A 68,416-nucleotide genomic window follows, 5' to 3' on the forward strand; every position below is an offset into this window, starting at 1 on the left:
GGGATCCTGACCTGAGGAGAAGATGTAGCAGCTCTTATTTTAAGGCAGTGATAAATCCTGCTTGGGAGGGTGCTTGATGAAGTGCTCTGTGCTCCGTGCTGGGTTAATGCAAGCCACATGCTGCTGCATTCCAGAGCGAGCAAACACCCTCCAACAGACTTTCAACCAAGAGCCATGGAAAATTTGTACTGCCAGGGAGAAAGAGCAGGAGGTGTCCTCGATGTTGACAGTAATTGAGGGCACTGTGACAGCTGGAAATCTGTGCATCAGCGTGTAAGGCCAAAACACCTCCCAAGTCACCCTACCAGCAGCTCACAGTGGCCAGTTTCTGTCAGTCTCACTCAAAATCTCTCTTTGTGCTCAAAACTGACAGTCCACATGAACACAGGAGCAAGGACCTGCTCCCTGGAGTTTCCCCACCCTGCTTCCATCTCTAGCCACGAGCAATTTCCAGGGCTCAGGGGAAGCCTCCTAAAGCAAGTGATGCACTGGACTTGGGATGGCACCTTCATGGCTGCTGGGATTTGGACAAGCAGGGAGAAGAAGGGACTTAATATACATCAAAAACCCTGCTGAACCAAACAGTGCTGTGATGTTGCCAATCTCTGGGTGTTTTGGCCGAGCTCTGGAGCAGCTCTGATGATCAGGACCCAGGAAATGCAAAGCTCTGTGGGACAAGGGGAGATAAGTACCGTGGCTGGTTGTTACTAAGAATATAATTATCCATACGCAAACGATTGCCTGCCTGATAGGATTACCAATAAAGACAAACACAGGCAGGATCATGGCTTCACTTCCTTCCTCCCACCCCGGGGATTTAATCCCATCTTTGTTTGTGCTTTGTCTATAGCCAGTCAATAAAAAACTCCGCTTCACTTCTGGCGATATCTTCAAAGTTTTTTTTCCCTGGAGGAAGCTTTGGGGGTGAATTCCCATGTCTGCTCTCCTTGCACGCAGCTGGGAGAAAGCTCCGTGCTGGTTTTACCCTGGCAGGAATAGCTTAGGCCTTCTAATTTCAGCCTGCTTTGTAAAAGGTTGGCTAATCCTCCCAGCAGTCTCAAGAGGCAGGAAATCCTGGGTGGTAGAGTCTGGAAGGACCTGACAACCCCTTGGCCAGTCTCCTTGCCAGCCTGTGGTAGGTTTGGGGCACATCCTGAATTTTGAGCCTCCTGTTTTCCAGATCCCCCAGCAGCAAGGTGCTGGTGGGGGGAGGCTCTGGCAGCCCAGCTGCTCTCAGCACCCACTTACCTGGTGGGTGTGACAGCAGTTTATGGCACAGATGAACCACCGATACCATTGCAGCTCCTGGGGAAGGTGGTGCCATGCTCTAAAGCTTGGCATGGATGTGCTGCCAGATGCTCCTCACCCAGGGGAGTCAGGACAGCCTTCCTGGCCCTGCCAGCCCCTCCACTACCCAGCCAAGGGCTAACAAGGTGCAAATGGCCATTAAACAGTACCAGGAGGCCAGCTGACACCCCAGCCTGTCAGAGCTCACCAAGCTGTGGGTGCCTGCCTGCCCACAGGGAGCATCTCAGGAGACAGACACCTTCCCAGTCAATGGTTATGAAGGGGACCCATTAATAAGTGGCAGGACAAGAGGAAATGTCCTCAGGTTGTGCCAGGGGAGGTTTAGATTGGATATTAGGAACAAATTCTTCACCAAAAGGGGGTCAGGCATTGGAACAGGCTGCCCAGGGCAGTGGTGGAGTCACCATCCCTGGTAGTGTTCAAAAACGTGTGGATGTGGCACTTGGGGACATGGATTAGTGGTGAATGTGGCAGTGCTGAGATAATGGCTGGACACGGTGGTCTCAGAGGTCTTTTCCAACCCAAATCATTCTAGGATTTCACCATACAAGAGTCTGACGACCGGTCTGGGAATGATTTTGTGAATGTAGGGCGGTGTTTAATGAAAGATCCCCGTGTCCCAAGCTGGACACTCGCATCAGGCACAGCCGGGCCGCTTGCCCCTCGAGCCTTCCTCTGCCGGTCCCCCCTTCCCAAATCCCACCCCTGGGTGCGGGTGGATGCGGGCGGCGCATCCCCGGCGGGCGGGGATGTCTCTGGCCGGCGGCTCGGTGCGGGAGGTGGGTGCCCGGGCCGGGAGGGCCGGGGGGGCCGGGGCGGTGGGCAGGGCCGGGCGGATGACGCCGGGCAAAGCCGTCCGAGAGCCGGCCCAGCCCCGCCGCCGGCCCAGCGCTGCCCGCGCACCCCCCGCGGCCGCGCAGTCGGGTCGGGCGGGCTCCGGCGGCAGGGCAGGATGGACCTGGCCGTGGACTTGTACCTGGCCGTCCCGCTGCTCTTCACCGTCCTGGCCATCGTCCTCGCCTCCGTCTTCGTGAAGCTGCGGGGAGGCGGCGGCGAGCGGGCGGCGGAGCGGCCCCGGGAGCCCGCGGCGGAGCCCGCCCGGGAGGACGGCCCCGGGGGCGAAGCGGCGGGAGCGGGACCGGGAGAGGGGCCGGAGGACGAGGGGAGCCGGGTGCCGGTGGAGGAGGTCGGGGCGGGCGAGGAGGGGAAGGAGGCGGTCGCCCAGCAGCGGGAGGCGGCGGCGGAGCCGGGCCCCGCGGCCGAGCCCAGCCCCGTGGCGGCCGAGAGCATCCCCCGGCAGCCGCCGGCAGAGCCCAGGCAGGCTCCCCCAGAGCCCAGGCAGGCTCCCCCAGAGCCCCGGCAGGCGCCCCAAGAGCCCCGGCAGGCGCCCCAAGAGCCCCGGCAGGCTCCTCCAGAGCCCCATCAGCCGCCTCCAGAGCCTCGGCAGCCCGACCACCGAGAGGATGCGGAGAGCAAGGTAAGGCCGGCTCCCCACGGACCCTCCCCCGAGGTTCCCGCAGCCAGTGTCCCCTCCATCCCCTCCCCACCACCCCCGGCGGTGTCCCTTCCCTGTACCTCCGGAGCAACGCGGGAGGGGTTTTCCCCTAGAACAGGAAAGGTCCCGGCAAAACCCGAGTTTTTGTCTTCGGGTGGGGACGAGACAGTTGTCCCCGGGGACGGCAGAGGTTTGGGGAGGAGGTTTCTGGCTCCTTCCCACTCCCGCCCTCCAAGGAATGCTCCTAAAAATAATCAAGATAGTGAAGATTTAAGGGAAGAGAGCGTGAGCGTCTACTGCCTGCACATGTAACCCCTGGGTGTCTTTTCCTTCCCCCAGGGGCTTATCCAGGTGCTGGGGAATGTGCGTGTGTTTATTCTTCCTGTCTGCATCCCCTTTCTGTGGGTAACAGCGAACTGTCCCCGTGCCAGCGCCGGGTTCCTTACGCTGTCCCTGGCTGGCTGTCCTTGCCTGCCCCAGGGAAGGGACCGCCCCACTCCCTCCGAGCCCCAGCAGGATGCTGGCCCCAAGGTCTGACCCCTGGCTGAACTGGGGGGGCTGGTGGGGGCAGTGATGCCTATAAACGCACGGTAAATCCTGTTCCAGCACCGGATCTTGTTTAAAAATAAAAGGGCGACCCAGTGTCCATGGAAAGATCTTGTTCTGCTCTTGCCCAGCTTGGATGGGACTCGGTGACACCCCAAGGTGCCTGAACTCCCTGCCTTGGTGGCTTCCTCCCACGTGGCCCCTTGCCCCAGTGGGGGGAATTGAGTAGTGGGGTGGCTCAGGAATCCAGGAGAGATGCCTTATCCATGTGGCAGCAGCGTGTTTCAGCCGGGGAGCTCAGGCCTGGGGCCCAGGAGCCTCCTGGCTATTATTAGCAGCATTTGTAATCCTCAGCAACTGTATCCAGGCTGCGGGGCAGTGCGCAGACAGCCTTGGAAAGCATCTCCACTGACTCACTGGATGGCCTTGGGCAGGTCCCGGGGGCAGCCCCCCCCTTGCTCTGTACTATGATGTTCTGCAACACCCAGGGGTGAGCCCTGACCCACTCCTGGGGCTGGGACGTGGCTCTTCCTCCCTGTGCTCCTCCTCTTCTCCCCTGGTGGTTTCTGAGCCTTGGAGCTCTCCCTCTCCCTTTCCTGGCACCCCTTGGCCATGGCTACAGCTCTCGAGCAGCCCCCTCCCTCATCCTGGTGTCCTGGAAGGCACATCTGTTTCTCTGTCGTGTGATTTATTGGTGCCTTTGAGTACCAGGATCTCTGGAGAGCTCCTCGGCCACTGTTAGCCAGCTGGATCCTGGCTGGGCCAGCTCAGCACCAAAGCTGGCCACCAGCTTGGGCTGCTCTGTGCTCAGTGCAGCACCCATTGGGATGGATGGCTGTATCCAGTGCTGCCAGAGCTCATGGGTTCCTCTGCTGCCTCGCTAGCTCAAGCCTTGGGAATGTTTTCCTCCCCTCTGGCTGCCCTTCAGTCCCCAGTTGCTTTGAACAGGGACTGCAGCGAAGATTGTTGCCTTCAGAGAGGGGCTCAGCTCCTTTATCCCCGCTCAGCACAGCTGCAGTAACAGGGTTTAGCGTGGCTGGAAGTGAGGTCTTACTCAAGGCACAGGGAGTCTTGTGTCCTTCAGAAGCCTGGCTGGGCTCTGGGGGATTGGGGGTCTCCTCACTGCCCTCAGCCCCTCTTACAGCAAAGGGGGCACTGGAGCTGAGGAGGGTCCTGGAATAGCCTTGAGAGGTTTCCTCCTGGGAAATGATTACCTCACTGTAGGAGCAAAGCAGGACAAGTCACCCTGGACCTGAGCAGCATCCCTTTGGGAAGGACAGGGAGCAGATGTGTGCAGTCTGGGTGGTGGTAGGGAGCAGTGGGAAGGGGAGGGATGGTTCTCACTGCTGAGTAAGTGTTTGGGAGCTCTGGCCCACGCATGATCTCACAGCTGCCAGGACTGCTGGGTGCAGGCTGGGCCAGGCTGGCTGTCCCACGGGGATGGGTGGCACAGTGGAGGGAGTACGTGGGTTCCAGCAGGCAGCACACACGTGTGTGCCCAGCTGCTGATCCAGGGGCCGATCCCGTGGGCAGAGTGGAGGAGACCATCCACAGCTCTGCAGTGTCTCCCTGGGTTTCCTGCTTTTGCTCCCTCAAAGTTGCTTCATCCTCTTCCTCTAGCACTACTCAGGCCCAAGCCCAGCAGGTATTACAGGCAGGGGTGGGACTGGCCCTGGGCAGAGCTGTGAGTGCTTTGCATGCGGCTGCTGATGGAATTGTGCCCTGTCCAACCCATCTTGGCTGGCTGAGGGCTGCGGTCCTCTGATGTGACTCAGCAGATGAGGCTCCCAGACCTTGTGCTGAGGTTGGCTGGGGGCTGCTGCAGGCTCAGGGCTCTTCAGTACATCAGCAAGCAGAGGGCTGCACTCGGCACTTGGAGAGCTTTCTTTTCTTATTTTCTTTCCTTAATTTCATTCCTTGTTTTCTCTCCCTCCTGTTTGCTCAGCACGTACTGTGCCAGGCTGGTTTGGATTCACTGCAGCCATTAACCACTCAACTGAAATGCTGATGGATGGACCTGCTCAGGGAGAGCAGCCTTGGTGTGTTCTAATGACTGGCTGGAGCTGTGCATCCCTCTGCATCCCTCCTTCCCTTCTCCCTGCCAGTGCAAACTGGTATCTGCTGGGGCAGCTGTGTGGCACAGCCTCCCTCCTGCTTCCATCTCCTGCAAGGCTGGTGAAATCAGTGTGGGTTGAAGCTTCCCTGCCCCTCTGTAGTGACCAGACCATTTCAGCATCATGCCCAGGGCTACAAAGTGAAGCAGGGGCAGAGCAGGGAAAGCAGTCCTTGTTTCCATTAACTGCTGATAGTGGTTCCCCTTGTCTCTGCTGGCTCCCATCACTGAAATAAAGTTAATTAGTCTGTCATTGTCTGTTCTCATCCCCATCCCCAGCTTGTTAACGGATGAGGCAGTGCTGTCAAAGCAATCCCCTAATGAAAAGCTGTTGGGTGGGAACAGCAGCGTCGCTGGAGCTGCAGAGCGTGGTCCTTGTGAGAAACAGTCAGAAACTTCAATTCTCTAATGAGTAGTTCTGCCCTGGAAATGGCAGGTGGCAGGGACAAGGCGGGGGTTTCAGTGGTGTTCCAGAGCCACCTCTGGGATGCCATCCTGGCCAGAATGTTCTGGAGCTGAGGAGGGTGAGCAGGCTCTGCTGGGCACGGCAGCCTGGCTGGTTTGCCAAGGGTTAACTGCAGCTGGGGGCTTCAAACAGAGCAGGGTCAAGTGGGTGACAGTAGGAGAGAGGGGACATGTAAACCCTGCCTGAGCAGGGCAGCTGCAGGGCTGTCACCCGGATAGCAAAGGCACAAAGGCTGTGTCATCTGTCTCTTCTGCCAAGTTCCTGGCACCTTTCCCCTGTGCTCCCCACCTTCCCAGTCTGTGCCATCCTGGGGGCTCCCAGTGCCCTCTGGGCACACCAGGCAGCACAAACCACCCAGCTCCCAGCAGGAACCCTCTTTACATTTAAAAAATCAGCATCTCCCCCTCTAATGCCTCCTTCCTGCCTTCCCTGTGCCGGAGGGGAGAGGGTGTCTAATTAAGTCTGGCTTTAATTGGCAGCTGTGTAGGCTGTGTCTGCACTGCCAGTGGGCTGGGGCAGGAGCTCCATCGTCCCACAGTGTGCTGGGAAGGGATGTGGTAATGTGCTACCCTTTGCACAGGCCCCTGCCAGGGAATTTGGGGCTCCCCAGCTAGACCCTGATTGCTCAGATGTGCTCAGCTCTCACCCAGAGCAGTTTGTGCTGATGACAAATACATCATCTCTTGCAGTGGCTGGAAACTGGGAAGCAAGACAGGACATGTGTCACCCCCCAGAGAGCCTGTGCACGTGTCCTGCCATGGGCTGGAGCACAGGGCTGGTGCTGGGATGTGCTGTGGGGCATGGGGGCACTGGGGCTCTGTGTTGTGTCCCTTACAAGGGTCCAGAAGGTCTGGCTGCTGCCCAGTTCCTGCTGGGCTGGGTACAGCCCTGAGAGTCAGCCTGGAGCTGAGCACTCCTGGAGCAGAGGCCACAAGGACTCTTTGCTTTCTGAAGTGCCCATCCATGTGAACAGCTGCCAGGTCAGCTTTGCAAGCGAGGGCTGGGTTTTCCTGCCCCTGCTCTCAAGGATGCCATCTGGCTGATCTGGGCAGCAAGGGATGTCCCAGTGTGTGGTGGTTGCTGGCCAGAGGCCGGAGCAAAGAGGGGAGAGCAGTGGATGAGCCGTCTGGGTGTGATCCTGGGGGAGCCACACCGGGATGTGATGGTGCCTGCAGGGGTGGGTGCTGCTGAGCTGGAACTCCTCACCCCACCATGGGACGTGCCAGTGTTTTCCCCGTCAGATCTGGCACTGCCTGACCCCTCTCTGAGGGCTGGGTGGTCCTGGAGCTTTGGCAATGCTTTGTCCACTCCATGGCTTGTCCTTGCCTGTAACCGTGACGGGGAGCTGGCAGGAGCAGATCCTCCCACACTTTGGGGGGGGTCAGACCTGCAAAGCTCCATCTGCATGTGAGGCACATCCCTACCAGGCACCCTGGAGCTGGCAGGACCATTGCCAGGGGCTGGAAAACTGCTCTTGTTCTGTAGCAGCTGCTTCTCTGGCTGGCGGGAGGATGGAGAGCCCCAGCAGTGGGGTGAAGGGGACATAGCAGCTGCTTTGCTTTGCTAAACTCTGCCCAACATTATTATTTAGTCTTTTTTTAAAGGCTTCTTTCTTCCCCTTTTCTCCTGGCTTCTCTCTTTCTGGCTGCCTCTCTCCTGTCTGCTTTCTTTCTCTCTTGCAATGTCTTGCATCAGGCTTGGAGCAGAAAGTGCAGCCATAAATGGCAACACACAGGGCCTGGGAGTTTAATCCAAGATAATTTTCTCTTGTTTTGGAGTCTGGGATCTTCCCTTTTCCTGAAGCTGGAGCGGGGCACTTTGTGGTCCCTGACCTGCACATAGGTGCCAGGCCCGTCTCTTCAGCTAAGGAAAGGGAGAGGGACACACCAGTCCCGTGGCCTCCTCGTGTTTTCTGAGAAGGAAGTGTGTTGCTCAGAGGTGTTTGCACCAGGGATGGAGGAAGTGGGGAGGAAATGGTCAGAAATGAGCTGAAAACCAGATGATGCTGTGATGGGGAGCTCGGCTTCCATCTCCTGTGGGGCTGGGAGAGGGGTTGGTGGTGGCAGAGCCATGAGGGGGGATTTTGGGGACTTGATGCCAAGCTCCTCTATCTGAGCCATCTTTCCCTGGCAGATTCAGCGTAGTCCTGGTCGGTGCTGTCTGTGTCCAGAATGTCCCTGAAGGTTTTGTCTTCACTCTGCTTTTGTCCTAAGCCCCCTCTGACAGACTCAGCTCCGTGTGGCCGTCTCGCTCGTGGCCATGAGCTAAAGGGCAAAAGCACGTTTGTGATGATCCAACAAATGCTTCGGCTCTGCAGCCAAGAGCTGCCAAAGGCCGAGGCAGATGGATAGCTGCCTTGTTATTTAAGGTAGATGACTTGCTGGATTTTAACCCCGGGCTTTTCAGAGCCTCTGGCAAGCTGTGCAGAGGTGTGACGCAGGGCGAGCGGGCGCGGGATGTGCTGTGGAGTGGGCTGGGTCCATCCTGCCCGCAGGCGGGAGCGGGCAGGGAGCGTTCCCAGCCCCGGGGCCGCGCAGCTGCCGCCGATCGCGTCCCCTCGCCGGTGCCGGCGGCAATGAGATCTTTGTTTGCCGCAGCAGCTGGACCGGGCGGCCCGTGTCAAGCCTCCTCCAGATGCTCCCGGATAATGACGTGTGGAGGCTCCCTGCAGAGCTGCTTCTCGCCTTTTTTTTTTTTCCGCGGGGAGGTTTTCGTGGTCGGTGCACACCACGGAGAGAGGTTGGCTTGAGGGCTGTTGGCTGGAGCACTCAGGTCCTGCCTCCTCCAGCAGCTCCTGCTGCCATTTGGCCCTAATCCACTCTTCCCTCACTCCCCACCACTCGAAATGGTTTTCCTGCATTCCCCCTGGGCTGCACCTTCAATAGAAGAGCAGTGCCTGTGGTGCCATGGTGTCCTCTTTGGTTGTCAAGTCTCCCAGTGTTGTCCTAACGCCTTCCCCCTCCCTTTTTCGGATGTTGCCCCCCCTCCCAGAGCATTCCATGGTTGGGACACAGCAACCTCCGGGCTGGGCTGTTCTTGCCCATGGCTGTGAGAGAGCTGGGACAGCAGCACCCACTGGCCACGGCAGGGCTGAGGAGCTCTGAAATTCGGGGCAGGCTCCCTGGAGGTGCTGGGATGCTCCAGGCAGGGAGGGCTCTCTCCTCCTCCCCGGCTAGCAGGGGCTGTGGGCACAGCCAGGCTCAAGGTGGGGCTTTGTCCCTGCAGAAAGTTTCTCCAGCCAGCCCAGGGACTGCTCCCAGCCCAGTGCTGGATTTCAGTGCAAGGCTGATGAACACGGTGTCCCTGCTCCCTGCCCATGCAGATCCTCCTCCACAGCCGCCCTCCTGGCACAGCAGGGAAAGGCTCAGCTGAGAAGTGTTTGGGCAGGGGAAGGCAAGCTTTGCACGGGGGTCGAGGCCATCCAGAGCTGATGGGGGGCTGAGAGGGCTGGGAAGCCCCATCTCTGGATTGCAGGGGGATGGGAAGGTTTCCAGGGGGTATTATGGAGAAGGCATTTGGCAGAGCAGGTCCTGAAAGCATTAACGATCTGAGCACGCTGTGTTGTTCTTCTCTCCCCTTCTGCTAGTCCTGATCTGCTGCATCAGCATCCCAAGAAGCTGCCTCCAGCCCTGCCAGGACACACGGGCAGCCGAGCCTGGCACTGGCAGAGCTGCTCCCCCTCACTGATGGCTCCTTGCACTGGTCCCAGTCCTGCAGGCTGGGGCTGCCACAGAGAGCAACTCATGAGCTCCAACCCCTGGCTCCAGGTCTGGGCACTGGAGATCCCTGGTGTTCCTTCCTCACTCCAGCAGCCGTGCCAGGGCTTGGCACATGGATCAGAGGCAGCACAGGCTCGGGCACGGGGGCAAGATGGGTCTGGCTACATCCAGAGAGACTTGTCCCCGTGTGCTGATGTTGCTGGGGCTGGTTGCTTGAGCACAGGGAGGGCTCAGGGGTGTTTGTGCTCAAAGCCTTTTGACTTTTTCCAGATACCACCATTGGGTGCCTCACCTGGATCCAGCCTCGGGCACACAGGACAAGCAGAGGATGTGTGTGGCCATGCAACACTTCCCAGCCATGCAGAGGTGCGTGGGATGGAGATCCAGCCTGGGGAGGGTGGCACAGCAAACAATGTGCCAGTGTCCCTGCAGGGGTGGGACATTGTCCCAGGGTAGCAGTGGCCATGGGGAGAGGGGGGCTAAACTTGCCTGCTGTGCTCTGCCAGGGGAGGTTGGGTGGGCTTTTAATGGCTTTGCCTATTTAAACCAAGGAGAAAAAGTGCTCCAGGGGCAGATGTGTTTCTCAGAGGCGGAGGGAGCGGTGCCTTGTTCCGGGGGGAGCAGCGAGTGGGGCCACACTGAGACAGATGGGGGGACTCTGGCAGGGGGGCAGCAATGGCTGCAGGAATGAACAGCCCTGGCAAGACATGGGGACAGGGATGTTGAGGCTGGAGCCACGGCATGGGGGAAGGGAAGCGCTGGCACCTGCCTCTGAGCCATCCAAGCAGAAAAATGTTGTGCTGTAGGGAGCTCCTGGCTGCCACGAGCAGGGGCTTCCCAGATGGCCACAGCACATTGCTGTCGCCTGCCAGCCTGGATTCCCTGGCTGCTCCCTCTGCTCCCATCAAATGTTTCTTTCTCTGTGTTGGAGCAGAGGTATTTTTTCCTTCCTTGGAGCTTTGGCACCCAATTTCCTGCTTGCTTCCATTGTTAAATGCTCAGAAATGCTCAGCTCCTAATGCCCAGGCAAGGAACAGGCTAAAATCTCCCTTCTTGTGTCAGGTTGTGGAGGGTCTCCCTGGGGGTGTCCTGGCTCACAGGGAGACATGGATGTGATGGGGAACTGCTGCCCTGGGCTTGTGGCTGAGTCACCAAGGCTGAGCATTCCTTCCTTTCACCCTCTCTGAGGCTGCTCCTTTGGGTGCCTCCCCAGCCATCCTCAGGGAGAGTCCATGTGTCCAGTGGGAAGTGCCCATGTTTGGAAGTGTGGCCCAAAATAGCAGTGGCTGCAGTGGGCGGGGGTCTTGGTGGCATCTCCTTCTGGGGAACAGAGTGGCAAGAAGAAGCCAAATGGCTGTGAATAATGCACATTCCTCCCCGATGACAAACTAACCTAGTTCTGGGCTGGGGCCATGCTCCAGCAGCTCATCCAAAGCCAGTTCTTGACTCTGTGCATGGTCCTTCTTAGATCAGCTTTGTTTCCCTTGGGTCTCCTTCACCCCAGATTTTCCCATGTGCCCCTTGATAACGTGGTGGCTCAACAGCCTCTCTCCATACTCTGTCCCCTCTCTCCCATGTGCTTTGCCCTTTGCATGCCAGCCCATGGGATGCACTGGGAGGATGCAGGAGGACATGTGCCCCAGGGTGCTGGTGACTCTGGGCTCAGCTCACAGGGGTTTACAGCCAGGGGCACTGCTCTCTGCAGGAGGAACTCACACATGTAGGGGCTCTGCCATGTGTCCTTGACTTATCTCCAGAGCTGGAATGCTCCTCTCCCTCCCTGCTTGCAGTTTGCATGCCTTTCTGCAAGGGAAAGGAATCTGGGCTTGATAAAGCTTGTAGTAGCTTGTAGGAGGCAACCCCAAAACTTCCAAAATTGCTTTGAGTTTTAAAAAAAAACCCCAAAACATGCTGTTGTTGCTCCTCTCTGTACTCCAGAGATCAGAGATCTGCTGCCACCACAGTGTGTGTGTGTGGGCACCTCTTGGAGGAGCAAGAGGCTGGGGGTCCATGGGCAGGAGCCTGTGGTGTCTGTGGGGGTTCCTGCCAGGTGAGGCTGGAAGGGCTCCTGGAGGGGTCCCAGCACAGACCCTCAGCACTGGTTTGACCACTGGTCCTGACTGGCGAGTGCTCCTGTGCTTTGCAGCAGCTGCTTGGCCTGTGGCTGCAAGGTGGCTTTGGCTGGGGACCCTTCCTAGCTCTGGGACAGTCTGTGCAAGCCTGGCCTGGGGGCACACAGAAGTCCCCGTGGCTCAGTCCCCTGCATGTCCCTGGACAGGGTGAGGAGCACAGTGGGTGCGTCCTGGGAGGGTGCTCAGGCACAAGGCTGTGCCTGGGGACACCAGGATAGCAGGTTCTTCCTGAAAACCTTAATATCCCCTCAATTATGAGGAGGCACTTGCAGTCTGCAGTCTTTGGGTGGGCAAGATCCCCCTGACTGATTAGTGAGAGGAAAGCAGACCAACAAACCTTGCTCATTAGCGAGCATCCTTTTGGCCTGTTCCATGGAAGAAGCAGGAAAAGGGTGTCCAGCCCTTGCTCTGGGCTCTTCTTCCCAGCCCTGAGGGCTCTGATGCCTTGAGCAAGCACAGTTATTTAGCACAGCACCTTCTCCTCATGGCTGCTCTGTTTTTAACTCCTCCAGGAGGAAGAGGTGGACTCAGAAAACGAGAAGCTGGTGGTGAGAGAGCCGGAGGATGAGGATGGTGAGTGCCAAGCAAGACAGCACCCTGCAGGGAGGGTATGGACAGGTCTGAAGCCCTGAGTGCTTGGGGATGGTCTCCTTCCTCCAGGAGATGGAGAAGAAATTCCTACCCCTGTTTGCTTCCTGAAATGCTCTCGGGCTGTTGGCCACGGGGTAGCTTCGTGAGGCAGCTGCCCCAAAAGCTCCTTGCTCACATCCAGGACAATCTCCAGGGGCTTTAGTCAGAGCCACGTTTAACTGATTAGCCAATTAGTTGATTGGAAAATGATTAATTGACTAAGTGGGGTGACAACTGCTGCACTCCTAAGGAAATGAAACAGATGGTGCCCAAGCAAGAATGTGTGTCTGAAGGGGACTCTTGCTCTCCTGAGCAGCCCGGGAGGTGCTGGGATGTCCCCAGGAGTCCTGGTTGGGGCCAGCTGGGGCAGCAGGACAGCTTGGTGTGTTCCCCCTTCCCTGCCCCACTTTCTGCTTGGCCATTTTAAGGTGCTATGTGGCAATCCCCCATCTTGGGAGGATTATGCCTAATGCCACAGAGAATCAAATTTTAATCCTGGTGCCATTCCTGCAAGGTGGGGGAAGCGCTTTTGGAGACAGGGTTCCCAACATACACTTATTCCACCCTGTTAGGCTTCCTTGCAGCACTGGTGATTATGTTACCACATAGGGCTGCAGGAGATCTGATTTGAGGAATGATGGATTTATCCTGCCAAATGGATGCTCAGTAATGCTGTTCTGCTGGGCTCTGCCTCCCTGGGTTCATCTCTGTTTCAGGGCTGCTCTGGCACTGCTGAGCATGATCTTGAAGTGGCTGTGGCTTGGGATCAGGAGATGACAGTCCCTGACTGTGAGTCCAGGCTAACCCAGTATCCTCCCAAGCATCTCCTGCAGACAGGCACCAACTCCCCTCCTGAATTATTCACACCATTTCTGAAGTGTTTTATAATGGGACTGGGCAAAGCGATGGCTCGGCTGGATGTGGAGGCAAGAGGGATGCAGCTGGGAATACTGGCACTGCCCTGGCTTTGCTGGGATCAGCCTCACTCCTTCCTTCACTGTCTCCAGCGTGTCACTTGGCCCTGCTCAAGCCTCTGAGCTGCTGCCTGGTGAGCCAGAGATTTCCCTTGGGCACGTGGGGATCGTGCAGGCAGCCTGTGACCAGCCTGGGATGCTGCCGTGGGGACAAAAGCCACTGGAGCAGCCTTCTCCCCACTTGGGGCAGGGAGCTGGCAGGGAGCACATGTGGAACACAGAGCAAGCATGTTCAGGGGGCCACTCTTGGGGCTGGTCTCACCCTGCCAGCTCAGGGTCACAGCACTGGCAACGCGAGGGCAGAGAGATGAAAGACAAATGTTTTCTTTGATATGAACTCACAGATGCTCTGAGTAAGTAGGTCACCTCCTATTTCTGCAGTGTTTTCACTGCCTACATGAAAACCCAGCCTTCCCTTATTCTGAGTGTTTCCTGAAGTTTGTTTTTGATCTGCATAGAAAGTTCCTGAACTCAGAAAACAGCCAGAGGTTTCCAAAGCCACAAACTGGCTCCTTTTTAACCACACCATGTGGGCAGGGAGAAGGGGAGTTTCTCTGCCTCCCTCTTCCCTTATTATTTTCTTGTGAGGTGGCAACTAAACTGCCCTTTTGGGGCCAGGCAGAACCCCAAATCTCAGTTTACTTGGTAGAATACCACGTGAGGGAAACGATCTGAATTGTCCTTGAAATCGGGCGAGCTATACAAAGGTAACAAAACAGCTCCTGCTCTGCACCAGGGTAAGGAACAGGATGTTACACCCTCTTTTTTTTTTTTTTTCTTTCTCCTAATATCTCCCAAAGCAGCAGCCAGCTGAATTTTGTTTCCATGCACTTTTGTGGCCATCCAAAGGGCTGATAAGCTGGAGCATTACTGCTTGTTTCCAGCTGGCCAGGTTTGTTTGTCTGCCCATGGGGAGGGTTTTCCCACAGAGGGAAGTGGGATATGGCCGAGCTGAATGTTTGGGGCTGAGGGACCAGAGCATTGGGCTGCTTGTGTTGGGACATTCATGGTGATGGTAGGGAAAGGGTTTGCCTGTTGTTCCCCCAAGAGCTCTGATGGCATTTTGGGATTACAGAAACACTCTAGATCACTACCTGAGCAGTAACCCACCAGGACTTCCCAGGGAAGCTCCCCAAGACCAGGAAAACGGAGTTGTAAAGAAGTGAGGAAATGTGGATGTTAGTACTGCTCATTTCTGAGATCTCTGGTTTCCTCACCTATGAAATGAGGCTCTGACTTGCCTTTTACATGGCAGTCCCCAGGGTCTGGCAGCAGCTGAATCTGTGCACGAGCTTGGGGTTGGAGAAATGCCTAAATCAAGCAGCTGATCTCAGACACAGAGAGAAACATCCTTAAGGGCAGTGTTTATTGGAAAACAGAAGGGAAGCTGCTGATGCTGAATCCTTCTGTGTGAGGAAGGGAGGAGAGGGGCTGTGAGGTGCTTTTCATTTGGGCAAATGGAGGAGGAAGAACTTTCATGGATGCCCATAACAGCAGTAGAGAGGATTGGAAGGGGCTTCCTAAGTGACTGGGGGCAGAGGATGGGTCCATGGGTTATATACAAGTCAGAGCTTTCTCTCCTGCCACAGAAATCAGGGGAGTTTCACCACTGTTGGAGTCCTGCTGGTACTGGGATGTACATCATCCTCAAAATCTGTTTTGTGCATAATGTGCAATTTTGAGGGGCCATGCAGATAATGCAATAACATCTTTCTTTTGTGCACCCCAGGGCTGTGAGGGTTGGGGGAAGCAGCAGATGTTTCTGGGTGGATGTGGAAACAGCAATGCTGGATGGCTTGATGTGAAGCAGCTGAGTCCTGCAGTCCTTGAGAGATAAAGGCTCCCAGATAAGCAGCCCACAGATAACTGGAAAAGGCGACTACCCAAAGCAGCCGCTCCTCCTGGGCCGCCTTTTGGATTGACCTCCCCTCCTGTTGCTTCCTCCCATCTGTAGGAAGATAAAGCAGGGGAGAGGTTTTTAAAAGCAAATAGCGCTCGAGCAAAATCCGATTGGAAAAGGATCGGCTTTGGCTCAGAGTCTGTGAGCTTTGGTGCTCTAATTAGCACAGGGCTGGGGCTGGCGAGCTGGGTGGGAGAGCAACCAGGCCTGGAGAAGGAAACCGTGGTTTCATCTTCAGGTCTTTTGGCTGGTGACAGAGGGACTTGGATCCAGCTGTGTTGGTGCTCCTGGGGCTGCCCTGGCTCAGTGCTGTTTGCAGTCCTGAGATTTGCCGTGCAGCATCTCCTTTCTTCACAAGCTTTGTCGAGGGCTGCAGGGAGCTGCTGGGCTACGTGGCCTGGGACAGCTCTTCGTGGCACCATTCGTGAGCCCCAAGCATGGGAAAGGGCCCCTGGACAGGAGAGGGAGGGAGGGAGGAGGAATGCAAGTCTGGAGAGGAGAAGTGGAAAATGCCGGGAGTTAATCAGGGCAGGATTAGCATGTCTTGATAAGCCAAGATGGGCTTGCAAGGCTTTGAATCCAGGGAGAACAATAGCATATGGTTCCTGTGCTTTAGGATTTACTTGGATCTGCTTCCAAGCAGGCTGCTCGCTCGCAGCAGCCCTCACTGTTGCCAGTGCTGGCTGCAGCAGGGACTCCTGCCATCCTCTGGCCAGCAGCACCTTGGCTCTCCTCTGCAATCCACACTGCTTCCCTGGCTCTGCTCAGGCTTTCTGGAGACTGGAGCTGGCTCAGGAAGTGTGTTGGGGTGGCCACAGCCTTTGGGCTGCAGGAGCGGAGGTCAGAGAGCATCCCGAGGGAACAGCCCCACCACTGTTGGTTGTGCCCTGGGGAGGTCTCTGGTTCACAGATCTCTTGCTCTTTTTTGTCTCCCCTCTCCAGCTGCAGATGGGACGTTCTCTTTTAAATACAGTCCTGGAAAGCTGAGGGGAAACCAGTACAAGTCAATGATGTCCAAAGAGGAACTCGAGGAAGAACAAAGGTAAGTTGAGTTTCCTTTTTCTTCTTGCCCAAGCCCACCAGATTGACGTGCCCTTGGAGCAAGCTGGGTGTGCTCAGACCTCTCTCCCCCCATACTGCCCTGGTAGTCTTAGGCTCAGTGTCTCAGAGCACCAGCATTCCAGACCTCTCCCACCCAGGAAGACAAGAGAACAAATGAAGTCACACTGATTTAGGAGATGGAGACACTGTGGCCCTATATACTTTTAGAGCTGTTCAAGCTTCTTCTCTGGATGCTTAGATCAAATTTTCCAGCTGATGCAACTGCTGTAGTTCTCCTGATCCCGTTAGTACTGTGTTGATATATATCTGTTGAGGACCTGATCTGTAGCTACTTCCCCTCCCTTTGCCCTGTAGGTGTTCTCCAAACCAAGGACATGGGCACAGCTCAGAAATACTGGAGCAGACTGAGTGTGAGGCTTTAGAGCTCCCTGAGATGGGGCTGACACTGAAAGTGTCCATACCCAGGGCTGCCTCCTCAGCTCTAAGTGGTGAGGATTTGCCATGTAGTGGGCCCAGTAGAGATGGAGGATTGTCCATGTCAGACTTTTTCCTGAAGTGTCCTCCTGAGCCCTGTATGAAGAAAGGAAGAACCTGTCCTGTTACAGAAATCAAGCTTTCTGGCTCAAGATTTCCCAGCCTATACCAGGGAATAACCTCACAGCTGAGAGCTCTGTGGCAGGCTGCTCCCTTACAGATGTCTGCAGCTCACACCCCTTCCCTCTTGGGTGAACTCCAAGGAACTGATTTTCCAGTGGTGGCTCAACAAGGGCTGTTGGACTCAATTCTCCTCCCAGTGGTGTGCACCTCCCAGAATGATTTAGGGGCATTTGTCACCCCTTGCCTGTCATACCGTGGTCTACCACCACAGCTGGCCTCATGTAAAAACATGAGAGCAGTGGAGAAGGCAAAGATGAGGGATCACACCTCTCCCCTGGCTTAGGCATGTCCTGCCTTGCCTTGAGGCCCTTGGGAATCATCTCTGTGATGCCCAGCAGCTGGGCTGGCTGAGGTTTATCTCTGTGGTGTAAGCAGGGTATTGTGGTAGGCAGAGTAAATCCAGAGACCTGCCCTGCTCTGGGGCCAGCAGCAGAAATGATTCTGCATGGGTGACATCAGGAAAAAAAGTTTGTTTTCTTTCTTTTGTTATATCTTTGTTGTGCCTGAAGCCCTCACCCTGTAAAACACTGAGCAGGGCTGTTAGTGTCACTGTATTTTTCACCTGGGAGGGAGGTGGTGGAATGAACTGAGTGAAGGTCAGAGATACCCATGGGGCTCAATGGGAATTGCTTTTCAGGATCCTGCTAAACACCAATGGAAAGCATACCTGCAGCTGGCAAATTCAAACTCTTTGCACCAGCAGCTCCATCCAAACCAGCTGAGCAATGGCTGCTCAGGTTTCAGGGCCAGAAGTCCTGCAGGTCCTTGGGCTGGTTCCTCTGTGGCAACAAATGGCCCTGCTGTCCCCTGGGGACACTGAGGGGACATTGCCTATGGACAGCAGTGGGATGGGGGTTTTGTAATCGGGACTGTGGAACAGGCTCCAGGGGGTGATGGACCTGTCCTGGGCACACAGCATCTCCCAGGCATCGCTGGTCATGTCTGTTTGGAGCATTCCCAGGGCAGGACAGTGCATCTAGAACTGATGGACAGTGCCTGGGCTTCGGGTCCCTTGGAGGCTCTCGACAGCCTTCCACACCGAGGGCCATTGGCAGATGTGTTTTTCCTACTGCTCCTTTGTTTTCTTCTCTTCCATATTTGTGTTGTTCATTTCTTTAAGGCAGCTGTGTGAATTTTTTTTTGTCTTGCTTTGTTGCTGGCTTACTTTTCCCCCCCTCAAATCTTCACTGCGGCATCAGCAGCTTTTCATTGCAGGCCTCGCAGGCGGTGCAAGGGGGCAGGGCTGCTGCCAGGTAAGCTCCTGGGCGAGCTGAGCGCAGTGGCTCAGCCTTGTCCTGCATCCTTCTCCTTGTCCTTCCATCCCTCTCCCCCATTCCATGCACCCCGACTGTGCTGCTGACCTGCTGTGACCCAGGTTTGCCGCCTTTATGTTGCAGGATTGAGCTGACCTCTGATCTCACATCTCTGTAGCAAGTACCTTAGGTCCTCGGCCACAAACATTCTTGCAAATCTTTTTGGTAAGGAAATGCTGCTACTTAGAAGTAGTGGTACCACTGGTAACATCTGCTCATGTGTTGGTTTGCGATTTTTTTTTTTTTGGCTTTGTTTTGGTTTATTTTCCAGGGGAGGGTTTGTTCCTGAGCTGCAGTTGGTTGCCTGTTCCACCTCCCTCCCCATGTCCCTCCCCTTCCCTCCTCATAACAGATTAATGAATCTGCTCCTCTCTGCTTCCATCTCACTTTCCATGAGCACTCCAGGGGAAATGAGGGCTCTCACATTGGGATGATCACCTCTTCCATTTTGGATGCCTGAAGTTGGATATCCCACAACCACTTCTTTTTACTGATTTAGAAAATTTGGGCTGCTGAGTGGGCAGTTAGTCCTAAGGTGTGTTACCAAAATTGAAACAGATTTAGTGTTTGCTTTTAGCCCTGCCGGTCCTCTAGTTTTCCCACAGACCAACAGGTTCCCATGTGAAGCATCTTGTAAGCAACATTCCAAAAATGCAAGTGGTACCCCCAGATTCCCTTGAGGCTGCTTGTTGTGTTGATCAGTAGACCACAAGTCTGAATTTTGGGATCCTTTGTTTTTGGAGATGCCATTGAAAGTATTCCTTTTCTGTTCTGAGAGGAGCTATAGGAATTCAGACAGGAGAGGATGGACACGCAATAGATTTGGCTATTTAACCAAAAAACCCACTTCTGTTCTAACCTGCATCCCTGCAGAAGTTGTGGTTGTCCTCCCTGGTATTCACTTGAGGCTTGTGGTTTCAAACTGGTGCTAAATCTGGACTAAAAGGGGAAGGAATGTGACCTTTACTGAGTGATGCAATTTCCTGCTTCTGGTCTTAAAAAATAAAAGGAGTGCTCAGTGAGGGAGGAGAACAGTAAATCCAGTTGGCAAATGCATCTGCTGGGGTGGTGGCTGTGCTTGATCACACCTGGTGGGTCACCAGTACTTCTAGAACAGAAGCACGTAGCCTTTGCTCCCCTGGGGGAGAAAAACAGTCTGGCCAGGAAGGGGAAGAGTGCAGGGGAAGGATGCAGCCCTTGGTCAAGGCAGCACAGTGTATTTCCCTAATCCTTCTCTTCTGCACCTGAGGCTTTTGGCCATCTGTAGCTGCCATGGTGCAAAGCTCTAGTTCAGGAGATATGAGTTGTGGTGGTGCAGCTGCCCCTGCTCAGGCAGGGCTGAGGTTGTAGGTGTGAGACACAGCCCCCAAGTGCTGGCTGTTGGGTATTGCTGTCCTGGCTGGGTGCCTCATGTGGGTGAGGGAGCAAGACGAAGGGCTCCCCAGTGTGCCTTCAAGGCCTGGGCCTCATGGATAGATTGGAATGGTCACTGCCAGCTGCTCTTGAAACCTCCCTTAAGGTTGAAAGAGGTTAGTGGGGTTTTTTTTTAGTTAGAAATGAATATGGTCAGGGCTCTGCTGAGCAGTGACAACTGCAACAAGGCTCCACTCATAGTAAAAGAGAAAACAATGAGGAGAAACCATCCCCTTGGGTCTCTGCTTTCAGTTCACTCTTTCCATGAGGCAGAGCAGGTCCCAGCGAAGCCCTGGTTGGCCTCGGTGATGCCGAGGGTTTGAGCCGTCTGTGCTCTGTCCTTGTCACTACTGACTAGGTGTGTTGGCTGGAGCAAGGAGAGCAGATCCCAACTGACAGGCTGTGGAAAGGTCTCACTTCTCTGTCCTCTGTCTTGTTTCAGGGATTGAGGGAGAGGTGGGAGTGAAGAGCCAGAAGTTGCCCCATGGGGCCTTGGCTAGGGCACCGTTACAGACCCCTTGAACAGGGTCTGAGTGAATGGCACCAAACTGCTCAGACACGCTCTGCTGTTGGCAGGGCACTCATGGATGGAGCAGGGGATTCCCCCAGACCACAGTCAGCCTCTGTAAGACCAAGGAGAAGGTAGGGATGGCTGCCCAGTTTCCCTGGCTAATGGGCTCAGTTCCCACAGCTAGGTGACCCATTCTAGGAGCAAACTCTCCTCCTGCCTCTCAATCCTCTCTTCTCACTTCCTGGCCAGCCATGGGTGGGTTGAGGTGACACTGCTTTAATACAGACTGGGTTTAAGCCTAGGGTTCAACTGCAAGTTTGGATTCATGCAAGGGGAATTGGATGGCTGTAAATCTCACTCTCCTCCCTTTTCTTGGTGGTAGCTTAGCAATGGAAACCTGTCTCCTCCTCAGGTGGGTTCAGAGTGTGTCTTGGTTACAAGGCACTGAATAAAACTGCGCTTGGATCCTGGAGTTTCAGCAAGGCAGGGTGCCCTGGGCAGATCCTGGCTCTAGGGAGTGGAGGAGAGACCACTCCCTGCTCTGCCAGGCATCCTGGATCAAAGTGGGGATGCAGCTGTGGCTTGAGGGACAACCATGCTGAAGTTCATTTTTGAATGAGACCATGCTGGTGATGACAACTCTGGAGCTCACAAGGGCAGGAAACAGCTGCAGGGATTTAATGACTGTGTTGACAGACCTCGACCTATTTCAAACATCTCCACTACTGGCCCTCCAAAAATAAGTGGGTGGACAGGGCTGGAGGAGGTTGCATTTCGGGAGAGCTGTCCATTGGTATCTGTCCCTGTCCACCCCCTGCATTGCCATCACATAACCCTGGCTCGCTTGCTTGCTCCCCTCTCTGTATGGCATGAAATCTGGGCCTCTCTCTCCTTCCTTCTCTTTTGCTAACCTTCCCCCTACCCAGTGGCTTTGTTGTCCTGTCCTGTCCTGTCCAGCATGGTGCTTCTTATGGATGAGGGAAGCTGGTAAGTTTGGGCTTTTATTGGGGTTTTATTATTTGTTTGCTTCTCATCTTCTGCAGCACGATAGTCGTCCTGGGCTGAGGGAAGAGGAGCAGCAGCAAGGGGAAGGGAGCAGCAAGAGACTGCAGAGCCCAGGGCTGTGGGACTCTGCAGGTCAGGCTGGCCACTGCTTCATGCAGCCACCAGCCACAGGGATGGCCCCACCACGGGCAAGGCTGCTTTCAGCCACAAAACACCCAGTGCATGAGGGTTTCCCTTCCACCTGCCTCTTGTAGGAAAGGGCACTGTGTGTTTGGGGGTCCCTGCTGAGGTCCCCCTGCTCTGACACTCCCTCCATAGGTCCCAAGCTCCACTTGTATGAGGAGGGAGTCTGCTGGTGGCCTGGTGCTGTTCTCTACCTACACCATATCCCAAGGGAAAATGTCCTCTGACCTATGAGATGTCAGTGGACTGGAGCTCTGGCCGTATTTATAGTCATGACTGAGTCATGAATCCCCAGCAGCTTTAAAAACTGAGGAACTCAGGATGCCTCCCTTGGAAAGGCAGGGAAAGGGAGGCCAGGAAGCCCCTTCCCCTTCTCCTCCTCCTGTCCCAGAGAGGAAACCTTTGCGAACTCCCCCGTAGGCTTTGCAGTGTGAGAGTCTCTGACCCTGCCTTGGCATGAGATTTCAGTTCAGACAGCAACTCTGCTGGAGCTCCTGGGTGTTTTCTTCTGGCTCAGGTCCTGAATTGTTGTAGCTTGTGGCTGCTTCTCTGTGTCTCCCTCACCCAGCGCTCACAACTTTTCTTCATCTGCTTCTGCTTAACCCTGTGCAGCATGGGCAGCTGGCTGTTCTCTGCCTGCTAATTCACTGGGAGCCTGGCTCTGCCTCCCCTGCAGCCGGGAGAGACCGAGGGCTGCGGGGAATCGGGGTATCACACCAGGCTGGGAGCAAACTGGTAGGCAGCAAGCTGGAGTACAAACACCAGAGGAAAATGCAGGCTGGCCCATCCATGGCTTTTCCCACTGCTTTGGTGTTGGCTGGGGGGTTAGGAGTGTTGCAAGGGAATGGGCACATGATTTGTGGAGGTGGTCATGGCCTCTTGGCTGAGCTGGTCAGAAGCCTGAGCCACCTTCCTGACTCTGCTCTGGCCTTCTTGGCTGTTGCTGCTGTGGCTGGGAAATGTGGGAGGCTTCTGCCTTGAAACGGTGGTGGGCAAGGTCTGCTTGGGGGGTGACACAGCCCCTGACCCCACTGACTCCTCACCAGCCCCTGTCCTAATGGCTGTGTGACTTGTGCTCCTTGGTCATACCAGCTCCAGCAGCCCCCACTGGTGTTCCTGAGGTATTGTCCAATGTCAAATTCACCTTTCAACTTCTCTGTCCCACTGGAGGAATATCAGATTTGTGTTGATAGAAGCTCCTTTTGGTACTTTTCACTCTCCCACTCTTCTCTTGTCTAAGCACTGTCTCCCTATTCTGCATTTAAATCCTCTCTTTGTGTTTTACTGATTGGCTGAAGGAACTGGCCTCTGCTTATGGGACCACCAGGAAAGCTTAGATTTAATGTGTCATTCCTCTTATTCTTCCTGTGATATCTTGATCCTAGAGAAGAGTGGGTTATGGTCACTACCAGAAATGAAATGGTAGCTGCCCCCATGGTAAAGAAACAGGGACAGGGATGATGGGACCAACCTCAGCAGTGAGATGGGAGAGAACTGCCTGGGGAGAGCTTGACCATCCATTGCCAGGTCTGCCCAGCACTCAGGGCCTTTCTTCACTTGATCTTGATCCTCAAGGGTCAGTCCTAGTTTGTTTGGAGTGTGAAGAGTCTGAAGCCAGATTGCCAGGATTTCAAACAACTGATGGTGCTGACAAGCTAAGCCAAGGAAAGGAGTTGGGAATGTTCCATTCTTCTGAAAATCAGCTTTCTAAGTGAAACTTTCAAAAAGGGCACATGCCAGAGGTGGTTACAGCAAGATGCTATGGAATCTTCTCAGAGTGACTCAGGACTCCTTTAGAAATCTATAGGTTATGGATGGGCTACAGGATTTCCTGATCTGCTGCAGACTTTTGCACACAAGAGATAAATGCATGTGGGAATGCCAGTTTGTCAGTGCTGTCTGCTCTCAAAAGCAAGAACCCCTGTGCCAATGCCATGGCTGAGCTGGAGTGTGGGGAATGCTTCTGATGCCACCAGAAGGACTTGCAGTTTCCATGCTTCAGGAAAAGCATGGTCTTTGAGATCTTCAGTCCCTGAGCCACCCTCATATTCAGGACCTGCTTTTGTCTGGGCTCCTTGTTCTCCAGCTGTTCCTTACACAGAGCCATGTCCAGCTGACAGATCATACGATTCAGTGACTTGGGCCTGAGCTTGGGCCAGAGCAGATATTTGGATAATCTATATCTGAAGAAAGGATACAGCTTCTGGCAAAAGAAGACCCTAACCTGGTTTGATTGATGTGCTGCTGGGGGAAAGCATGCTGATCCAAGGAGAATGGAAAGGAGAGAAGAGCCAAGGATAAGCAGTGGCTCAAATCTCTGAGCCTCCATTCCAAGTTAATTAAGACTTTCAGGTTCTGTGGCAGCAATGCCAGAGCTTCTCAGCCTGGGGGTTATATGGCCCCAATGTCCCAGCGAGGGGCTGCCTCGTGCTCTTTAGTCTAATCCCCCTCACAGCTTTCTCCAGGAGCAGAAAGGGGTATCCCTGTTGTGCAGGTGGGAATTTATGGCTCTGATGGACATCCTCCATTAAGGCCATGCTTGTTTTGAGGTCTTCTCACCCCAGCTGCCAGCCTGGCCCTGTCCTGGAGGTGAGTATTCCTGTGAGGAGTTACCACTGAGATGCTCTGACGTCCTCCATCCCTCCCCGCTCCAACTGCGGCGGGCTGGAGGGGACCTCCCCTCCTGGGCCCCCGTGGCAACGAGCTTATGCCCTCACATGTGAAATCTGATTATGCTTGCGTGACTTGAGCGGGATGATCCGGTCCTCGGCACCGCGGATCCCGCGGAGCGATTATCCACCCCGGAGAATTTCCTTTCTTTGTCCTAATGGTCCGGCCACTGAGCCTCCGCAACGTCGCTCGAGTAACCGCGGTCCCACGTGATGCTTCACCCGGGATCTCCCGCCCGGGATCCGGGTCACCGGCTGTGCTGGCGAGGCTGCTGGAGAAGGGAAGGTTTTGCAGAAGAAGAGAGGAAGAAATGAGGCTGTTACTTGGTGGATGGCAGGAGTAGGCGACTTTTAAATGAGGTTCAGGTGTTATGGACAATGAACCTGATTGAATTCAGGAGGAATTAGGCTGGAGTGCATCTGTGCGTGTTTGTAAGTGCCCAGGTAATGTGTGTTGTAGCTTCCCTTCACCTCAGTGCAGGTCTCTGTCTGTGGGCAGCTGCTCAGCCTTCTGTTGGGTGTTCCCTGTTGTGGGGCATTGATCCATGAGAGACACTGGGGCAGTAAGGGCAGAGTGAAAGGTTCAAGCTGAGACCACATTTTCTAGCCCTGGCTCTGTCAACAACATGCTGCAAGACCTTGAGGGAGTGCCTGGATGTCCCCCTACATAAAACACATCTAATCATCTCACCCTCCTTCCCTGGGATACTGGGAGAGCTTCCCAACAAAAGGAAGCCTTGTGACCTGCAGAGAGTCGGGGGTTTTTACCTCCTTCCCGTGAACAGACACATCCGTGGGAAGATTGAGAAGGGTCAACACTGCCTTGAGAAACTAGTACTCGTTCCTGGCTCGTATGGCTGCAGGTGGGAAGAGGAATCTGGGCTGGACGAGGGTGCCAGCAGCCCAGGGAGGCTCTGCACAGGATGGTGAGGCAGCTAATGAAAGCTTCCAATTAGCTGGGCTTCTCCAGCTCTCATTAGTAGGTCAGAAGGGCTGTAACTTAGATTGGTGCCAGAACAAGAGGATTTACACTTCTGATTGGGTTTCGACTATCCTGCTGCAGGTGACTTTGAAGCAAAATCCTTCTTAGAGGCATGATGTTTGCAAACAGTGGCTTGTTCTGCCCTGAGGGGGAAAGTTGCCTTGCCTTCCCCCCAACACACAGACACACACTGAGTGTTCCACCTGCTCGTTTATGTGAATAATAATGAACCAACCTGAGGGGTGAAATGACTGAAATGATTTCTCTCCCTGTTTCTCTTTGCAGACCTGAAGACTATATGAAGTTGTCCCTAGCCTCCTCCTAAAGGCATCCCTTGGCATCCTTAAAGGCTTGAGAGAAATACCAAAACCAACCAAACACGCCCATAAGAGAAATCCATAAACCCTCAAAACTTGGGATCCCCTCTTGGTCTGAAGTTGAGTTCTTCAAAAACTCCCATGGTGTCAAGTTTGAGGAGATCCTGTTGTGTGGCTCCATGGACTGGGGCTGGGCCCAAGCAGTGACTTGAGTTGTGTCTGGGGGGCTGGGATGAACCTTCCTCCCTCTCCCCCAAACAGAACCCAAAGTGAACACTAAATATGCAGCGAGTCTATTGTGTTCCTTACCATGTATTAGGCCATGAAATCTGTGTTGTTCCTTTCCTGGGGTGGACAAACCATAGCTCTTCTCCCAGACCAGCCTGGATCTTGTACCAGACTCTCAAGTTGTTTTGTCCTGGGGCCAAACTCCTCTTTATTTCTGGGGGGTGGGAACTCCCTGCGATTTCAAATGTTGTACAAAGCTGCTTTACTCTGAGGGGTGGAGGGACAAAGGGGGGTCCACGTGAGGTATGGCAGACTGGACTGACTCAAATCTTGCTTCTGTAGTTATTTTAGCAGAGACCTGATTCTGTAGGTGTTCAGGAGACTCGGGAAGTGCTGAAGATTGATAGTTTAGCTGTTCTGTTTGTGGCAGAGGTTTAGGAGACCACACTTTGGCTGCTGTAAATATCTGGATCCTCACTTTTCCCTATTCCAGTTCCCAAGAGGAGAGGCCCAAGGAGGTAGCTATGGCATCAGGGTTTTCCTCTGGCTCAGGATCAGACAGTGGGGGGCCTGGGAGAGGCACATTCCCCGTTCCTCTGCCTGCCTGCTGTTCCAGTGCCCTCTTCTCTTGGTAGCCCTGTGGCTTGTCCATGGGAGCCAGAGTTCTGCATTGCCCCCCGGCGCTGTCACGTACAGCAGATTATTTTGGCTGGGCACATATTCCTGCTTCAGACATGGCAGGTTTTAAATCAAACCCAGCTGGTTTGTGAGAGACAGAAGAGGGTCTGAGTCCTCTAGGGGTGTTGTAGAAACACCAGGCTGGGTGGGGATGTGTCCTTCAAAGCTCCTCTTTCACGACAGCCTCTTGGCTAACACTGCAAACATATCAGAAACCCAACAGGCTGCTTTTTTTTTTTCCTCCCTTTTTAATTCCTATGCAGACAATACTTGAAACCTTGTACACAGTTGTCCTTTCCAGCGCCTGGGGTTGGCAGACTCTTAATAAAAGGGCTCATTTAAAGAACAGCAGGAGGCTTCAGCTTTAGAAGAGGCTGGGCTGCCCCTTCCCAGCCGACAACTGCAAGCGTGTTCAGTGGTTTGCATATGAATTTAGGCACATCTGGACCCTCTGCTTCAACATCCCACTGGTACAGCCGCTGTCTCCCCTCGGTGCTGGCTGGCTGACTGTGTCCCGAGCACCCAACTATGCAAAGAATGCCTTATATACGTTGTGTTTAAGTTACATGGCAATATGTACATCCAGCAAAGTCTATAGCTGAGTCCAGATTTTTTGCTAGTGGCAGCAAGCCAACCTATTTCTTCAACTCAAATGGCTGTCTGGGTATTTTTTACTTTTGTTTGTTTTGTTTGTTCATTTTGTATCTGATGGTGGCTCTTATACAAAGGACTGTAATTCTAGTGGCTTGAATCTGTAAAAATTGCCTTTGTTTGGTCCAATAAACCTTTGAATAGTTTATTTGGTTTGTGCTTGTTCTCCCTGCCTCCAGCAGCTTGTAACTTCTTTCTCAAGAGATTTGTGTTGAAAATCTGGATTTTAGGGTACAGGTATGCTCTGCCCTCCTATGCCTTTTACCACATAAATGATTCCACTGGCTTCCTTAACAATAGAGTCAGATCAGGGGGAAAAATCAGGGATATTACCTTATTTCTGCTGGAGCAACACTGTTGCAGCAGGATTCTGGTCTTGTTTGTCTGCAAAGCAATTCCCAGTGCCGAGCTCTGCCCAGGATTTCAGCTGCTGTGGATGTGGATGCCAAGCAGTTCTTGAAATGGGGTTTTCTAACATACCTATAGCTCACTGATCCAAACCTCCAGTTACTTGCAAAAGACTTGGACTGAAATGTCTAAAAAGAGCCCAGGGGAGCTAAGTATGCAAATTCAGTTGCCTATCAAGAAGAATTAGGCTGCTTTGAAAATCCTTAATTAATCTATTTTGTCAGCAATAAGTAAAATCCTGTTTGACTTCCTGAATCCAAGTAGTTTTGAGGTCAGCACTTATGGGAAGAGAGGGTGATTTTACTTGTGAACGGGGTAGGTTTGATCTGAACTCATTAAAAAAACCCAAACAAAACCAACCCGGAGCACTACAAAGTTGTTTTGCAAGGTCGCCTTTGATAGGAGAAGCTCCTCTTTGAACACAGTTTCATGTTTGTGATGCCTTACTCTTCCTTCCCAGGCGCTTTTCTCTCTTTATCTTTGTTTTGCTGTCCCTTTGTTGTAGGTTATGTAGCACAGAGAAGTAACAGCAGTAACGGCTCTTTTTTCTGTTTTTCAAATGCACAGTCATGATCGAGGGGAGAGCCAGAATGCATTGATGTTGTGCTTAAAAAGAGGAGAGCGAATATTGTCTGTGATCCTGATTTTGGAGACAAGGAAACGGGCCTTTGGGGAGGTTTCAGCAGTGTTAATGTCTGTGAAATAACGAGTGAGGGATGCAGACCTGCGTGGAGCACTCCCAGCTGGCATGCACTGCAGACACAGGAGGCCAGGCTGTGTATCGAATTTCTCCACACCAGACTGGCAACGTGCCCTCTGGTGCCCAGCGGTGATCTAAAATAAAATACTGATCACTAACGACCCTGCTTCCCTTCCTCTCGTCTGGAAAGGGCGGCTCTTCATGTGAGCACAAAACATTACAAAAGAGACAGACAAATCCAGGCTTTCGTAACTGAAAGATCCCACATCATTATCGGGATATGTTTGGCCTCAGGACCGTTGCATTTTAATTGCAATAGAATTGGCAAACAAGCTTAATTTAGCCAGGATCTGCTTTTTTCCTGCCCTGTTTGCTTCAGCAGCGCTGAGAGGACAGGCTGTTGTTTCTGCTTCTGCTGGGGCTTAGCCCAGGAGAGGGAAAAACACAGAGCAGGAGTTCAGCACATGAAAAAGGTTCCTCTACTCGCTCCTGTCTCCTTCCACTGATCTTGTTCATGGGGTGGTTGCTGCTCGTGGGTTGATGCTGTCCTTCCTTCCAAGCAAAGACTGTGTCCTGGGTTTGCCTGTCAATAGTTATTACTACCCCTCCTGTTAGTGGAACAGCTGATAGATTGTCCACACTGGCCTTGCAGGAAGACTACCCCAGGTTATCTAGTGGCGTGTATTTAAATGGATTAATTAAATGGTTTAAAGTCCGATGTGGGAAGCTGGCTGTGGCAGGAAGGAGGACTCTTGAAAGGATGACCACGTGGAAGCAAATGCCAGATTTTGTCTTTCTAGCCCACGGGAGGTCTAAAGATGCTAAACAAGCAGGAGGAGCTGGGATTGTGGCAGACCTGTGCTCTAAGCTGTCACTGAATTCTGGCCCCACACTCGTGCAGAGGCAAAATGAGCCTTGAAGTAATAGAATGTAATAGAAAGCTTCTCCCTTGTTACAGCTGTAAAGCATCACAACCTCATTAGTTCTTCTAATCTCACACAGGAGAGTCAGGTGCAAGATGTGTTGGGCAATACAGCAATGTGATCTCAGTCAGGTAGCAGTCCAGCAGTGGGAACGTACCAGTCCACAGCCAGCCCTGCCTGGAGCCATGTGCACAATCATTTTAACCCAAAAGAGGATTTTGTAGACAGTTACATCAGTTCATGAGCTACTTGTGAGCAAATGACACTCCTGTGCTGCCCACTCTCCTATATCCCTGAATGATGACAAGTAGGTGTATGACCAGTATAAGCCCTCCTTATAAAGCTTCCACAAATAAAGCCCTGTCACAGATATCAATCTTTGTGTAACATGCCTAACTGCTTCAGGGTAGGGAAAAATCAAGATATTCTCTGCTATGGGGAAATGGGTGTTGATCATCTACTAAGGAAATCTGGGTGGTCCACTGGTCAGCCTCTGCCCACATTGGGGTCACCTCATTGCTGGACTGGCTACCTGGGTCCATCTCACCATTTCCCACTGGCAGACAAACTCGAATCAAAGCAAATTCCTATCTGTGATCTTATTTTCCACTGGCTGATTAAAGTCATGTCCACACTGAGAGGTAGTCTGGTCTCTAGTTTTAAGGTGGGATATGCATTTTGAATTTAATAGCTATTCCTGAATTACTCTGTATCTACATACTCTCATTACAGAATAAAAGGACACTGCTGTTGAATCCAGGTTCATTGTGGAGTCTGCTAAATTGGGACATGCTGGTCTTATGAAATTCCACGTCAAGTTATCTTGAGAAACAGAGTTTCAAGTTATCTTGAAACTGTGAGCATAGATAAGCCTTCAGGAACTCCAAAGCTAGTGTTAAAGCAGTCTGGTTTATCTCCTTATTGAAAGAAGTGCAGAGAGATGAGTAGGATGATGGGGCAGATGGGAAAGGGGAGGAAGGAGAACCAGAGGCTCTCTCTGTCTTATCTCACATGGGCAGATTTCCTGCAGCCAGCAAGGCTTGTACAGTGACCTGCGTTTGGCTCCGTGTTTCATTTGTTCTTGCTCCAAGTGCCTTCTGGGGACCGGCTATTCCTACTTCTCCTTTTCTTCTTGACAGGGTTCAGAGAGAGCAGCTGGCTGCCATCTTCACACTGATGAAGGAAAAAAGTGACACGTTTGGAGAGATGTCTGAAGGAGACATGAAGGAGCAGCTTAGACTGTACGATATATAACCTTGCAGCCAGGGGAGGATGTGCCCAAAAGCTATTTTGGCCCTTATTATGCAGGACACTGGAGGCTGTAGTGCTTTAAACGTGTCTCATTAGTTATTTTGCAGTTCCAGTTTGTTTTGCAAAACAAACATACAGGCTGGTGATATGTATTTCAAAGGACTTGTAATTCCTCACCCTTTTTATCTCTCTCTTTTTTTTTTTTAAGAGCTCTCACATTATTTTCATCTCGTACAGAGATTTTTTTACCTTTTTCTGGCTGGGTCACATGTCTCAGTCATATAAAGCAGTTAAACTCTTTAAAGCAGTCATATAAAGCAGTTAAACAACTTTTTTTTATGACCATGCTTTATGCAAATGAACTTTCAAGCCTAGTCTTTATCAGTTTGATATCTGAAGAAAGCCAAAGATGTTAGATGTAAAACGGATGAAAATAGTCGAACCACAGAATAACTGAAGTAGGAAGGGTTCTAAGGAGGTCTGTAGTCCAGCCTCCTGCTCAAAGCAACATCAGTTATGAGACCAAGGCGGGTTACTCAGGGGTTTATCCTGTAGGGTCTTGAAAACCTCCAAAGATGGAAACTGCACAAGCTCTCTTGGCAGAGGGGCTTCCAGTCCTCCAGTTAGAAAGCAAATAGCCAAAGGCAAGGCATTAGTGCTCTGATTAGGGGTGTGTTGCCGTTCTCATCTCCTGGGAAGGAACCCTTCATCCTCCTTCATGCTGGCTTTTTGAAACAAATCCAAGCTGGTTCCATCTCCTTGAGCTCATCTTCGCGCCCGAGGAAGCAGCAGCAAACTTCAACCTGGAAACACAAACACCTCTTCTCCTCCTGGCACTGGTAAAAGGAGCACAGAGAGGTGGCTGACTTTAATAAAGGATGATTGTGTCCACCTCAAATCCTGCTCTTCTAACATAAAATTGTGTGGGGGGGAAACTACATACTTAGGAAATCTCTGTGAATTTATCAAGTATTTTCAAGTCTTGACCAACACTTGGTGGTTTGAATAGAGTAAATCAATGAGCATTCCTAATTATAGCTAAATGTCTTCTGGTGTACTTATCTCTCCTGTGAAATCCTGTTAAATACTTTCTTATCAGGAAGGATTTTCTCAGTTTTAATAACTGCTGACAAAGGAAGGCAACATTTTTTGACCCAGTTTTAGGGAATGATCTCTTAAAAGATTAGGTTTGCTTTATTTTGTGTAATCCTTTTGAGTCTGAGAAACCTAATATCTCATTATCTATTTGCTATCTCCCACTAGAGCATATTCTATAAAAACAGACTATTAGACTTTTAAGACTTATTTTATCCTCTAATTGTTTCACTTAGGTCAAGGCATATTTATAATGAGATCAAGTGGTTTTCCTACCAGTCACGACTTAATCTAAATTTAATGTCTGAAAATTACCTCTTCTTATCCAACATGAATGAATTAAGTGGGAAAAGGAGTCCCATGATATGAAACATCACACTGGCTTGCTGTGTCCCTAGGACATGATTTCCTTTGTCAAGCTGTGCAAAGGGAGAAATGTAGAAAGTTTTTATATGGGACTTTTCCCTAGTTCAAAACTGAAAGTAGGATCCTTTCCAAAGCTCTTTGCAAAAGCAACCAAAGGAGAGTTAAGGTTTAGTTGATTTTCAGTCTTTGTCTTGTAGACTTTACAGTTTATTTCCAAAATATTTTTGTATTTCTTATGTTATGTTTGTGTCTTCTCTGAATAGGAACATTTCTGGGGATTAAAAAAAGATAAATTCCTCAAACTCCTCAGCTTCACATTATGCCAGCAGCGATAATGCTGCTTAAGGCAGAATTCAAGGCTGGAATTCAGCCTGTCCTGCCCATACCAGTTCTGAGCAGTGTCACCAAAATGTTTAGATGCTGTTGATGACAGGACAGTGGTGAAGCTCTGTTATTTACTAGCTTGAATTCAAGAAAGACATTAAGAGAAATAAAAAAGCCTCTGCATAAGACATGAAACAAAAGGGTTTCTAGATGTGAAGCCCGTGGGGTTTGTATGGTACATTTTCTCTGTGTGCATTGGCAAGGCTGTAATAAAGAGGAGCCTGCTGGACACATCTGTGTGAGTCTGTGAGGGAGGTGGGGAGGTTCTGCCCGGAGGGACCTGCAGCCATGGGGTACATCCCGGGGTACTTGGTTGGGCAGCTTCTGAGCTCCTTCACCCGCTGGGCTCATCAATATTTATACAGGAAATGTCACCAGTTGCTCTGGCAGGGTCTCTCCTTTATACAGGAAATTTCACCAGCTGCTGCAGCAGAATCTTCCCTTTGTGGGTATTGTCCTTTCAGCATTTAGAGTCATAAAATTACAAATGGTTTGGGTTGGAGGGACCTTAGAGACCGTCCAGTTCCACTCTCCCTCCATGAGGGGATAGTGGCACTGGGGGCTCTCCACAAGGGGATGGAGGTACTCAGGGGTCTCCATAAGGCAACAGTGGCACTGGGGGGTCCTCAGAGGGGATGGCAGAACTGGGGGTCCCATGAGGAGATAGCAGCACTGGGGAGTCCCCATGAGGGAACAGTGTTACTGAGGAGTCCCCATAAAGGGATGGTGGCGCTGGGGGGTCCCCATAAAGGGATGGTGGCACTGGGGCATCCCATCAGGGGATGGCAGCACTGGGGGTGTCTCCACGAGGGGATGGTGGCACTGGGGAATCTCCATGAAGGGTTGGTGGCACTGGGGAGTCCCAACAAGGGAAAGGTGGCACTGGGGAATCCCATGAGGGAACGGTGGCACTGGGGGTCCCCATGAGGGGATGGAGGCACTGGGGGGGTCCCTACGAGGGAATGGTGGCACTGGGGATCCCCATGAGGGGTCGGTGGCACTGGGGGGTTCCCATGAGGGAATAATGTAACGGGGGGATCCCACGAGGGGATGGTGGCACTGGGGGATCCCCATGAGGGGATGGCAGCACTGGAGGGTCTTCATAAGGGGATGGCAGCACTGGGGGGTTCTCCACGAGGGGATGGCGGTACTGGGACATCCCCATGAGGGGATGGCGGCACTGAGGGGGTCCCCACGAGGGGATGGTGGCACTGGGGCACCCCGCTGCCACGGCAGGCAGGGACGATCGCCACAGCACACACATGTCCCCGCCGAGCCCCCGTGCGGCAGGGCCGAGTTGTCCCCGCCCGCCCTCCGTAACCCGCCATGTCAGAGGCGGGGCCGTTCCCGCCCTCACAGCGATGGCGGCGGCTCCGGAGGCTCCGTGTGGGCTTTGTGAGGGCTCTGTGAGGCACCCGAATTTAGGAGCTCGCTAAACACAGACACACATCTTAGTTTGGGAAAGGACGCATTGTTCATCCCGCTCATTGCGCCTCCACAGATCAGGCAGCCCAGGGGGTGAAAACTCACCTCTTTTATGCAGTAAAGTTCACATGAGCCCGCCCGCCTAATACATATTTGCTTGGGTGATGTGATTTTACCTGAAACACAAAGCTCTTTTCTTCATTCAGCAACTTCTGTTGTAGAAGTTACCAGAAGTTATCTGGCAACTTCAGTTTTCTTTACGAAAGGTGAAAAAAATCAGTCTGGGGACTGATAATTCGACATTGTTCATTCGGTATTCTTCACAGGGTGCGAGGTGGAGGTTTCCACGGAGGAAACACATCAAAGGGTAAAAAGTTACCTCTTTTATACGGTAAAATTCACCTTATAACCACACTCCCCCCCATCTAACATATATTCTCCACCTACCTAGTGCATATTTATTTGGGTGATATAATCTTGCACAGTGCTTGTTTTATTCGGGTGATAATAATCTTCCTTTATTTAGGTTAATCCTATGGGACAAGAAACAGGTAAATCCTTTTCTTCAGTCCAGCATCTTCTGTCCTGGAGGTTATCAGAAGTTATCTGACGACATCAGTTATGTTTACAAAAGGTGGGAAAACTCATCCCAGGGACAGACAATTCGACAGAAAGACAAACATCCACCTCCACCTGCCTGTGCAGCTGTTCTTTATTAAGTCTGTGTTCGGTACTGGTACAGGGATGGTTTGCAATCATAGTTCACCCTAGATATTTAACAAGGTATTTTTTATTCTGTTGCTCTCATTTCCCTGTGTTCCTGACATCCCCCTAAGCACACTCTAATGTAATCTAGTGACTCAGGATCCTGCAGACAAGGAATAGATTGTGTTGTCTTGATTTAATCTTGAGTAGATCAGTGAATGTTCTGCATCCTCGGTGTTCTTAGATATGTTTCTCATTCCTCATTCAAGCTCAAGCAGTCTTTGAGCATGAAACAGAGATCCAGGTTTATAAAAAATCTGGAATTATTTGAGTAGGGAACTTCAATAGGTGTGGGAGGTGAAGGTAGGGGAAGGAGTCCCCTCTGGCTCTGTAGGTAGCTTTGATATGGATTTCAGGTTTGGAAACTTTCTTTACAGATCATTAAAATGAGGTTTTTTGCATAGGTTGATTCTGGAATTGGTTAACCTTGATCTCTGTGATGTGATGGCAGGTGCTTCACCCTGTAGGGTGTATCTGGTGGTGAAGAGGTGGGTTTGCACTGTCCTTTCCATGGAAGGAAATGGGAATAGTTATAGCTGGGGAAGAGTGTGTCCCCAGACGCACAACAAACCTGCTTTTTGCACCTACAAGTTTATTTTCCATCTTATGTTGCCTCCTGTGCTGTGCAGGGGAGTTCTGGGATTTTTTGCAAACTATGTCAAATATTTTTTAATAAATTCCTCAGAGGTATTTCTCAGAATGAATCAAAGGCAAAAGTCCTCACTTAATACCCTCGAGAGGAGAACAAACAGGAGTTTCCAGATCACCTTTGGAGTTATAACACTGAAAAGCATCTCACTCATTCCTGCCTCAGCCCTCCAGTCCCTCGTGTCTCTTAGTCACTGTTTCCAGGGAGGGAATTAATTTATAATAGTCAGGATTTATTCTCATAAGAATGGTGGGAACAAAGTTTAAAAATCATATAGATAACAACCCATTTTAGAGAATATAATTTTCTCTAGGTGGTGAAATAGCTAGTTCTGAAACTTGTGGTATCCGGTGCCTATAGGGAATTTGGGTAGTGAGTGAGGGGCACAAGCAGCTCCTGTTTTAAGAAAGCAGCTTCACCTTTACTGCTATTTTTATTGGTGAATCACGTTTTGATATAAGGACTGTATAAGAAACAACCCCCTTGTTACTGAAGCCTTTTCTACCTGCATTTCTCTGGAAGCTGTCTGACCAGCATAACCTCAGATGTGTTGGAAAATGTACAGTGGTGTCTTCTGGCTGTGGCAACTGAGTGGTATTTGGGGGTTTTTTTATTCTTTTTTCATAATATGACTAAAGCCCAGGAATGTCATCCTTCTTGTGAGCCTTTTCTAAATGTCAAGTGAAGCAGCTCAGATGGTGAGTTATGGAAGGAGCACTGGATGGTAAGAATTCCTAAAGATAGATGGGGATGGAGTGCTAGTGCTGTGGATTTGAAACTCACTTTGTGCTGGGACAGGAACAGGGCAAAACGTGGAAGTCCCTGTGGTTTGTTTGGGGTGTTTTTAAACTTTGAATAGAGCTACTGTTCAAATGTATCCAGTTACTGGATCCCAGCCAGCACCTCTGGAATAGCTGTGAGACGCTTTTTTTTTTTTTCCCCTAAAGGGGAAATTCTCCTGTCTGAAATACTTTCTTAATTCCCAAAGTAGGTTTGGAATGCAGTCACTGAGGTTTGTGCTGTAATGAGTGAGTCACGGTCTGCTCAGCTTTTGGGAATGGTGTGTGTACTGTTTGCATTTGTCAACTGCTAAATTGCTCCGGGAACAATACACTAATTAAGATGAGATATTGCACAGTTTGTTTCCTGTTAATTTGTCTCAGAGAAAGCGGATAATTGATTTTGTTTTCCCTCAGAGGCCGGTGCCAAAGCTACTGTGGGGATTGAGACATTTTTCAGGTGTTGAACCAAGTTGTTGGGGGTGCTGCTGTAGAAGGAGATGAAAGAGCCAACTGACATCGTTCTGGGGAATCACAAACAGTCTCAACACATCCCCAAAACTGGCAGTGTGACTGGGCCAAGCGTGGCAGGGCGGGCTGGGAGCCTCCTCTGTGTGGGTCATGAGGACTCATTGCCCCACCAGCGAGTTCAACCAGTTGTTCCCCGAGGTAAAATCCAAAAGGTGAGGTGTGATGAGTCACCTCCAGTGGGGTCGATTTTTCCTTCTCTGTAACTGTAAAGAGATTGCAGCCCTGGTGTAAGGAACACTGACACTTTGGAGAGAGACAGTGCTGCCTGGCAGTAGAAAGCAGGGTTCTTTTCGGAGCTCTTTGTTACTGCTCTTCTAAAACGGCTCGTGTTTTCTTACCCAAGGCTAACCTAAACACAGGCCTACAGCGCTCACAGCTGGAAAAAAGCTCATACACTGCGTGTTCGTAAAAGGTGAGGTGTGGGAGAGGCAGAGCGAGCACTGTTTATCCTCTGGAGGGTGCTGTTGTTTTGTACGAACAGCAGAGAGGGCCTGGAAACCTCCGAGGGAACATTTCGGGTGCTGTTTGCTTTAGGGAGGATTAAGGACGTGCTGTCCTTTTCTCCTTCACAGATCTCTCACGAATCCTGTATGTTGTGATCCACCTGTTCTCCAGCATTCCTGAGACTGGCTAAACTTAGCTAATGACTCAGATTTTTCTGAGCAAATCCTCCTGATCAGGACCAGGACTTTTTTTTTAACATTTCTTAAAACTTCCCTTGATCCCCCAGCCCCCAACAATTGAGCTCTTTTTCACCTGTGGGATGAGTATTTGTTGGCTCGGTGGAGGTATTTCCTACTGTAATGTGTGTGACATTGTTCTAATGGTCTTGAATTTTATTGCCTTGTTTTATAACTCATAAAGATATAACTGCAATCCTTACAAAGGAGATGATGTCTTGGATCATTGCCTCTGTCATTTGTCTTCCTTGTCAACACTGTTATAGCCTTTTTATCAGAGAGGAAACCAGTACCCTGTGTGCCATAAGTAAAATTCTGAAATCAGTTTATAACACTGCCTATGACTCAGTTTGTTCTAATTTTGCTACTGATAATTGATGGAAGCAGAAGTTAACTCAGGATGCTGGTTTTGAGGAAATGGGAGGGTGGGAAAGGAGTGTTGGAAGTGGTTAGTTTGCAGCAAGTGAAGATGGTCTTATTGGTTCAGTAACTCTTCTGAAAGGTGACGCTTTGACTCTGTAGTGCCTCCCAGCATCAGAGAACCGGTGTCATCTTCTTTCCGTTTCCAGATACCCCAAATTCTGGTAGCAGAGGAGAAAGCTGCAGTCTGCTGGCAGTAGCTGCTCCTGACAAGCACTGCTAGTGCGTGGGGTACAGGTAGAACCCCCCGTGTGACATCACTGGTTCAGCTCAGAGCAGTGTCCGGTGTCTCTGCCCAGGCTTGCGCCGGTCCCGGCACGCAGCAGTTGTGCCTGAGCTAACCAGGAGCTGATCCCTGGGATGTGTGCAGGGTGTGACTAACCAGGGCCTAGAGACTGGCTCATGCCAACGTGGGGGAAAGCAGAGGTCAGCAGATATAGTGAGATATCCTCTCTGAGGATGCCAGTGCTTCATATGTGAAGCAAGTTCTGACTTCAGGTGAGTAGCAGCATCAGATTCTTGCCTTAATTTCTTATCTTATTGTAACCTGTTTGGAGTCAGTAGTAGTTCCCCGTTGAGGCACAGGATCTTTTTAATCCCTCCTGTCACCCTGAATTCCCTTTAGCTGTCACTCTGTTTATGTGGAATGTGTCCTTTCGTGTCAGCAAGGACCACTGAAAAACCCAGCTGTTTAACTTTGGAGGAGAAGCAGTATAGCCCAACAGGCAAAGACTGCGACCTTTAGAGTGAAGAGGGACTTTGTGAAGTGACTGGGTGGATAAACCAGACTGCCTGGGGAAACAGATTTGCAAAGAGCTGGAATGACTGACTGCTTAGGCTTGTCCCAGCATCTGACACTTTACTAAAAGTTAGAGCTATGTCTTTTACAAAAGGGAAGAGTTATAGATTCTGGATACTTCCAAGATATGGTCAGAATGGCTGGGAGGGAGACTCACACCTGTTGATTTCTGAACTTTCTGTTTGTTTTGGCTTTTTGTCAAAAGATCTGTCTGTGTGCTTATGCACTTCAGTTTTGATGGGTCTGAATAGATATTGTCTGTTCCACTTCCACGCTTTGTTCTGTTTGTTTTTCCACCGTGATGTGAAGCCAGTGGATGAGTTACACAGGGTGTTACCTGCACAGCAGCAGTAGAAAGACCAGCTTAAACCGGATGGAGAAAATAGAAGCCTCAGCTTTTCTCTGCTCAGACTGTGCTGAAGTTTTCACACCCACACGCTTAAATCAACTTTGTAGTGGTGAAGTTTGACTTTTGGCATGAGCAAGAAGACTTCTATTTCAGGCAGCACCACACGAAAATTTTAGGTTGGGTTTGCCAGTTCTTTCTCCTCTGTGGGCTGTGTTCTTGTCCTGCAGTGAAGGATTCCTGTGTCTCATCCGCTGTCCTTGTGGCAGGATAGAGCTGTATGACCTTACTGAAGAAGGGGAGTACCACTGTGTGTGAACCCAGTGACCTTGAGATAGGAGCAGAGGCATTCTGAGAACTTGTTTTTAGGGGGGAAGTTTATCTTCCAGCTATTTTCAAGCTGCCCATGAACAGCCAAGAGCGTTGGGCCTCATTTTGTGTGTAGACCACAACAGATTCAACAGCCCTACAGTCACACTGTTAAATTGGCAGTGCTGTGAGTGGGTTGATGAGGTGGTTCCCTAAAATCTCCTGAGGAAATTGCACTCTGTCCTACACACCTCCTTTGCCTTGCTTTTTAGAAACTGCTGTCAGCACAGCTGAGGCGGGAAACAGGCTCCTCAGGGAAGTGGTCACGACCCCAAGCCTGCCAGAGTTCAAGCAGAATTTGGACAAAGATTCCAGGCACATGGTGGGATTTTTGGAGTTGTTCCTGTGCAGGGCCAGGAGTTGGACTTGATGATCCTTATGGGTTGTATTGGGTTTATGTGGCCAGGTTTTGGTAGTGGGGGGGGTGGTCTACAGGGGTAACTTCTGTGAGAAGATGCTGGAAGCTTCCCCCGTGTCCAACAGAGCCAAGGCCAGCCAGCTCCAGGACAGACACACCACTGGCCATGGCTGAACCAGTCAGTGATGACAGTGACACCTCTGGGATAACATGTTTAAGAAGGAAAAAAGTTATTGCACCAGTGTGATTGCAGGCAGAGAAGAGAGGAGTGACAGTGTGAGAGGAACAGCTCTGCAGATACCAAGGTGAGTGGAGTAGAAAGGGAAGAGGTGCTCCAGGCACCAGAGTGGAAATTCCCTTGCAGCCTGTGGTGAAGACCATGGTGAGGCAGCTGTGCCTCTGCAGCCCATGGAGGGCAGTGGGAATGCAGAGATCCACTTGCAGCCTGTGGAGGAGACCCTCACTGGAGCAGGCAGATGCCCGAAGGAGGCTGTGATCCATGGGAAGCCCATGCTGGAGCAGGGTCCTGGCAGGGACCTGCAGACCTGTGGAGAGAGGAGCCCACACTGGAACAGGTTTCCTGGTAGGATCTGTGACCCTGTAGGGACCCATACTGGAGCAGCCTGTTCTTAAAATGTTTGAGTGCACAGGCAGAGAAGATGATGGACCTGCATCCAGTACCTTTATCCTGGTGTCCAGCAGAAGTGCTGTCTTGGCTCATCCATTCCCAGGCTCCTTCATGACAAAGGTCTGTCTTTGGCAGACAGTCAGCTCCTCCTATGGCCTTTTGTGGCAAATGGTTTCTTACTAAAGGGTGGATTATCCTTGTTTGTACAAGGATATACTGCACCCATCAGTGACCTGCACTGTGTGTGGCAGTTTGGTAGTATTTATACTGACAAGCCTGTGATGATGGGGTTGATGTCCCTGCTCACCTTTCTGCAACAAGAGATGAGGCAGAAGCTCTCTTGCTAATGGTATGAAAATATGGTGGGTTTTATCCTGCCCTCTGCACTTATAGTGACTGGCTCAGTCTGTGGGGGCACAGGGATGCAGACCCTTGGGGTTGGGTGGGATCTGGGAGCCCAGGACTGATTCACCACATTGTCCTAAGGTGGGAGAGCATGTTGTGATGGTAATGGCAGGGTTCTGTCCTGGCAGCCTAGGGGTTAACAGCACATAGTGTTATCCAAGACCCCCTTGTACAAACCTTTCCTTCTCTAAACAAATCTACCAGAGGACAGGAGTTCTTTTTCCTTCTTTGTGAGCACAAACTACAACAGAAAGAGCCATGTGGACCTAGTTTTGGAGAAAGAGCTGGCTGGGTGCTTCTCAGGTCACTTAGCTGACAGTTGTCTTTAGGTGCACATAGGAAGGGATGGTGTAAGGGTGGTCTGTTGTTTGACAGCTCTACTCATCTTTTCTCCATGCGTGAATTCCACTTGCCAGTTGCAGTGTTGAAACAAAATTCGGTCGCCAGGACTCTGCTTTGAGTCAAACCAGGTTAATAAAACTGGTGCTTGCAGGCATGAGTGTGTCTCAGTTTGGCCTGCAGGAAAACCCTGGTAGTGTTGGTGACCACCCAGTCCTTTTTAGTGAAGCATGCACTGATTATTTATGCATAAATGGAATTGCAGGCCTCTGGTTTACTTGAAGTTTTAAGGCCAGACCTTGCCAAATGCTGATATTAAGAGAAGCGTGAGGCTGGCTGAATACAGTGTTTTACACCTCAAGGAGTGGCCTCGAGAACCTGACTTGCAATTTAGCTGCAATCCCTAGACAATAAAATGTTTTACAGGATAACAGAAAACCTAAAGATTAATCAACCACATGATAAGACAGGAAATGTTTTTCCTGGATGGATTAGACAGCAAACCACATAAAATTACACAAATAAAATGCCACCCATTTATCTTGAGACAATGAGCATTTTGTAGATAGGAGAAGAAGCTAATTCTCGAGTCAAATTGTATTTTAGGGAACATATGAACTTCCATCTATGAAAAAGTGTAGTTATTTTAATGTGTTCATGGGGCACTTGAGATATCAAAATGGTTTTAATTGATCTACCTCCTGACCAACAGTGAAGTACTTTGGCAAAACAAATAGCCCACCTTTGACTTGTGAGCTGCTGGAGCCTGGTGGCTTCAGCCATCAGGGCTCTGAGGATGTTGTGGTGGAGCCACCAGTGTCTAGATAAAGCTGAAAGCAAAAAGATATCCTTGGAGTTCTGGGCAAAAGCAGGACTGCTGGCACCATCCTGGTTAAATTCTGATGTGATTAGCTGCCTTTTGCTGCGTTGTCTCCTTTCTGTTTATTTCAGAGACCTTCTGTCTGAAAAAGTGTTCGATGCTGTAGCAGGGCTCCTCATACTCCTCTCAGCCAGGACTGCCTGTCAGCATCCCCTGAAGGACCCACAGTAAGGTAATTTGCAAGTGCTTTAGGGTAAATTACAAAAGGTCTATAAACCCAAGGGCTTCTTATTTCTCTTGGATTCTGAGAACTCTTTACCATATGGTTTCACAGAATAGCACACATTATTCTGATATTAAACAACCAGAAGAATAACTTTCCACAGTTCTTATTTTAATAAAGAGCAATGTGTCCTCTTGCTCTTGATTGTTTTGTGCAGTTAATGTGTTATTTTAGTTGTCTGAGCTTGTGTTTACTTATGGTTACAGTACTAAGTGGTAAATATGAATTTGGACATTGAGCAAGCTGCAAGGTGGAGTGAAGCAAATGGGGGTCAGTGAACTGTGATGCAGTGTGTAGATTGCTTAGGGAGAGGGAGGGAAACATTGAAGGCACTGAAAGAGAGACAGGACCCAACTGACATCTGCTTGCAGTCACAGGGTTTGTTCAGATACACTGAAGATTGAACTGCATGAAGTGACCTTGCTGTGTGACTTTTCCAGCCTTTGTTGCTGTGGCCCTGCAGTGTAACTCATTCCAAATGAACAGATAGTGTCTCAGTGCCAAATGCCCACTACAGAGAGAGCTGTAATGGCAGAATAACAGAGATTAACACAAGGGCTGGGCACCCCCCGAATTCGACATCGTATGTAAACAGCACAGCTTAGACTGTTTCTGTTGTACACCTGATCATTGTCATCTGATAATTAAAAATGGGGACACAAAGCGTGAGGAACAAGCTGCAGAGTTAGCAACAAACACACTGGGTGTATGTCCTGCCTGACTTCTCCATGGCACATCTTTAGGAAGTGCAGCTCTGGGAGGAGATGACGAATGTCGTCGTGCAGAACTATTAGGAACAGGCTGGCTGGTCCTCTTGGCTCTGGCTGAGACTGTGCATCCTGGAAATCCAAGGCCTGTGAGACAAACCCAGATTGAAGAGATGCCAAGCAGTTTCCAGGGACTCAGGAGAGAATGTCACGCCCTTCCTGAGCACAAGGATCTCTGTTTCCAGTGCAAAGGCACAGTGCTGCTCTCCTGCCCAGCAATTACTTTGCCTGGGGATTTCCCTGTACGAGGTTGATGGGTGTTGTGCAGCTGATGTGGCAAAGAATTACCTTCTCTCTGTGGCTGGCAAACATCTCTGTCAAGTTAATGGGAGGAGGATGGAGATAAGTAGCACCGTGTATGTGTCTAAATAAAGCAGAAGAACTGGTACATAGAAGACAATAGACGAAAGAGAGAGAAGGGAAGAGAAGCATCATATTTCCAGCAGTAAATCCATCTTGCTCCTCACAGAACCCTGTGGCTGTCCTACTCTTGCAGCTAAAAATGTGACTGTGCTTCTCTGATGCTTCTGTCAGTGAGGAACAGAGAGAAAGGCACTGTGAGGCCATGTTTTCCAAGTGTAAGACAGGGACAGGATGATTTATACACTCAAGAAGTGGGCTTACATCTTGCATTCCTTGTAGCACTTTTCACCCCAAAGGATGCCAAATGGTACATTTGTCCTGCCAGAGATGTCAAGGGGGATGGTTTCTGATGTTAAATCAGTGCGAAGAAAATGGGAAAGACCTTTACCAAGAAATATTTCACTTATGGCTCTAAAAGTAGTAGACCCACATACAGATGTAATTTATATCTGTGCAGGGACTGAATTTTGCTGCCAGATGTGACATGCTGAGATAACACGCCTGCATTTTTTGCCGGGGGTACGGAGAGGAATTTGGGCTCTGTGATTCTTGTGTTTCTTTCTCTGCAGCAGTAAAGAGTGCTGGAATGCTCCTACTCCTGGCAGCTGTCAGGGAGAGGAGCTGTAGAGGCTGCTTTTCTGATGGGAGGGCAACTAGCCATGAGTCTCATAAATTACCTCCTCACCCATCTGCAGTGCTGCCCTGCTCCTTGGGGGACCAGGTCTGAGAGATTCCTGGTCAGGAAAAAACAGAATGTTTTCTTCCTTTCCATCAAACAGATTTTAAAGGGGGTGGGGGGAAAAACTTCACAGCCCATCTCAGCCCTGAAGTGGTGTCGGTTTGTCTGTCTGTCTGGCAGCTCTGGGGTGCTGTGCTAAGCTTCCTGCTGGGATGGCACAGACAAAAGGCTGCTGAGGGAGGCATTTGGATAACGGATCCCTGGTTCTTTCCAGCCTGTGTAACTCCAGCTGATGTTTCCAGCCATTGTTGCTGGGAGCGTATTTTTCTGTGGCTTTTTAAATTCTCTCAAACGAGGTGGCTCATTAGTCTTCTCAGTGTTGTGTGTGTGAGGAAGGAATGCTGAGACCAGAGCATTTCAGGGTTGCAGCTTAAGCAGGGTGAGGTGAATGGCGAAGAGTTCAAGAAGCAGAAAGGCCGTGTGGTGACAGAGTTGGTCTGCTCCACTCTTTACAGGGAGGTTAATTATCACCCAGAGCTGTGGCCATGGGGAACAGCTCAAAAGCTGAGTCCTCACTGTGTTTACAGAAAGAACTAAAACAAGTTCCAGCAACCAGAGGCTGGAATATGGTCAAATTAAGAGCACTTACACTCCATCTCCCAGTGATTGCTCCAGGCAAGGACATTCCATGGTGTGTAGGAGCTGGCTGGAGGAGCCTGCCCATGGTCCCATTACTGTGTGGGAGAGGGAGAAATATTCTAGGCTAGACCCATGTCATCTGCTGTCACAACACAGATTCAAAGCAGTTTTTTTACGAGGGCATTAGCTGGGTGGGGCTGGATGCCAAGCCCACAGATCAGCACTAATGAAAACCCAACAAGTTTTGCTTTGCTGTGTGGACACTGAGGAGCCACTTTCAAGTGTTCCACCATCAAATCCATTGTCTCTTTCCCTCCTGGGGCATTTTAGCCCTTGGAGAACACAGGCAAGTTGGCTCTCTAAGCCGTTCCCTTGCTCCTGGCACAGTTTTCTGGGGCTTTGCTCTGTGACAAAACTGTGGGTATTCTTGAAAGTCCCACAATGGAAGATGTGGGGGCTTTGCCTCAACAAATGCTGTTGTCTCTGGGTGCTTATTCAGTGTTTTTGAGGGAAAGTTTGGTGCAGAAGGGAAGGGACTAGCTGGAAAACGACAAGTGAATGTGGAATTATGGGAAGCTTAGGATTTTCTGGGCTATGGGTTTTATTTGGTGAAAGCAAGACAAATAGTTGTGCAAAGTTTGCTCTTGTAATTTCTTCCTCCCCAGATTCCCAGTCTGAAAGCTTTGGCTTCTGGAGATGACTGCTGAACAGGGAGAGGAGAACAAGGAACTAAGCTTGCCAAGCTAAGGCTTTGCTAGCCCACAGGCATGACCATTGAGCAGTCACATGCTGGAGGCAATGTCATTCTTTTTCTCTCCCACTTACAACTCAGTTCTTCTATCATCAAGTAATACTGTGAACAGGTCCAAACACCCCCAGCTTCTTTAGCAGCTCTTTATTCCACTGGCTTCCAGTCAAGTACTGGTTATGGTACGATGTAGCCATCACTGAAAGACAAGTTTACCCTGCAGCAAAGGCTGGATCAATTTGTAGAACAGCTCTGTTCTCAAAATACATCTTGTGATGTTCTGTTCCATAACCCAGAGACATGGGAAAATGGAAAGCACACAGGGCACAGGCAAGTCAACAAGATTTGATACACAGCCCTCTGGAAAACGTACCCACAGATAAATTTATGGCACAGTTCAAATGGCAGCTGACACCCACAACACACACAGTTTAAGATCTAATAGCAATGAAGTTTGTTTATGAACAAAAAAAAAAACAAAACCAAACCAAGCAAATCTGCCTTTTATATGTCCAGGATGTAACAAGGATGTAGTTAAGTGGATGTGCAATTAAATGGACTGCTGGAGATGAAAAAGGGCTGACAGATAACCACCTTCACTTGCTGATCCCAGGTACAGTTTGCTTTAAAACAAAGTCATCTTGTTTTTACAGCATTGAAGAATAGAAGAGCTTCTGTTGTGCTCACTGATGTTGGTAACTGGGCAACTGAACATGGAGCAGCAGTGCTGGGTTTGGAGTCTCTACACCACGAGAGAAGCAGCATCTCCTGGGATTGCTGGTAGGAATGCCAGAGAAATGTGTTTGGAAAAGGAGGCTGGCATAGCCTGTGGCCCTTGAGAGGCCAGTCCCTGTGTTAGGTGCAGTCTTTGCTTATTATCTTCCTGTCTGTGGGCTGGGAGCCCTGTGTACCCCAAGCATCTTACTTCTTATAGAGCTTTATAAGGGACCAGCTTTGCTCTTGGCCTCACTTTTCACCAGGTCACCCTGGAGAGTTCCAATATAACCCCATTTCCCAATCTGACCTCATGTTTGAGCTAACCAGCCTGGCTGCCTCACTTCTGACAGATTTCAGCAGTGGAGGTGGAGGATGATGAAATGATACTCCAAGGAAGTAGAAGTCAGTACTCTGAGAGGGGTTTTTAGGTTTTCTTTTCTTACACCAAGAAGGTGGAAAGCTGTGTGTTTTGCATAGCAAGCCTGCTTTTGGCTAATGTGCTTGCCAGAGATTTGGATATTCCCCCAAGCACAAGCTTTCCTGAACACAGAGTGCTACAGGCTTGTTCTCCACAATCACCAGAGCAGTTCCTTAAAAGCAAAGAAATCCATCTGTTTCTGGTTGTAGGAGTCTTGCTATCCCTTGTGGCTCTTGGCTTTGCAGTAATGGTACATGGAGAAGGTTGAAGGGAAGTGTTTGCTGCCTCCAGAATTTCTCTTTGAGATCCTATTAGCAGAAAAAGTTTTGTAGTTGCACACAAGCAGCTTCTTCCAAGCTGAATACCTGAAGGTGCACAGGACTTGAGAGAGGAAGGCTAAAATGAAGCCATTGCTGTTTGTGCTGCATATGAGTGCAGGACTGATACTTATTCCTGTAAGAATGTCCTGTTGGAGATTTTGTGGGCACAGAATTGCTACTTGCCTGCTGCACCTTGCAGCCCACCTCTGTAGAAAGTGCCTGGAGCTCATGAGCAGTGCCCAGGGATATGGCAATACCTTGGCTGAGCCCTTTCTCAGTGCCTGTAGTTGTTCAACACATCTCTCCTTCAATCATGGGCTCAGTTTGAGCAACAGTGAAATGCTTTGTTGGAGATGGAGCCAGGCCTGTGCCTTGAGCTAACAACCTCCCTTGTATTTCTTCAAAGGCTTTTCAAACCTATGTTATTGTTTCATTTTTTCTCTCCTAGGCCCTCTGATAACCAATGCTTTGCACATAAATCCAAAGAGAGTAACTTATTGGCAAGTATGGACAATAAAGAAAATCAGCTACTGCTGAGCTTTGTACAGGGAGTCCCTGCAGCTATTTGCTGTGCTGTGTGGAGGGGTACAAGGTAGCTGTGAAACCTGTTGACTGGCTTTCCTGTGACATAAAACAGGCACCTTCTGTTCTCTGTGTATTCAGTATCATGCTTCTGAGATTTTGTTGATACCATCAACAAAAGCTTTTTTTATGTCTGAGCTTGACTTTTTTATAAGAGCTGTGCAAAAGCAGCCTATGCATAAGGAGCACTAAGGCCACCTCCCTGTGAACTGTCAGGGCTAATATTTAACAATTTAGAAATTAAAAACAGCCCTTTGCTGTAAAACTACCTGATACAGATAAGCATTTATCTGGCTGTGGCGTTCATCTCTGTAGATCTTTCCCTCTGTTGCTGGGGTGATGTACTCTGGACTGCCCAAATTGATTCCACACAGACCTGGGATTTTCATAACACAAACTTCTCTGTTCTGGATTTGCAACGACTCTTACTTTGATTTATTTCAAAGCAATCACAAGGTAAAATGGATGTGTACCTATCCATCAGCTTTGGGGGGGCAGGGATTGCTTCTGGATTGGAGCTGCAAGCAATTACTGCATGAAGAATATATGTTTATGGTTATATCTAAAACCTTGGGCAAGTGGTGGTATGAAAGCTTCTTTGATTGTAACGATGGCTACTTCCATAATTCACACATGTTCCCAGTGGTGCTTCTGCCAGATCAGAGATGAAGGGTTTCCTTCTTACCAGACCAATCTCATTAAGGAAAACATAGGAAACTTCCACTGTTTGCAGTAAAAGGTCTTTTCCCACTCTTTGTTACAATCATCATGGCTGGGCTTCGTGAACGAAGATTTGGGGAGGGCTCTACCCACGTTTGTTACAAGCAAACTATATTGGCTAAAGGCCAATATGAGATAGACATGTCCAGTTGCAAAAGGCAGAGCAGAAAGACTCCTTAGTAGATATATTCTGCAAGGCACGATTCTTTCTGTGTTGTCTTTTCTCCTCGAGAGTGATCCTGCTGCGTTCTCAAAGGCATCAGCAGCGTTACAGATGGTGTGTCTCCAGACCTCCTGATTGGAGGCCACAGTAGACCAGTTATGTTGATCAATATGGCCAAGGTTGAGATGTTGTTTCAGAGGGTCCTTGTATCTTCTCTTCGGGGCTCCTCTCTCGCAGCAGCCAGTGGGAAGTTCACCCTAAAGCAGGATCTTAGGGAGGTGGTGGTTGGTCCTTCATCCTTGAGGTGTGTCCTGCCCAACGCAGCTGTGTTCTCAGCAACATGGCCTCAATGCTTGTGACTGCTGCTTGTTCTGTATTATTGATTGAACAGATGTATTAGTCACATAATCTGACCAGTGAATGTTTGGGATTGTACAGAGGCAGTGTTGATGGAAACGTTCTAAGAGTCACAGGTGGTGACGTTAGATGACCCATGATTCAGATCCACATAAAAGACCAGACAGCACAGTGGCTCTGTAAACACTGATCTTTGTACTTTTCTTCAAGCGTTTATTTCGCCAAACCTTTTTATGGTTTTATGGTGATACACAGGAATAGTAAAAAGATGATGTCTGGCCTGAGAATTTGGATCTATGTGCAAAGTGTCTGGGAATCCTGTGAGACAGGGTGTGCACACTCCTGTAGGCAAATCCAGGGAGAAGACCAGCCCAGTCATTGAACACACCTTGATAAAGCAGTGCCTGGCGAGCGCCTCTGAGCAGTGGCAGCAGAGTCTCTGACGCTCCCGGGCATCTCACCATGCGATTTTCCAGGATAAGGCTCCCTAAAATTGCCAAACCCGTGATTTGCTTCATTGTTGTAACATACTTTTGCATCTTCATTGCCAATTTCAGCTCCTTGGAGAAGACAAGGATTTTCAGGTAGGAGACCTGCTTCCTCCTGATATGCACTGTCTGGGCAGAGTACTTGTGCTCGCTTTCTTTCTCTGCCTCTCTCTTTTTCACCCTAAGACTTGCACTGCTGATCTGAGTTAGGTGACTACTTTACTTTAGCAGACCACATTCAGGCAGAGCATGGTGTTGGAAGATCCACAGATCAAAAACCTACTTCTGCTGGCTCCCTAGTTTTTAAGGTTTGCTTGTGTAGCTGTTTAAAGCACCCTTTGCTTTACTAATGCTACCTGCTTTCACACTTTGGCACTGCACAGTATTTGCTTTTGCAGTGGCTCCCCGAATGACTTTATTCAGCTGTAATCTAGATTGTATTGGTGCACAGGGAATTGGGTTGGATGCCTTCCAATTTCTAGTGAGTCCAGCAGCTGATTCCTAACACAAATATGCTGCATACTGGGAGACCAGTGTCATGCAGACGTGATCCATATATATTTTAAATAAATAGTCAAGCAAATCCTACAAGAAGGGGTGTGGAGGGAATTGCAGTGTAGACTGCAGTGAAGTATCTCCAGCATCATTGGCAGGAAGCACTGTTCCTTGGATTAGCCCTGCAGACACTTGAGCTTTTCCTAGAAGGAGCATGGCTCATGGATGTGTTGGTTTAGATTGGACTTGATGATCTGAGAGGTCTTTTCCAACCTCATTGATTCTGTGATTCTGTGGTGCAGTGTGCTGTGTACAGGAAGCACCACTCCCCAGCCTCCCCACCACCCTCATCTGGTCCCAGCTCTCCCAGTGAGCTCATCTGGCTCAGCTTGATGGAGTTTGTTTTCAGCTGGATGTCCCAGGGCTGATGCTGTGGAGGCAGGCAGGAAGAGTGAGGCTGGGAACATCTGCATCTCTTCTGGAGGTGACTTGAGTTTAGCTCAGCTCTAGCAACTTGAGATCACACCTTGAGGGCAGCTATCAATTTGTAGAGGTTGGAATCTGCACCAGGGAGGCAGTGGGGGGAAAAGGAGAGAAGGAGGAGGTGTAGAGAAGTGAAGTGAGTTGTCCTCGATCCCAGAGCCCATCAGTGGGAGAGCTGGGACAAGAACTGGCTCTCCATGCCCAGCTGCTTGAAGCCGTTTAATTCTGCCATAGTTTCAGGTGATGGAAATGGCTGAAAAGAATTTACTTCATTTTTGCAACTGAAATAAAACACAACAAGGTATGAGCTGCCTGTGGTTATCTGTGTGGCAGTTCTATTTCTGTACCTTTATATGTAACATAAAATTCACAAAGCAACATTTTTGTGGCTTTATCCTCTATTTGTCCTTGGGCTTTGTAAAAGGAGAGGAAATGACAGTAAGTGTCATTGAGCTTCTGCAGTTGTTTGCCAGCTGGACTCTAGAGCCTGAAATTGGATGAGCTGCTTTGACAATTTGTCTGAATTTAAAATGCTGGGCAGGAGAGCAGGGTCCTGTGTAGGCATGAGTGTCTGGCCATGTGGGCAAATGTAATAGAGCTGGGGTGGAATCGGCCTTGTGAGACAGCACATAGGGAAATGGAGTGGGGAATGGTTTGTCATACTGCCCTGTTTCATTTGTCACACTGCCCTGGTTTGCTTGGTTTCTGCCCTTTAATTTCAAAGTTTTAAATGTCATCTTAAAAATACAACAGACATTCATCAAGGGATTTTAGATCTGCCTGAGCTACCTTACCCAATATCTCTTTACTTAGAGTGTACACATAAAATCTTTCCTCTTACTGGGCAGTAAACAGCAACGCAAGTTTATACGTGAAGCACAAGGATAGAAAGCTGTAGTGGGTTTCTGTGGCTGGGTTTTGGTAGTGGTGGGGCTACAGGGGTGGCTTCTGTTAGAAGCTGCTGGAAGCTTCCCCTGTCTGGTGGAGCCAATGCCAGCCGACTCCAGGATGGGCTTCCTGCTGCTGGGCAAGGCCGAGCCAATTAGGAATGATAGTAACACCTCTGGGATAACATACTTAAGAACAGAAGGTTGCTGCACAGAAAAAATTCCAGCCAGGGAAGAGCCGAGTGAAAACATGTGAATAACAATGTAGACACCAAGGTCAGTGCAGGAGGGGCAGGAGGTGCTCCAGGCCCGGAGCTGTGGCTCCTGCAGCCCGTGGTGCAGACCAGGGTGGGGCAGCTGTGCCTCTGCAGCCCATGGAGGACCATTGGGGTGCAGAGAACCCCTCCTGCAGCCCATGGAGGCTCCCATGCTGGAGCAGGTCGATGCAGGAAGGATGCTGTGACCCCGAGGGAGGCCCAGGATGGAGCAGGGTCCTGGCAGGGACCTGCAGCCCATGGAGAGGGAAGCTCCCACGGGAGCCCGGGCAGGACTCCAACTCCTCTCTCCCTGAGCAGCGGCAGAAACAACAACTGACCGGGAGCCCCATTTCTGTCCCTCTGCACCGCTGGGCAGGAGGAGGGAGAACACAGAAGGAAGGAGGGGTGGGGGGAAGGTGGTTTTAAGATTATTTTACTTCCCACTCTTTTGCTCTGACCCTGTTAGTAATAAATCCAATTAATATCCCCATTTTGAGTCTGTGTTGCCCATGATGGTGATCAGTAAGTGCCTCTCCCAGCTCTTAACTCATGAATCCTTCGCTTTTTTTTTTCCTCTCCTCTATCCAATTGCAGAGGGAAGTGAGAGAACAGCTGTAGTGAGTACCTGTCATTCAACCAGGGTCAACCCACTGCAAAAGCACATTCTACACTCTTGATTGTAACTGACTGATGATTATGAGAGAAGTGGAGCTGACAGGCCACATTTTACAAACTCTCTCTTTTCTCATTGCAAAGGTTCCTGTATTTATCTGATACAAAACAACTGTTAAAAGCCTCCTTACCTAATAATTTCCTGAACACTATCAGAGTGTTATGGCATCCATCAAATTCCAGCAGCAACTGAACTGTTATCTACAGCCTGTTATCTGCAGAAGTGCTTTTTTTCCATTTATTACCTTGGAAGCAAAGGCTGAACACGAGTGTGAAATCAGACTACCACAACCACGATGGTTTATCCTAAAAAGCTTTGCTGTACATAAAAGCTCAGCTGCAGGAATTTTTCACCTTCCTTTTTCCTGTTCCACCCTCCAGCCATGTGCAGATAAGAAGGAATGTTTGGGACAAAACCCCACCACTTCTGCCCTGATTTTTCTGCTGGGTTTCAGCCCAGTCTTGTTGCAGGTGGCTCTTCTGCTGTTAGCAGATGTGTCCTCCTGTGATAACCTTGTACCTGCCTGTGCCTCTGAATCAGGCAACAGGGCAGCTGCAGTATTAGAGGCAAGTGCTAAAAATGTAAAGATTTTACATTTTAATGGCTTCAGGGTGTCTGCCCTAAGACATGTGTACCTGGTGAGTGCTGTGTGATGCCATTGCATTAGCTGACTGAGGAGGAGGAGGAGGAGAGGAAGAAGTGCCTTGTGGCAGAGAATGCCCAAATGCTCAAGAAATTCTGTAGGGTAAAGGAGGGAGTTTCACCTCTTCTTAGACTTCCCTTCCTGAGTTCTGGAAGATCTTCCTGCTCTGTTGCTGAAGCACAGAGCTCTGCTGGCAGAGGAAAGAGCCAGATGGCTGCCTTCGTGGTGTGTGCCATGTCCTGAGCTCAGGATCTCCAAAACAACAGTGCTCTGGGGACTTTGCCAGGGGTCCTGCCCAGTGCAGGGCAAAGCTGTGCTGTACTGGTTGCTAGTGACTGCCAGTGTGAATGTTTCATGAGCCAAGTGCTGAGAAGAGGAGTGTGTACCTCTGGGATTTGCTCAGTGGGGAGATAAGCAGAATTCAGGCCAGAATGGTGTAGGAAGTTGAATAACACTTTGGCAAAGATCAAAATGAAATTGCTCTAAAGCACAGAGAGAGGCTCAGAGTCAAGAGCACTAAAAACAGGCTGGAGGGTGTTCAGTGTTAAGTGGAAAGTGTGTGTGATGTGTCTGCTTTTTCCTTGATTGCATTCAGGAAATTGAACATTTTTCAACATGCCCCAGACACGCAACAAGTGGACAACCAAGAGCAACAGGGTTTAAACTGTTCTGGTAATGGCAACTCCAGGAGGTTTTTAGAGGTGACTTTGGGGAGAGACAACACAAAGCTCAAAAAAGATGTGGTGGAGAAGACACCAAGATGGAAAGGAAAGGAGGAGGAGAAGAAAATGATGGAACCAGTTACCGGGGTTAAGGAAGCCAAGGAGAACATGGTTGTGAAACCACCACCTCAGTTGGAGGGAATCAAGAAGACAACAGTGAAAACAGCCCCTGTGGTGCAGGGAAACAAGGAGAAAACAACAGTGAGACCAGCTCCAGGGATGGAAGAAGCCAAGGAAAAGACAACAGTGAAACCCCTTCCCAGGGCGCAGGGAGCCAAGGAGAAGGCAACAGTGAAACCATCCTCTGAGGTGAAGGGAGCTCATGAAAACAACACATCCAAAGACCAATCAAAACCCAAAGAGCCTCCTGCGTCAGTGAAAACTGTAAGACCTGTTCCTCAGGCTGCTGCAGTGACAAAAAAGACAAAACTGAGCGCTGCTAACTACACATCTGAGCCACACTGGGATTTCGAGGACAAGTACCTGCTGGATAACTCCTCTCCAGCTTCGGTAGGTGTGATGGTGTTATGTTCACCAAGAATGCCTACCCACTGACCTCCTTGTCTGCTGTCCCCTGGGCAGGTTTGCCCATTGCAGCTGAGGATGATTTTTGAGCTGGTAGGTCAGCTCACTGCAGATGCTGGTGGGACCCAGACAGGAACACCTCCTGTATGACTCAGCCTGGCCAGTCCTCTGTTGTGCTTTAATATGGGAACTTACTGCAATTCGTGTGTTTCCATAGGTTCATTTGGAGGTCAGCCTGTACTGGATTCTCTGTCCAGCAGTGCATTTCACAGTGATTAATTTATGACATTGAACAAGTTGTACCTTTTTTGGTACCTTTAAAGGCAGTGGTAACGGTGATCTAATTCCCCATGTTCCAAGGTGCTTCCTGAGGACCTTGTGAGGTGGGTTGCCAATGGACACTACTTATTATAGCATGTTATGACTTCTTATAGCCTTATTTGCTAAGTTCAGGTTAGACCTTTTACAGATATTAATTTGCATCAGTTAATGAGGCCCAAAGCCAGTAAAACATTTAAGCATCACAGGCCTCTTATTCTGAAGAGGAAAGTCTCGGAGACTTGGAGTCATTCTGGCTCCATGGTAGGCGACTTTCTGCCAGGTAGTTATGGATGTAGTGCTGAAACTGTGCTTCATGTTCACAGTGATGGGGGTGCTGAGTGGAATGGCTGATGTACCACTGGAGTTTCTGTGTTTCTCTCTGACCCTGTCACACACAGGCACACAAGCACTGGCACTCAGTCAGGTTGATCAGGTCTCTGCTCATCGGTCCTCATTGTTTTCTTTTTGTTTTTCAAGACCTGCTCTGAATCAGTGAGGGCCAGAGCTGCCAAGTCTGACTGGCTGCGGGATCTTTTCCTGCCCAACATCACGATCTTCACAGACAAGAGATACTTCAATGACAGTGAATGGAACCGCCTGGAGCATTTTATACCCCCATATGGCTTCATGGACCTGAATTATTCATGTGAGTCCCTCAGGGCTTGTCAGGATGGGACCATCAGACTCCCAACAGGAACATGATGCCAAGTAGCCGGAGCTTTGCAGCATCTCCCTGTCAAAGGCTAGGTGGACCTCCTGGTGGGAACTGTGGTGATTTCACTGTGTCCATCCCAAAGGCTCTTGATAACTCTCCACCATGTTTGCTTCACAGTGGTGAAGGAGGTCATGTCCCTGCTGCCCCCGAATCCCCACCAGCAGCTGCTCCTGGCCAACCGTAACAGCAGCGTTCCAACATGCATCAGCTGTGCTGTTGTGGGGAATGGAGGAATACTGAATAACTCTGGGATGGGCCAGGAGATTGACTCCCATGACTATGTCTTCCGGTAAGGCAGGCTTCCTCCTCAGAAGATGCACAGCTACCTTAACCTAACAGCTACTTTCTGGGCTAGCAGGTAATTGTGGCTGCATCACTTCATCTCTTCTACTATTGCACTGATTCCCAAGTGCCAAAATGACTCATGGCGGGAGGAGACAGAAAGTCAAAAAGTCATTGCAAAGTTCCTGAACACCCACAACCTGTGTTCACAACTGAGCCACAAAGAGCCATCTCCAGAGCAGGGGCTCTCCTGCCCATCAGGGTGCTGGTCAGAACAGGCCTAGTCCTCCCTTCCTCCAGACTAACTCTACCTTTTCCTGTTAGGAACATGGACGTGAGGGTTTGCAGCAGTCACCTAACTCTGCTCCTCTCATTTCCTTGCTCAGGGTGAGCGGGGCTGTAATCAAAGGTTACGAAAAAGATGTGGGAACAAAAACCTCCTTTTATGGATTCACAGCCTACTCCCTGGTTTCCTCTCTTCAGATCTTGGGACACAGAGGGTTCAGCAACATCCCACGGGAGAAAGTAAGTCAGGTCCATGCTGTATGAATGCACAGCTTTGATGGGATGCTGTTTGTCTGTGGCCTTCAGTTCTGTTCTTGCCGTGCGTGAGGAGTGAAGGGGCTGAGCCAGCACTTCAGCATTTCCCTCAGTGAGGGAACCTGCACTGCCTTGGCTGGGAGTGAGTATTTGCAGTGGCAAGCTGTGTCAGTCCCAGCCCAGCCTTTTGGCATGTAGAAGTAGCTGCACATCAGAGGTTATCTCCATTCTGCTTCTGTTGAAAGCTGCAGACTGAAGATGTGTGCCCAAGAAACTCAGCGAGCCTAGATGTCTGCTTGCATTTTGTTTTTAAAGAAGATGTCTGCTTTAATTTTTTTTTGAAGTGCTGTTCGTTAATGCTCATTTGTTTTCTTAGCATGTCAAATACATTCACTTCCTGGAGGGAGCTAGAGACTATGAGTGGCTGAAGGCTCTTCTGTTCAACAAGGACATCAGAAAAGGATTCTTGAACCTCAACGGGTAAAACAAACTAGCCCTCTCTACAGCCTGCAGTGAGGAACTCTCTGTGTTGCCCTTTTCCTCTACACAGTGCTCAGCCCTGAGGAGGGGCAGGCCAGGGTAAAGCCAGACTAAAGCCTCCCTCCTCTGGCATATCTGTTTGGAGAAATATCTCATTTCCTCCACAGCTCTGAGCACTCCTTCCCAGAGGTAGCTGATTTCAGTGGTGTGTGGCCAGAGCTTGGAGAAAGCTTTGTGGCCCTCTGGGATGAGCACATGCTGCTGTCTGGTTTGGTGTCTGTACATGGTGGCCTGCTCATGGATGAAAGCCTGATTTCACCAATTCTTACCTATACAAACATGTGCTTTTTGGTATTCCTGTCTCCTGTTGTTGCCTCTCCTCCCTGATCTCTTCCTCTGCAATGCACACAAGCTATGGAGGCTTTGTCATAATCTGGGAAATGTTGCAGAATAATTTCACAGTGCTTGTGGTTCTTCTCTTACCACCAAGAGCTGATCCTTTGTAGGATCTCATCCTGAGTCTCCCCGTTCCTGTCTTTAGGCAGAAGCCCCGGCAGAAATTTGACAAAGATTTCACAATGGACAGATACCTGGTGGTTCACCCTGATTTCCTCAGATACATGAAAAACAGGTGATCTGGGGGTTATGTGCTCTAATGGGCTTGTTTTTTCTGGCTGGCACCATCTGTGTCTGTCTCTGGGCTCTCCTCCCAGCTCTCTGCTCCCTTGTAACTGCAGTTCAGCCACACCAGCAGCCTGGGGGTAAACTTCAGCAGTGTGCACTCAGCTGAAATTCTCTGTGGTGCTGCAGCGGGATGTTAGTGGTGGGTAGTCATCCAGAATTTGTGAGCTGGAGACAGTTTGGCTTTCTGCAGCCAAAAGAGATCCTGGGCAAATGGCAACTTTAAATGTGGGAAGAGTGTTGTTGAAGTGCCAGAATAGTTGATCTAGTTCAGGACCAACCTTTCATATTCCCCATTGCCGAGCACCTTGGAGAAAGGCTCTGTAACAGACCTTCTCTCCAGAGATTCCTTCTAGACTCCTGAGGTTGTTTGTCCCCTCAAACACCATAATAGGCCCTTCTTCAGCACCCCAATTGCCTGGTCTGGCTGCTCTTCTGTGCCTCTCCAATCCTGTCCACAAGCCTGCTGTCACTGAGATCTGCCCATCGTGGGCCACACGTGACTGAGATGTAGGAACAGGAGCTCCTGTCGTGCCTGCTTTGGCTGCCTTTACCCTTCAGTCTCCTTGAGAGCTGCATTCTGCCTTCCCTGAGAGCCAGATGGCCAGCACTCCCTGCTCGTTCTGACGTCTCCCCTCTGACTTGGGTCCTTTCCAAGCCCATGAGGACTCAGTGCTATTTTTTCCTGGTGTGGACTCCTGCTTTCCAAACAACTCCTGTCATAACACAGGTTATGCAGCTCCTGGCAGGTTTTGTGACCCTCCTCTGCACCTTCCCTGTGTCTCATTTCACTCTTAGATGTGAATGGGGAGCAGGATATACCACAGAGCTTCAAAGCCACTTCAGCACTGCAAGGCAAAGGACAGACCTAAGAGTAGTGGGCTTTAACCTACTAGATCCTTTAATCCATCCCCTCTTTATCCCCACTACCTCAATCCCTGCTACCACTTCCATAAAGCTGGGCCAGAGCTGTGCTTAGGTTGCAGTGCAGGTGATGGAGCTTCTGGGCATACTCATGGCTTCTCTGAAATGCCTCATATGGCCACAACCTGCTGCAAGGAAGGAAGATGTGACGGAGGCTACAGAGGGAAAGGTGTGCCCCGCTTGAAACACCACACCCGGCAACCGCTCTGTGCTTTCTTTTCTCCTGCTGCAGGTTTTTAAAATCTAAAAATCTGGAAAAGCCCTACTGGAGGCTGTACAGACCCACAACAGGGGCCTTCCTGCTGCTGACTGCCCTCCACCTCTGTGACCAGGTAAGGGCCCCGTGATTCTTGCACCCAGCACTGTCTGGCAGGGGAGAGCAGGGGTGGCTACAACCCTGCCTACTGTCTGCCTTGAGAGTATGTGGGCTGTTGTTACTGTGGAGGAGCAGATTGAAGATGAGAGGAACAGCCCTAAAATAGCTCACATAGAGGTTGTGAGGCCTGCTGTGACCTAGAGCATGTGAGCTCCCAGGGAGGCAGTGAGAGGAGCCAGCAGGAGCCAGTGCTCATAATCTGGTCCTTCTGGGCCCCCATGCGGGGTCACCAGAGGAGCCCCAGCTGGCATCTCTGTCCTGTGCTCCTTCCCTGTTTGGGAACTGTGTCCTGTATTTCACTTAGCTCCCTCCACCCTCCGTACCCTTGCCCAGGGACGTCTCCATCTTTCCCAGGTGAGTGCCTATGGCTACATCACAGAGGGGCATGAGAAGTACTCGGATCACTACTACGACAAGGACTGGAAGCAGCTGATTTTCTACATTAACCACGACTTCAAACTGGAGAAGGAGGTGTGGAAAAAGCTTCACGATGAGAATATCATAAAGCTTTACCAGAGATCCTGATTGTGAGGCAAGAGCCATTGCTTGGGAAATCTCAACACCTCACTGTGAACAGAAGAGGACCACCAGAGCCAAGGTTAGTTCTGGGCTGCCAGGCACATTTCATCCCCACAAAGACATTTCCCTCCTTCAGCACCTCTATTCTTTCACACCACTTGCACAAATGTGTGAATGCTGCAGACCCAGAGAAGAACAAGAAAATGCAGAGTGCCAACAAAATCCTTGTGGCTGTGCTGCAAGACTGGTTTTTGTAGGCACAGGTATTGGGAGAACAGAATCCAGGATGGATCTGGACAGCATATGTGTCCTTTATTTAATCCAAGTTTTCTCTCTTTGCAAGGAGGTGCTCCTCAGGCTGGGGCTCCTTCTGTTCTGGTGGATCCTCTCCATTAGTGATGCCCACTGTGGAGCTGGGTATTGTCTAAACAAGCTCCCTCAGGAGCCAGTGGATGGAGATGCACACACAGGCCCTGTCTCAGGTTGACTTTATTTCTGGAGGTGCTGCTCTCACTCTGCTCCCTGCAGATAAAAAGGGTGGACTGGACACTTCCAGGTGACTAACTCAAGAGAGAATGAGTCTCACTTCTGCTTCCCAGTGTGGCCTTGTGACACTTCCAAAGGAGCACTGCCATCAGCTCAAGGGCAGGTAACTGCTCTCCATGGTGCAGCAGACATTCAGTACCTGGTGCCTCTTGCTCCAGGGATCCCAAAGCTGCACAAAATGTGAATTTTTTGGCATGGTCCTGGTGTGCCAAGTCCATGCTTAGCTGGACTTTGTCATGCTTGGCTCCCAGCTGTGCCCAGAGCACTGTGTCTGTCCTCCTGCCAGGGGAGGTGGGAGCTCTCCAAGCCCAGGGATGGATGCTACCCTTCCTTGCTGCTGGCTGGAGTGCCTGTCCCCCACGGTGCTGTGTGCAGGACACATGCAACATGTTGGCCTTCTCAAAGGGGTTTTGTACATAAAATAAATGGCACTACTTTGGCCAAGCTGATCTCTCACTGTAGCCCTGTGGGTTGTGGTTATTTAGTTCATCCAGAGCTGATGCTTTAAAGGCTGAGACATAGCAGATAATGAAGGCAGGGAAGGGCAGGGCTGAAGGTTATTGAGATCACCTTCATCTCTAGAAGCTCTGCAGTTTGTGTGGTCACACCTGAGCATCCCCCCCTTGTTCACCTGGCTGTTGCAGGACACGGATCAGCGCTGGCCAAACACCTCTCTGAGGAAGGTTTGTCCTCTCCAAGTGTATCAGATGCTCAAGGCAAATGTGTGAAGGGCTGGATGTTCCCCCCTGTGACACTATGCAGACAAAAAGCCACTTCCAGTGTCCAGGGCATCTCCCTGGAGTTAACCAGCTGCATACTGGCTGGTCTCTGGACCTGCTCTGTCTGTGAGTGTTTTCCCATTTCTGCAGCATTTCAGATGGGGAAGCAGCGTCTCCAGGGACTCCCTGGAGCCCAAGGGAAGCATTTCAGCTGGGATTGTCAGCAGGGTTTGTCAGGCTTGATTTCCTTTGTCCCTTTTTCCTTGTGCTGCCGAGAGGCCAGGCAGTTGATCATGTCTCATTGAGCTTGTTTGCAACGGACAGCCCCCCACATTTTGAATCTAAATGCAGAATTCAACTTCTCTGGGAGAGGGTGTAGCCTGCGTTGGGCTGCTCTGCCCATACACACTCACAGTGTCCGTGGAAGCAGGGAGCTATCCAAAATGCACTGTGCCTCTGTTGGGAATGATGTAGCCCTGTGTGAACACCAGGCCCATGGGGAGCCACAGGAGCAGACCACAAATCCTTCCTGAGCAGCAAAGGGGAAGCCTGATGGAGGCTGGTCACCCTGCAGAGCTGACTGAGGAGGAACCCCTGCACCAGGAGCTCTGGACCCTCGTGGAGGCTGTGCACCTCTTGTGTCCCCTGTCCCCAGGCCCTGTAGGCTCTCCCTGCCAGGGCTCTGGGTGGGCAGCAAGACACTTTTGTTCCTTGCCTGTCCCTCAGGCCCTACCACATTGCTGCGGGTTGCTTAGTGACGGGCTCCACACGGGTATTCTTCCTGCCTGAATAGGGCTTTTCTCTTCCCGACAAGTTGGAAGAAGTTTCTCTTAGACCCTTCCCTTCCCCCTCCTCCTCTTTTGTTTCCCTCTGCTCTGGGAAGGAGGATGGGGCTGAGTCCCACTGAACAAGGATCCCCGTGTGGGCGAGGAGGCTTTGGGGTGGGCTGGCAGCCCCCAGCCCACGCTTTTCCCCAGTGCTGAGGCTTCCCAGAGTCAAGGGAAGGAAACTTCCCAGGAGGCTTTCCCCACCAGCAGAGTCTGTTCCCTCCACGCCTTCCTCTCAACACAGTCATCACAGTTTGATGTTATCATGGATAACTTTGGCTGGAGAAGGGCCTTTGCTGTGCTCTGGAGTTTCCCAGCAAGCTCAAAGTCACATCATCTCTGATCCCAGGAAAGCTGCTCTGACCTGGTGGTCCCCTTCACCCCCTTGCTTTGCTCCTGTCCCCCCTGGCACCAAGACCTCCTGTCCCACTGTGGGCTGGTTGAGGTGTGGCACACACCAGGACACATACCCTGCAGCACAAGTCCAGCTGTGCCTCACCAGGGCCACCTGATCTTGTGGCATCAGATCCAGAGCAGCCACAGGAAGCTGAGGGGGCTCAGAGGTGGCATTTCCCAGCCAGCTTCTGTCCTGGCACAAACTAATAGAGCAAAACCTGTGGAGGGCAGATACAGCTGGAGCACCCTTGGCAAGAGCCAGGATCTGGGGCTTGGGCGAGATCTCAGCTGGGTGAGTGTCCCAGGGGAAAATCAGGACTGTGCCGGAGTAGCCCCAGCCTGCTCAGTGCAGCTCAACGGAGCCAGTGCCAGGGCGCAGGGCCACCCCAAATGTCCCCATCCTTGTGGCTGGCAGGGCAGCAGGATTGTCCCTGTGCCACCAGGTGGCAGCTCCTGTTCAGGGACCTGCCGGCACGGTGCCGAGGCTGGCACATCCAGGTTTGGCACCGTGTCCCAGTGCCATGCACGGCCCTGCAGCTGCCCACGCTGCACCACGCCAGTGTCCCCCAGTGTCCTCTGCTTTGCAACACCCGCCTGCCCGCGGGATTTGTGGCCCGGGGGCTCCCTGGGGTATGTAGGGTCACATGGAGCAGAGATTTGGTACCTGTGAGTGCCACTCACGAAGTGTGTAAAGGTGTGGCCTCGGCTCCTGCAACACGACACGGAGCTGAAGGCAGCGCGGGCAGAGGGACAGACGGCCGGATTGGGTCTGACATCCCCCGGGGTGCTCAGACACAGTGACTCCTCCTCGTGCACGGACACCCAGTGCCAGCGACCAGCAGGGGATTCCCCGCTGACAGCCAGGAGCTCCGGGGGCTGCAGGATTTAAACAGAGACGTTTGATTTGGGTAATAAATACACAACTGTGTCTCAGCATGTCCAGAAGCTGCTGTTGTGTCAGCGCTGCTTTTTTCAGAAGCTGTTGGTGAGTACCGTGAGTTGTTATTAGAGCCGTGCCTGACTCCTCCTGGCGTTCCCCAGGAGTTAACAGCCTCTAAATATTCCCTGCCAGGTTGCAGGAACCAAAGCCACTTGTCACCCAGGAGCTCTCACACTGTCACCTTCCTGGCAGGGCTTCGAATCTTCTGCTTCATTTCCACCTCTTCCTCCTTCCAGTGTGACTGCTCACCTGTCTAGCAGGAGCAGGCACCACCACGTCCTGCTGCGTGTTCACAGACACAAACCTTGGGGTTTGAGGTACCTGCCAGTGCTGGCAGCCAAGACCAAACCCAAGCAGGTGCTAGAGGGAGCCACTGTGTGTGCCATACACAGCTCCAAGGCAACCTTGTGCCATGATCCAGACAATCACTCCTGTCTCTCTTCTTCCCAGGCAAGCAACTGAGGCACAGAGCACCCAGAGCTTCCCAGCATGGAGCAGGTGCTCCCTCCAGATGCATTGCTCTGGAGCTGCCGTGGCTGACTGGATGCTGTGGGAGTGTAGCAGAGGCATGTGCCTGCTCCAGGTCAGCACAAAAGGCCTTGTGCTAGTGTCTTATCAGATGCTACTTATGTTCCCCAACTGCAGAGAGGTTTGGGGCAGGCCTTGGGTGTGCAGGGGTGGGGGGTTCACCCTCCTCCCCTCCCGCTGTGTGGACCTTCTCCCTTTCTTGGGGATGTGGTAGCAGGTAAATCCAGTTGGACCAGAAAAACTATTGATAATAGGGGAGGGAGAACAAGATAAAGGAGCAGCCCATGGCTTTCTTGTGCAAAAAGCACCAGCTGACCTGCCAGTCAGCCCTCCAGGTGCTGGGGCAGGGCCCTGCAGGTAAACAGCTCCGGGGGGTGCAGCAGCCCCTGCTTCCCATGCCAAGGGGCTGTGGTAGTCTGGGCTCCTCTACCAGACTGAGCTTGGGTGCTGCAGAGCTTTCCCAGTTTGGGCTGACCCAGACCTTGGGATGGTAAATCCTGGAAAAACACACTCTGAGTCCTGGGGACATCCCAACGCTCCCTCCACTCCTCCCACGGCAGCCATGCAGTGTCAGATGGGACCACACAGGTGGGTGGATAAGGGGCTGGTGCCCACCCACACTCAGAGGTGGTGTCCCCTCTCCCCAGCTGTGAGCTCTGGGGTTGGAGCCTGGCCTGTCCCCATGGCTGCATGGCTTTGGGAAGCCCTCAGGGACTGATTGCCCTGCTGCTGGCCCAGAGCTGGCAAGAAGGGGGAAGGCAGCAGTTTGCACTGTCACCCTAATTTCCCAAAGGTGTTTCCCAGCTCTGCACCCCTCCAGGCCATAGCCCAGAGCCTCACAGGTTGCCTTATGCCAGCAGAGAGGGGATGGCCTTTGAACTGTGTGTTTGGCTTATCTCGGCCCTGGTCAGCGGTCCAGGGCTGGCCAAGGGCTCTGCCATGCACAGACACTGTGATAAGAGCTGGGCTGGGCCCAGCAGCACCAAGAGGAGCCAACATGAGCCAACCTAAGCCAAGTCCTGCCACCACCAGGTCAGGACCTGGCACCTCAGCCCAGGGCTCATCCCCACAAGGGGAGGAGCAGGAGGGGACTAAAGGGTGTGTTTCCCTGATGGGCCACATCCTGCCACACTGGCACAAAGATCATAGAATCATGGAATCGATTAGGTTGGAAAGACCTCTGAAATCATTGAGTTCAACCTGTGACCTGACAATACCATGTCAACTAGTCTTTCCCAATACACCTCATGGGACGGTGCCTCCACCACCTCCCTGGGCAGCCCATTCCAATGTCTAATCAGCCTTTATGCGAAGAAATTCCTCCTCATGTCCAACCTAAACCTCCTCTGGCACAGCTTGAGGTTATGTCCTCTCATCCTGTTGCTTGTTGCCTGGGAGCAGAGCCCGACCCCCACCTGGCTACAACCTCTTTTCAGGGAGTTGTAGTGAGTGATAAGGACACCCCTGAGCCTCCTCTTCTCAAGGCTAAACAACCCCAGCTCCCTCAGCTGTTCCTCACAAGACTTGTGCTCCAGCCCCTTCTCCAGCTTTGTTGCCCTTCTCTGAACAAGGGCACCCCAGCTCAGTTTGGCTGCACAGCTGCACCCCCAGCCCCTTTCCCCACCCACAGCGTGGGGTTGTGCACAGGGCACAAGGGCAGAGCCTGTTGCTTGGAGCTGCAGGTGCCATGGGGTGATGCTGAGCACAGCCCTGAGCATCTCTGGTCCCGCAGCCGAGCGCTGCCACCGCCCTGCCCTCAACCCCACGTCCAGGCATCCTCCCTGTGATCACTTCCCCCCTCGCCTCCTGACTTTGGTTGCAGTAGCACCAACAAATCCAAGCAGGGAGAGTGTCAGGGAGCATCCACAGTGTCTTCTCAGTGCTGTGTGTGACCCTGTGTGCTCCAGGCAGGGAGCCTGGCGAGGGGAGGTCTGGCCGAGGTGCTCCCGCTGCCCTCCCCGCCCCGCGGGGAAGGGGCCGTGCGTCAGCCTCCCGGGACATCTGCTGATGAATTTTTCATGATGTGATGGCCATGCCTCCTCAGGCAGCCATATGGCCCCACGTTCTGCAGCAGGGCTGACACAGCAACCTGCTCCCGGGCGTCCAGACTCCGAATTTTCAGGGACGTGTTTTATGAGCAGATTTTTGGCACCTTCTTAAGTGCACCTCTGACCCGCGCTGAACAAATTTGGATATGCAAATCCTCCAGGAGATTTTTGGAGATCTCTTCCTCCCAGCTGGACGGTTCATCGTGGCAAAGACCACAAGACTTTTCTCCACCAAGCTGTGGCCGACAGCCAGCTGGTGCAAAATGTGTTTATTCTCCTCTCACACTCTCAAGCCATGTGGAGGGATTGGGTTCTGTTTCCAAGAAGTAATCACCGGAATAAAAAACCCAGGCTAAAAATGATACTTGCTGGGTTTCATTGTAATTTCTTTTATGTTCTTTTCCTAATCTTTATTTGGCAACTATCATCCTAAAAGGTTTTTTCACACTTATTTAACTTCTAAATTAAGCACCACTTAATTTTGGGGCATAGTCCAAAATGCATTGTAGCACAAAACAAGTAGAGCAGATGAAGAACTGTGCATCTCATTTTCACCCCGCTGAAAATAAAACCAACAGTAGAAACCCATATATCATGGAAACAGAGGGATGGGAGCGATGTGAAGAAACCAGTTCCTGCAGCCCTTGAAGCTGCCACTCCACCAGCATTTACATGAATGGGCCATAAATGTTTCCGAATGGCAAATTCCTGACTTTCCGCAGGTCACTTCCTCTGGGCTATTGGTCATCCACCTCCAGCCAGAAATTGCTGTGTCCCCTGTGACTTATGAAAGCAGTTGGTAATAATTAGCTGGAGTTAATGAAGGGCCAGAGTCAAGAGCACGTGAGCCACGGCTCGGGCTCGCAGGGAGTGAATCCAGGGGGTGAGAGTGAACAAGGCAGACCCTGAGTCACACCAGGTGAGGACAGATTCCAGGTGGGGGGACCTCTGAGCAGAATTCCAGACTCTTGACCCCGCTCTGCTGGCCCTGAGTCCTGTAGATGATGCCAGTACTCCCAAGGGCTGGGAGCAACCTTTAGTGATAGAGGCAAAACGCATCCAATCCTTCCACTGGTGCACCCCATTTCTCTGAGCTGCCCTTTGCTACCAGGGCACGTGTAAACCCCTCTTCCCACCCATCTTTTTGGAGTTTTAGCTCCAGCTGAGCTTCAGGCTTGATTTCATCCCTGTGTGTCCAAGTGGTGATGGTCTGTTCCGTCCTTCCAGCTTCCTGCCTGCTCTCTCCTTCCCCAAGACACCCTGTGCCCAGCCAACCTTCCTGCCATGGCTCCCCCGGTCCCTGCACGACAGCAGGGATGGATTCCTGCAAGTTTTCCTTAAAGCAGCCTGGCCACCATCCCCTCGTGGTGTCCAGTGCCACCACTGCCAGCTGTGGGCACAGACCTGCTCCCTGCATGGCCATTGATGCACGCTGGGCACTTCATGGATGTCAGCATGGTGCATTCCCACACAGCCAAAATTCCCAGAGGACCAGGGCTGGCAATGGGGAGACCTGCAATAATGGAAGCAAGTGGAGACTGAAACAAGCTCTTATTAAAATTATTCTTGTGTTTATTCTTCCTTTGAACAAGCAGCATCATTGGAAATGTGTCTGGGCAGGAATGGGAGTGGGGGGTGGTTGGATCTGGGGGGATAAAGGGGTGTTGGGGAAAATGCAGCCGTGAGTACACCAGCCTGGGGGTGTGCAGTGGGACTCGGGAGCAGGGATGGGGTTTTGGGGCTGAATAATGAAAACAGGTATTTGTGGAGAGGCTGGAGGTGTGTAACACCCTGGAGCAACATGTGGGTGCTCAGAGAGCCGAGGACACAATGGGACTCCCCATCCTGCTGTTCCCCGAGTCTGGTCACTTCCTAAAAACCCACCCCCCTCCCAAATCCCTACAGTTCAATGGAAAACGCTTGTTTTCCTGCTGAGTCCCTTCCCCCAGCTGCAACAAACATTTGGTATGCATATCCTTGAGTTCTCAGGGCTGGTTCTTTCAGAGTTTAACTAAAAAAACCATCGAAATATTCTTTCAAAAAAGAAACTGAAGCACATCCTTCCCGAAAACGCCAAAATAATTAATGCAAATTTCCTCCCAATCCCTCCAAACACGTTTCGCCTTTCCCTCAGCCCAAACTCTTTGTCGAACTTGCCACAGAGCTCCGAACGGTTTTGTTTGCTGCAAACACACAGTGTGGGTGAGCGATGCGTTCAGCCCGAACGGGGCCGGGGGCAGCACCCCAGAAGTGTCCCCCCTTCTCCCCTTTCCCCCCACATTTTCTCCCTCGTGGTGGATTAACCAGCGAGCGGCCGGGCGCGGGTGCGTCCCAGGGTGGGAGCCCGGCTTGACTTCAGAGCCTGGAGCTTCTGATAAGCATAAAATAACCCGCGGACTCGCTCGGGGGTGGCACCGTGGGGTGTGGGTGCTGCCGCCTGGGAAGCAGCCGGCGGTGAACGCACGTGTTTTTAGTTGCACGGGAAAGTTACAGAAAGGAGAACCGTGTTTGGGAGCTGTGGGTGGGTGGCATGAAAAAGAGGGAAAAAAAATAAAAAAAAAATAAAAATCGCATTTCCCTGCCGGTCTGGGTGAATGTTTAATCCCCCAGCGCGGAGAAAAAGCAGCTCAAAAGTGCTTTTTTTTTCTCAGCAAGTCTGAACCAGTCAGCCTGGTGCCTCCTCCCTCCGGCTCACACCCTTCCTCCCACCGCTCCGGAGGAATATCCCAGCCTGCTCCGAGGTGCAGCTGAGCACCCAGGGTAGGACGGAGCCAGGACATAGCGGTGTCCGCGCCCACCGGGCTGGGAGAGGAGAGGGGCTGGGAAGTTTGTGTGCCCGGGGCGGCTCCCACGCTGCCGCTCGCCTGCGCGACTCCAGCGGTTGAAGTGCTCGGGATGGGGTCCCCACACTGGAAAAGGCTCTGCCTTTTGCTCCTGGCAGGTTTAACATCCTCTCTGCTCCTCTACACTCACTACTACACTACGGTGGAGTCGCCCACCAGCCAGAGGATCATAGCCAGGTACGGGGGGACGGGGAATGGGGGGGGGGGGGGAAGGTAGGGGTGTGTAAATCCAGCAAGAGGTGCCATGCACTGGGATGGGGAGGGGGAATTGGGGTGCCAGTGTGGGCCCCTTAGGGCGAGTTCTTCCAGCTGTGCCCCCCGGTCGTTGGGTGGTTTGGAAAATGTGCTCGCGGCAGGCTCTGCCCCGCTCCGAGGAATCCTGAGCACCGGCTCCTGCCCACGGCCGCCAGCCGAGCCCAGGGGTGCCCAGAGCGGGACCCCGGGGCCGTGGGGGTCTCCAGGGGTCCCCACGTGGGTGCAGACCATCACAGTGCAAAGAAACCATTGCTGGGTCCAGGGGCGGCTGAGGGTCCTGCGCACCCCGGGCAGGATCAAACCCCCTTCAGCTGCCCACCAAACCCAGGTGCAGGGCTGGGAGCTGGATCCGGTGATCCCTGTGGGTCCCTCCCAACTCGGCATACTCTGTGGTTCTGTGATTCTGTGAAACCCGCTGCGAGCCCCGCGTGTCCCCGCTGGGCTCATGGAGGATCCGAGCTGATTGTCCTGGGGGAGGTTTGGCCCCCATGGAGCTGCACTGACCCACCCTCCCTATTGCAGGGGCAGGGCACGGCTGCCCCCCAACCCTTTCGGATCCCCCGGGCTGCCCCCCTGGATCCCAGGACTGCGCCTCACGGCTCGCAAACTCTCAGGGTTGCAGCGTTTCCCAAACTCCAGCAATTTGCAATCCCTCTTCTTCTGCATTCCCTGCGTCCTCCAAGCTCCCCGAGCCCCTTCCTGAGCCTCCGCGGTGCCAAGGGATGGAGTGCTGGGGTTCCCCAGGGAGCCCCGGGGAGCGTGGGTGAGTGGGCAGGGGGTGAGGGAGCCTGCACAGCGCTTGGGCTGCGGGACCAGCCGCCCTCTGCCCTGCAGCACCGAGTGATGTGCCAGGAGAGCGCTGTGGGTGTCCCTCACCTCCTCCTGGGTGCTCTTGGGTGCCCTCGGTGTGACGGAGCCCAGCTGGCTGGGTGCTGCCCGGGAATGGGGGTTGCTGTGAGGACTGGAACTGGTCCTGCACAGGGCGAGCTGAGGGCAGAGAGATTTGCTCTGGGAGTTGCTGGGGATGGAGCTGGATGGGCTGCCCTGGGATCCAGATGCTGCCTCTTCCCCAGCTGGTAGCTGGGGGCTCTCTTTGCCCGATCCCATCTTGCCCAAGGCAGAGATTCCCTCCCCTGCTGGGCTTGTGGAGCAGGA

General features: G+C 51.3%; 3 protein-coding genes across 12 annotated transcripts in view; all 3 read left to right on the top strand.

Annotated features, from left to right (window-relative positions):
* Positions 1-2,186: 2,186 nt before the first annotated feature.
* On the top strand, positions 2,187-32,308 carry MXRA7 (matrix remodeling associated 7). 6 transcript variants are annotated; one of them, XM_032706583.1, is made up of 7 exons: positions 2,189-2,785; positions 9,918-10,013; positions 12,292-12,352; positions 16,226-16,325; positions 18,205-18,255; positions 18,400-18,480; positions 25,364-27,100. In XM_032706583.1, the coding sequence occupies exons 1-6, from the start codon at positions 2,261-2,263 to the stop codon at positions 18,431-18,433; spliced, it is 867 nt and encodes a 288-aa protein (XP_032562474.1). In that variant the 5' UTR covers positions 2,189-2,260; the 3' UTR covers positions 18,434-18,480; positions 25,364-27,100. The 6 variants fall into 6 exon arrangements, 5 of the variants coding, with proteins under 5 accessions (XP_032562472.1, XP_032562474.1, XP_032562476.1 ...); XR_004360290.1 differs by having other exon boundaries at positions 2,190-2,785; positions 18,218-18,255; positions 25,364-25,396; XM_032706585.1 differs by lacking the exon at positions 18,205-18,255 and having other exon boundaries at positions 2,191-2,785.
* A 1,059-nt stretch (positions 32,309-33,367) lies between these two features.
* Positions 33,368-59,154, top strand: ST6GALNAC1 (ST6 N-acetylgalactosaminide alpha-2,6-sialyltransferase 1). 5 transcript variants are annotated; one of them, XM_032706575.1, is made up of 13 exons: positions 33,368-33,770; positions 33,831-33,871; positions 36,572-37,608; positions 37,763-37,826; positions 41,524-41,624; positions 52,670-53,306; positions 54,120-54,288; positions 54,475-54,646; positions 55,026-55,164; positions 55,556-55,659; positions 56,201-56,290; positions 57,497-57,596; positions 57,974-59,154. In XM_032706575.1, exons 6-13 carry the CDS (start codon positions 52,863-52,865, stop codon positions 58,163-58,165), a joined length of 1,410 nt encoding a protein of 469 aa, XP_032562466.1. In that variant the 5' UTR covers positions 33,368-33,770; positions 33,831-33,871; positions 36,572-37,608; positions 37,763-37,826; positions 41,524-41,624; positions 52,670-52,862; the 3' UTR covers positions 58,166-59,154. The 5 variants fall into 5 exon arrangements, with proteins under 5 accessions (XP_032562466.1, XP_032562467.1, XP_032562468.1 ...); XM_032706576.1 differs by having other exon boundaries at positions 37,478-37,608; XM_032706577.1 differs by having other exon boundaries at positions 33,369-33,770; positions 57,995-59,154.
* A 7,437-nt stretch (positions 59,155-66,591) lies between these two features.
* Positions 66,592-68,416, top strand: part of ST6GALNAC2 (ST6 N-acetylgalactosaminide alpha-2,6-sialyltransferase 2) — a 10,844-nt gene continuing 9,019 nt past the window's right edge. The window contains exon 1 of the mRNA XM_032706958.1: positions 66,592-67,183. Coding sequence (XP_032562849.1) covers positions 67,059-67,183 — 125 coding nt within the window. The 5' untranslated portion in view covers positions 66,592-67,058. The remainder of the gene's footprint in view (positions 67,184-68,416) is intronic.

Source organism: Chiroxiphia lanceolata, chromosome 19 (genome assembly GCF_009829145.1).
Source record: "Chiroxiphia lanceolata isolate bChiLan1 chromosome 19, bChiLan1.pri, whole genome shotgun sequence".
Taxonomy (NCBI): domain Eukaryota; kingdom Metazoa; phylum Chordata; class Aves; order Passeriformes; family Pipridae; genus Chiroxiphia; species Chiroxiphia lanceolata.

What these genes read in the sequence shown, in the direction of transcription:
- ST6GALNAC1 (XM_032706579.1), top strand. Translation starts at nt 48,611, where the DNA reads ATGCGATTTTCCAGGATAAGGCTCCCTAAAATTGCCAAACCCGTGATT. An exon ending in CATGGACCTGAATTATTCAT is followed by an intron (nt 54,289 to 54,474) that starts GTGAGTCCCTCA and finishes TTTGCTTCACAG; the next exon opens with TGGTGAAGGAGGTCATGTCC. An exon ending in CTCAGATACATGAAAAACAG is followed by an intron (nt 56,291 to 57,496) that starts GTGATCTGGGGG and finishes CTCCTGCTGCAG; the next exon opens with GTTTTTAAAATCTAAAAATC.
- MXRA7 (XM_032706581.1), top strand. Translation starts at nt 2,261, where the DNA reads ATGGACCTGGCCGTGGACTTGTACCTGGCCGTCCCGCTGCTCTTCACC. An exon ending in AGAGCCGGAGGATGAGGATG is followed by an intron (nt 12,353 to 16,225) that starts GTGAGTGCCAAG and finishes TCCCCTCTCCAG; the next exon opens with CTGCAGATGGGACGTTCTCT. An exon ending in GAACTCGAGGAAGAACAAAG is followed by an intron (nt 16,326 to 18,217) that starts GTAAGTTGAGTT and finishes TTTTCATTGCAG; the next exon opens with GCCTCGCAGGCGGTGCAAGG.